The 60,948-nt window shown below is 42.9% G+C and overlaps 2 protein-coding genes across 4 annotated transcripts; both read right to left on the bottom strand.

The window, feature by feature from the left end:
* Positions 1 to 1,219: 1,219 nt before the first annotated feature.
* Positions 1,220 to 2,393, bottom strand: LOC134202476 (replication protein A 32 kDa subunit-like). The gene is made up of 3 exons (XM_062677465.1): positions 2,233 to 2,393; positions 1,526 to 2,174; positions 1,220 to 1,462 (listed from the first exon to the last, which is right to left on the bottom strand). The coding sequence occupies exons 1-3, from the start codon at positions 2,243 to 2,245 to the stop codon at positions 1,381 to 1,383; spliced, it is 744 nt and encodes a 247-aa protein (XP_062533449.1). The 5' UTR covers positions 2,246 to 2,393; the 3' UTR covers positions 1,220 to 1,380.
* A 9,521-nt stretch (positions 2,394 to 11,914) lies between these two features.
* Positions 11,915 to 38,328, bottom strand: LOC134202473 (integrin beta-PS-like). 3 transcript variants are annotated; one of them, XM_062677462.1, is made up of 8 exons: positions 38,323 to 38,328; positions 26,886 to 27,371; positions 26,594 to 26,822; positions 26,305 to 26,389; positions 14,513 to 14,947; positions 13,701 to 14,452; positions 13,167 to 13,641; positions 11,915 to 13,104 (listed from the first exon to the last, which is right to left on the bottom strand). In XM_062677462.1, exons 2-8 carry the CDS (start codon positions 27,355 to 27,357, stop codon positions 13,039 to 13,041), a joined length of 2,514 nt encoding a protein of 837 aa, XP_062533446.1. In that variant the 5' UTR covers positions 27,358 to 27,371; positions 38,323 to 38,328; the 3' UTR covers positions 11,915 to 13,038. The 3 variants fall into 3 exon arrangements, with proteins under 3 accessions (XP_062533446.1, XP_062533443.1, XP_062533445.1); XM_062677459.1 differs by lacking the exon at positions 38,323 to 38,328 and adding an exon at positions 36,687 to 36,789; XM_062677461.1 differs by lacking the exons at positions 26,305 to 26,389; positions 38,323 to 38,328 and adding exons at positions 15,838 to 15,922; positions 36,687 to 36,789.
* Positions 38,329 to 60,948: the final 22,620 nt, after the last annotated feature.

The following is a 60,948-nucleotide window of genomic DNA, read 5'->3' as shown; positions in this document are numbered from 1 at the left end:
CTTGCTTAAAAATCTTTAATTGAAACCTAAATACTCATAACTGAAATGCTGAAATCACAGATGAAAGGTAACAAAACACTGTACAGAATATTATAGTAGGCTAAGCACTTATCGACGAATGAATAGAATAAAAAAAAAATTAAAAAAAAAATTAACCAGCGCACGAGAAACAAACAGATGTAGCCATTGTTTTTGTTGTATAGTGCGGTTCACGATGCAAAGATACAGCTGATTTTATAAACTTCTCGACACGAAAACGGTTTTACTCCAGATGAATAAAACAGAAAATATGTTGTTTATCACGAAGGAAGTTACAGATGTAATAAGTCAAGCATATGAAAGGTAAAAAACACTTATTAGTAATTCGTATGATACAACAGTCGACTAAAAACATTACCTACACACACTTATATTGAACAGTAGATTCGAGAGTGCATCACCCTGCTTTAATCCATTTAAGGTAACAAATGACGTCGATATTTCATCCGCAACCCTTACACTTGATTTCGTTCCGTCCAACGTTATACGAATCAGCCGAATCAGTTTCGCCGGAAAACCATGTTCAAGCATAATTTGCCATAATTCATTCCGTTTCACTGAATCGTACGCCGCCTTGAAATCAATAAACAGATGATGTGTCTGCAAGTTGTACTCCCGGAATTTATCAAGGATTTGTCTTAGGGTAAACATCTGATCCGTCGTTGATCTGCCCCCTCGAAAACCTGCTTGGTATTCGCCGACGAGGCAAATGCGCAAGTTACAAAATCAAACGGATAGTTCCACTGTTCATCAAATTTGTCAAGAACTCCTAAATTTTGTGCCACAAACTAGGGTCATTATTTTCTAAAGAAGAGCCGCCACTGTGAGATATTTGATCCGATCAATCCACTGTGTGCTTGTATGATTCTATGCACGCCATTTGATGAGATTTCTTGCTCGGCAGAGCGGCAATTTTAAACCTGCATCAACTGGTAAGGGAAATAACGGCTTTGGTGTTTTTTGTTCTATTATTGTCAGGGGGGGTTTTGTTGACCAAATTTTATGAAATTTGAGCATAATTAGAAAATTTCATGACAATAATAGAAGAAAACTTGCTGGAATTGTCATTTCCCCTAAGTAAATTAAAAATTTGGAGGAAAGTTAGGCGACATGTCTGAAAAAACGAAAATGTAAATCTAGGGAAATTGTCATCATATACGAAATATTTGTGACAACAATATTTTAGTTCCGATGATCACTGTATACCGTAATATTATATGAATTTGTAGAACAGTAACAAGCCAGACTGATAATAATGATGCATATTGGATGTAAAACTATAATTACGGAAGCTTATAAATACCTTATATTGTACCAACAAAACCTGTGTCTCCATGCGACCTACGCGTCAACGCACAGGAAGTGGTCCGAATCCACACTGGTATAGACAAGTCCCTCCTGGGTCATGTAATCGGTTATGCTCCTAAAATATAACAAAATATCATTTAGCTTTTTTCAAAACCTTCCGTCTAAAAAAATCACTCACTGCATCTCCGAAGCGCTGATATGCGGGAACTTTTTCTGCAGCTCCTGCCGGCTGATTCCGATGTCTGACATGTGGCTCTTGATCGCCCTGTACACGACCAGATTCTTCCCGGACAAACCCATCGTGTTGTTGTCCGTTTCCATGAAACCTCCGCTCGAAGCCGTGTCTTTGGCGCCGGATTCAGCCCCGCTAGTGCCAGCACCTCCGCCACTTTTGGCATACTCCTCGCCCTTGTATCGGGCATTCAGCACCTCCAGCAGGTGGGTCGTCACCTCGTTGGGCGAGTGGACCATGTCTATCTTGAAGATCATCACCGCCTTACTTCCACCCTGGTGGCGTACCGAGCCCACAACCCTGGCGTAGGCGTTTTCCGCCACTCCGGGTGTGCTGCTGGTGTCGCCCTCCTCGAGCCACAGATGCGCATCCACCTGACCGGTGTGATCCTCCAGGCGGTAGGTGATCTTCGTCGACGAATGCGCCACCGTCCGGACGATCCCCACAAAGGTCACCATACTGTAGTGGATGCCAAACAGCTGCATGCCATCCTCGGACGATTCCTGGATCTGGCGGATGGTCAACGGGAGAACGCCTTCGGCTTTGTTCTCCTGCGCGGCGCCACCCCCAGTAGCGTTGAATCCACCGGCACCAACTACGATGCAGGATGATAACTTAAAAGGCACGTAAAACTAATGTTTTGCGATACTTACAACTATCATTCATTTTGCTGTGATGTAGAGTAGAAAAGTCACTGAAATGGTTTATATTTTCTGCACTTAATACCAGGAATATTCCTGAAAATTTAGAGTTTTTCGGAACAAGATTAGAGCGAAAGCAGCGGTTTGTTTTGTGAGTAAACGCGCGCCAACTTTGACAGCTGTCGCTCGCGGATGAACCTCTATAAAGTGAACTTTAGTACAGTCCGGCGGATAGTGCATGAACCAAGGCATGAACTTTGTTAACGCTGATTGCACGGAGAAATAAATTTATCATATTTACCTCTTTGCTGTGAAATTTACCATTTACAATTTTAAAAATGGATTTTCTTGATAATTCCTGATTATCTCGGAGTTAAAATGTCGACCAAATAAAAAAAACAAATTTGATTGGACGAAGTGGCCTTAACAGGTCGCCCCACCGATCGTCAGGGGCAGGCGATACCGAAGAGCGTGGCGATATACAGAAGAGCGTGATCGGAGGAGCCACCCATCGAGATAAAGATGGACGGAGCTACCCTGACCAGGGGCATCAAGCCAGGACGGAGCTACCCTGACCAGGGGAATAATCAAGTTTGTAACCCTGATTTTGAAAAACTATGTGAACAAATAGTGACAACCATTTACCCCGAGAGCCTGTTTTTTTTCGTATGACTACCAGGGGGAGAAGGTGGAGCACTGAATCCCTACCCCAACATATGCGACATCTGGATTTGGTTCTAAACTGTAAATAACAGTGTTAATTCTCTACCACCTTTTTGTTATGGCGAGGCAATTTTTATGCACACTTTTGTTTTCGATATTTTAACGTTGGCTTTCTCAGTCTAATTTAATTAAGACGGCTACCCGGTAAAAATCGTTTACTCATTAATGGGTACTTTTTCTCTGCTATCTCTTTCTCTCTGCTGAAAAATTTACACATTTTGGGAGAATAAGTGGATTTACTCATTTAAATGAGTAGATCCACATATTCTCCCAAAATGGGTAAATTTTTCAGCAGAAAGAAAGAGATAGCAGAGAAAAAGTACCCATTAATGAGTAAACGTGTTCTCAGGAGTTTGGCATAGCCCGACGTTTCGGTCCCGCGTCGGGCTATGCCAAACTAGCCGTCTTAATTAAATTTGTTTTCAATATTTTATCAAAATTAAACACTCTATCATGCAGTCATATAAAAATGTGGTATGCTTGAGATACCTGCTTGATTATATATAGGTCCCTATAGGGACTCGAAAAATAATTTATTTGCAGTAACTAACCGAATATAAAAATGTTCGCATTAACGATTTCGCCCTAAGAGCATCATTACCGGTGGCGAGCATTTTAATCACCCGCGCAGCGCTTTCATTTTAGTTTCGTCACTCGTTTCCGTATCGGTCACTATTTTCGGCTCTCAATTTGATTGCTGTATTCCGTACCGATGACGTTTGACAGTTGACAGTTCATCAAATAGCAGCGCTCTTATCGCGCTACCAAATTTGGTCACCTGTCAGTCGCGCCACTGTTATAGCAGCGCGTTTAGTAGCGACCGGTAAAGTGTCAAGTAATGATACTGCGCTGCCAAACGGCTTAAACTCACCACCGGTAATCTTGCTCTAACACCGGTTCTAAGCTACGATGCAGAGTACACGAGCTTTGTTCGCCAGTGACAGGCGTACGAGGCCCTTGATGACTACACACAGGACGTCGAGCACACTTGCTTTACTATGTGCACTGTAGATTAACGTCCCTCAACTAATTATTGCGCATAAATCCCAAAATTTTATTCCCACCTTTGGGATTCCGCGCCTAGCACTCAGCGCCAGACTCGGCGAGAAGGGAAGAATTATCAAGTTTGTAACCCTGATTTTTGAAACTTAATATCGCTAGTCAAGTTGAAAACCGAAATGGGGGACTAGCGAAGTTGGATTTTTCTCGCAATCCGTACGTTAAACCTAACTTCGCTAGTAGTGCGCTAGTCTAATTAGGCCCTAATTAGACTAGCGCGCCACTAGCGAAGTTAGGTTTAACGTACACGCTAATCTGAAACAACCCAGCGGCCGGGTCGATGCTACCCGGATTTTTTCGATATTAGCGGTTGTCAAAATCTGGGTATGTCAACAAAATGGATATGAGTCAGACGAACCCGAAATCTGGGTAAATGGGGACTTAAACATTTTCGGATACAGCAACATGGCGCCGACGTTGCATTCCGAAGAAAATGTTGCAATTTTTCGTTGTATGCAGCAAAAATAAGGTAAGAATGGTTAAATTTATCATGGCGGAGCATTGTCGGCACAGCTGGCAAATGATATACGTTGGGGGAAACTGTATTTTTTAACCTTTTTTTATATAATAACAATATTTTGGAGCGAAAAGAGCTGGGTACCGAATACCCAGATTTTTTCGCTTGTACTGTTACCCAGATTTGAGTTTAGGTACCCGAACCCAAATTAGAGTAACCACGGTTTTGCTGAATTTGGGTCACTTTGACATAATTCTGGGTAGGTCCAGGTTAGCGTGTACGGATAGACCTGTACAGCGGTTCATCAAATTCACTCACCCGATGGATTTTGACATTTGAGCGGGTCGTCTTCTCGAACAAAAGTTCATTTTGCGTTCATTATGCGACCCGCTCAAACGTCATAATTTCTTGGGGGAGTTCATTTTGCGTTAGTCTATTGCGAGAAAAATCCAACTTCGCTAGTCCCGTATTCCGGTTTTCAACTTAATCGAGTATATCGGTTGGTTGTGTGAGTGCACCGATGTCAAAAAATAGAGCTTTATTTAGGTATTTTTTTTTGTTGTCAACTGCAAGTTTTGACAGTATTATTTATGCAACGACTTTTGAGACTATTATTGGCATGCTGGGTTGACTTCGGTTTGATACCAGAAGTGGTTAATCTTGTTAATCAGAATAATTTCCAGAACTATTTGGAGAACCTAGAACATCTGCATTGAACTAATTTGAAATACATATTATTCGCAAGGTCTCTAGCTAGGGACTTTAAAGGACATGCTGGGCTGATTTTTGTTATGAAGTACTTCTGAATCTGTAAATTTTACTCCCATCGAAGATGGTAAATCGCTATTTTCTACATTTTGTATAGCAGCATTCCTGCTCCATCCCATCTCCCATCTCGTATGAGACAGCCGTGAAAGAATTGTGAGTTTCGCTTAGAAGACGTCCGGGAACCTGCTGTTTAAAATCTTGATTCTCATGATTCTCATGAAGAAGAAGAAGAAGAAGAACTTTGACAGGGGCAGCAGGGACTATGTCCAAGGGCTTGACGATCCCTCCCCAGGCCATCTGCGAGTTGTGGAGCCTGCCTAGGATGTGGTGGGGTTTGACAGTGGGCCCTGTTAAACCTCTATAAAAAGCTGCATGTATCCGCAAGTAGGCTCCGCTAAAGCGACCGTGTGCCGCTCAAAGCGCAAAAGCCCAAGTCCTGGTGTTAGGTGGGACGCTAAACAGCCCTGACACGATGGCCCTCCGGCGAGACAGGAGGTTTGCGCAGGTCCAATAAGCCGCCTGGAAAACCAATAATTACGAACAATATAAGAGATAATGCGACTCGATATAATCGGCAAAGACCTAGGCGACGAATAAAGGATCACGATTGGATGCTTGGAACATGGAACTGCAAGTCGCTAGGTTTCGCAGGTTGCGACAGGATGATCTACGATGAATTACATCCCCGCAACTTCGACGTCGTGGCGCTGCAGGACATTTGCTGGACAGGACAGAAAGTGTGGGAAAGCGGGCATCGGGCGGCTACCTTCTACCAAAGCTGTGGCACCACCAACGAGCTGGGAACCGGCTGCGCCAACGCGTGATTGGGTGGCAGCCAATCAACGCAAGGATGTGCAAGCTGAGGATTAAAGGCCGTTTCTTCAACTAAAGCATCATCAACGTGCACTGCCCACACGAAGGGAGACCCGACGACGAGAAAGAAGCGTTCTACGCACAGCTGGAGCAGACATACGATAGATGCCCACTGCGGGACGTCAAAATCATCATCGGTGACATGAACGCGCAGGTAGGAAGGGAGGAAATGTATAGACCGGTCATCGGACCGGATAGTCTGCACACCGTATCGAATGACAACGGCCAACGATGCATAAACTTCGCAGCCTCCCGCGGAATGGTAGTCCGAAGCACCTTCTTTCCCCGCAAAAATATCCACAAGGCCACATGGAGATCACCTAACCAAGAAACGGAAAACCAAATCGACCACGTTCTAATCGACGGTAAATTCTTCTCCGACATCACGAACGTCCGCACTTACCGCAGTGCGAATATTGAATCCGACCACTACCTCGTTGCAGTATGCCTGCGCTCAAAACTCTCGACGGTGTACAACACGCGTCGAAGTCGGACGCCGCGGCTTAATATTGGGCGGCTACAAGACGGTAGACTAGCCCAAGAATACGCGCAGCAGCTGGAAGTGGCACTCCCAACGGAAGAGCAGCTAGGCGCAGCGTCTCTTGAAGATGGCTGGAGAGATATTCGATCCGCCATTGGTAGCACCGCAATCGCTGCACTTGGCACGGTGCCCCGGATCAGAGAAACGACTGGTATGACGGCGAATGTGAGCAGTTAGTAGAAGAGAAGAATGCAGCATGGGCGAGATTGCTGCAGCACCGCACGAGGGCGAACGAGGCACGATATAAACAGGCGCGGAACAGACAAAACTCGATTTTCCGGAGGAAAAAGCGTCAGAAGGAAGATTGAGACCGTGAAGAGACGGAGCAACTGTACCGCGCTAATAACACACGAAAGTTCTATGAGAAGTTGAACCGTTCACGTAAGGGCCACGTGCCACAGCCTGATATGTGTAAGGACATAAACGGGAACCTTCTTACTAACGAGCGTGAGGTGATCCAAAGGCGAGTCCAAAGGTGGCGGCAGCACTACGAAGAGCACCTGAATGGCGATATGGCAGACGAAGATGGCGGTATGGTGATGGACCTGAGGGACCGCGCGCAGGACATAATTCTACCGGCTCCAGATCTCCAAGAAATCCAGGAGGAGATTGGCCGGCTGAATAACAACAAAGCCCCTGGGGTTGACCAACTACCAGGAGAGCTATTTAAACATTCAGATATTGCGAGAACAGAGAAAACTTCTAATTTTGCGGAGCAAAGAAGAAGAAGAAAAGTGAGTGTCGGAAACTTCAAATGACATGCACTGTGCGAAAAGTGTTGATATTCCTGGATATCAAGAATATTCGAGAAGTCTAAAATGTTTCAAAATCGCATAAATACGCTCCGAAATGCTTTGAAAGTACCATAAGGGTTATTTAAAATATATAGCGGCATGTAACACTCGTGTAAAGTTACATATTTTCTTTGATTTCAATAATCAACATTCACACCGAAAAAATCAACCAACATTATTTTCCGTGCATCATGTGATTTGACGTTTGCGGAACAGCTTTCCGACGGTCGACCGTCGGATGGTCGGACCCTCGTTCGAATTTTTCTATCTTCTCGCAATGGGCCTTTTCACGAGACGTTTAAAAACAGCTGATTTTATCGTCAATTGACAGTTCTTCTATGAAAGTGACAGCTTCGGACTTGCAGGCCTGTTCAGCGGTTGTAAACAAGTGCAGTCTCGGCAGTGTCACATGAAAAGGCCTATATCGTACACACAGCGAAAAAAAGTTGTGATTATAACATTCCAACAGTTTTTATAAGTACCGTCAACTGGGGGGAAGATGATCATTGAGGTGAAGATGATCATTTGATGTGTCAGTCAAAAGTGCCAAATTTGTTTATGAAACGGTAGTCAACAATATTCTCCGTTCAAGTAAATGTTACCGCTAGGTAGAAATCCGAGTTTTTCGATTATAATCATGAAAATGTATTTTGTGGAAGAAAGAGAGATAGTCATAAATGACGCTATTTTCGTTTCAAATATTGACTTCTTAGACTTCTTTACGTAGTATTCCGTGTATAGTAGAAAATTGAAAATTTGTTTTCAATAAAATGAAATCCCAGGTAACCGTAAGCCTTAAAATAAGCCGTACGTGCGACTATAATGCTAGCACAGAACTAACAAGTTTTTTACTGGCTCTGTAATAGCCCTATTTAACCGAAAAGGCGAAATATAGTGCTAATGGTTACCTGGGATATCTGCAGTTATCAGACGTCGCAACTCATTTCTGATTAGTGCGCATGATAGTACATCCATGCGTGCATGATGCGCACTACTAATGAAATATTTCAAATTGTCGCGACTCGCCGCGCAGCGCGAGTGCTCAATCGCGCGGTCCGGTTTGGTGGCGGCCCGACAATAAATTCAACATTCATACAAATAATACTAAAGACACACTGGTGGTACAAGGACCGTGGTATACCACGGTTATATACCCTAGTACATATTGTACCATGGTTTTCCACGTTGTACCAGCATGGTACAAGGCGACACACCTGTGGTACAACTTGTACCATGGTACGAATACCATCAGTGTGTCATTAGTATTGGCGATTAAAGCACCGACGAACCGACGTGTCACTGGCGCTCGCTGATTGTCTCACACTTTTTAACGGTTATTCGCTTTTGCGGGCGATCGCTCCTGTCAAATGAGCAAAGACACAACTCCGCTGCAATGTTAATACACGTAGGTTGGTGGCTCAGCTATAAAAACTTCGCGAGCCATTATGGGGATGGCGGTAGTGTTCGATGATTTTTCAACATGGGTCGTGGGCAGCAAATTTGAATTATTTTCTATGGGGTGACACGTCGGTTCGTCGGTGATTAAAGGTTGCATGAAGAAGAAGAAGTCGAAGGATGATATTAGAAAAGTATTGCACGGGGAAGCATACGGAAATTTTTTTAAAACTCTTCTCAAAAATTCTAGAAGCGATTTAATTAAAAACGGAAAGCAGTACGGAGTTGGACATTTCTTATACTTTGTATCAAGTATGTCTTCTTCTTCTTCTTCTTATTGGCATTACATCCCCACACTGGGTCAGAGCCGCCTCGCAGCTTAGTGTTCATTAAGCACTTCCACAGTTATTAACTGCGAGGTTTCTTAGCCAGGTTACCATTTTTGCATTCGTAATATCATGAGGCTAACACGATGATACTTTTATGCCCAGGGAAGTCGAGACAATTTCCAATCCGAAAATTGCCTAGACCGGCACCGGGAATCGAACCCAGCCACCCTCAGCATGGTCTTGCTTTGTAGCCGCGCGTCTTACCGCACGGCTAAGGAGGGTATCAAGTATGATATCATAAAATAAAATTTGAAATCAAAAAATTGCGTTTATTATGCAGTAGAAGGATAGTCCAACCTCGTACTGCTAACCGTTTTTAATTAAATTGCTCCTAGAATTTTTGAGATGAGTTTTAAAAAACTTCCCGTATGCTTCCCCATGCAATATTTTTCAAATATCATCCTTCGACTTCTTCTTCTTCATGCAACCTTTAATCGTCAATAACCTAGTCCAGTGGTTCCCAAACTGTGGGTCGCGACCCCCAGGGGGGTCGGGAGCTGTTCAGTGGTGGGTCGCGAAAGACAAATCTTAATTCATAATTTTGTTACTATTTTGTCCCACAAATCTAATCCATATTTTAAATTAGGATCTAACCCAAGTAACCATGGAGCTATTTATGAGTGCAAATAAAACAGCCATTAAAGTTGACTTAAAGTGGAAAAAGGCCCTTTTACGACCGAAATAATGCTTCATTACTTTGACATGTTGAAATAAAACATAAGTAATGCATCGCTGCATTAGTGCTGCTGAACTAGTGTATCGTTGCTTGACAGTTAATGAATAAATGCATCTTTACATCGTTAAAACTAATCTAATGCAGAAAAATATATTAAGCTCGTTTAGTGGAATGTATTAAACCGTCTAAGACGAATTAAGTACTGTCCATTTAATTCCACCAGTTAATTTTCGTTATCTTTGCAGATACGTATTTCGACCACAACTGTGTGGTCGTCTTCAGTGTGGACTAGTCGAGTCAAGTACAAGACACTGAAGACGACCACACAGTTGTGGTCGAAATACGTATCTGCAAAGATAACGAAAATTAACTGGTGGAATTAAATGGACAGTACTTAATTCGTCTTAGACGGTTTAATCTAATGCAATTAGCGTTTAATATGCTGATCTGTGATTGATTACATGCAATAATTAATGCTTGGTGGTTACTTGGGAAGTTATGATTGGATGATTAAAGAACAACAACGAGGTCAACGGCCTTTTTTGTTATACGATATTAGGGCAAGTAGAAAGAATTCCTATACAATCCAAATCTAAGCCCTGAATTCAATCCAAAACCAATACTAATCCAACTCGAATCAAATCCAAATCTATTTAAAATCCGATTCAATTCGTATTCAAATCCAATCCAAATCTAATTCAAATCCAATCCTAATCAAATCGAAATTTAATTCCATTCCAATCTAAATTAATTTCAAATCCAATCCAAATCCAACCCAAATTCAATTCAAATCCCATCCAAATCCAATCCACATCCAATTAAAAAAATTGACGAAATTTTGACAAATACAATGATGGGATAAAAGGCAATTTATTATGATTTGTCCAATCTAACGAGAACTCATTTTTATCTAATTTCACAAAATAAATACATTTGATACCTGGTGGGTCGCAAGTAATATGGGATTCTGCTAGGTGGGTCGCATATCCAAAAGTTTGGGAACCTCTGACCTAGTCTATTTTGACTACTACACAGAAAAAATAAAGAACCTAAAAAAAAGTTTAAAGAACTCAACTTTGAGTACGAAGCTCAAAATTTTAACTCAATAGTAGATTGTTTTCTCACTCTCTCTTTTGAATGTTATTATAAACAAAGAGAGCTGCATCGACTCAACGCGTGCTGTTCCGTGGAAGAAGCCAAATTTGAGTTGTTTTCACCATAGTCTCGGGTGAGTGAAAATAACATAAATTTGAGTTGGTGGAACTTCATAGTGGGTGAAAATTCAACACGGGAGCAAAGGTAAAGTACTCACCGGATTTGTTCGCATTTTACTTATTTTTGGCTTCTTCCACGCAAGGGCGGATTTGAGTGAAAGGAACCGTAAAGTGAGTTGTTTCGCGGTTCCGTGTAGGTCACAATGGTTTTAGTAGAGCTGTCTTGATCAACTTCACCCCAAACCAGATTATTCAAAAAATGTGTGATAATTTATCTTATTTTAATAAATGCGAACGCATTTCAGAAAACTAAAGTTGTTGATTATTGCAACGTATAGCAGTACATGTTTTGAAAATATTTGTTTCGATTTAAAATGTAAACACACATTGTTATTGCATGTTTTGTCTTAAAAATGATCATCTTCCCCCCAGTTGACGGTACTTAGATTATCGTTTTAACTTAGTATTTTTGCTTTTTTGTACATGTAATCAAGTAAAGATAAAAATGACTTCAACGCCATTAAAGCGACGAACCATCCCCAATTTTGTGACCAAATAATCTCGGAATTTTTCCAATCAATCAACTAACGCCAGTCACCAGTCGATTTTAGAGGTGCCTAAATGATCGAACCAAAACTACTAAATGATCGAGACCATCCTTGCTGCTATGAATCTTCCCACACTGTCTTGTGATTGGCCCGTTTTTGTTGAAATTCTTTTAATATAAAATATAACAAGAACTGGAAATATTCATGGGCTGATATTTGTGATATTTCACTTACAATTCAAACTAAAACACACAACATTTCTACCGTTAAGAATTAGCTCTATTTCAATACATTTATTCGACACCTATTCGCATCGTTTACCATACAAATTTCACCTCACTAAATATTATCGTTTTGTAGATCGACTTGTTAATACGTTGCTTTTGGCTTTTTACCAATATATATGAAATCTCTCAATAAATTTTAAAAAAGAAAATAAATTATTTACATGAATATTTGAACTAGAATGTCGAAATAAATGATCAGTTTTTGATGAATAATGTTAATCAAAAATGGATATTCACAAACACACGTTAAAAAACTATAAATAAATGTTCGTAACGCTCGTTAGGTGTTACCTTTGAAACTTTGACAGATGTTTTTTTTTGTTTTTTTGTTAATACAAATCCGGTTTAAAAATTATCTATAAAAACGTATATATTAAAAATAATTCTCGTTATAAAACATATCCCGTTCTCTTTTATACGGAGAGACCTGTCGTGTAACGCTGGGACGTCAAAACTCCCAATGGTTTCGATTGTTATAATAAAGATGGCAGCACATGTCGATCCATGCGAAAAACTACACTATCTTTCTATATCTGGCTTATTGGGCGTATAGGCTCAATTGTTTATTGCTTCGTAGACTTTTGGCTTGTATTAAAATGATCTGTTTCACTCCTTCTGAGGAAGCATTACGCGCGAATAAGTACACTTTTGATTGTATAGATGCGTTACCGTAGATTGCATTCAAAGCAGGTTGTCTCATTGTTTACGTACCTAAGATTTGTCATTAGTCTTTATGATGTTGGATGCCTACAATCTACTTCGGCAACAAAAGGCGGTTTCCTAATTCACACGTGTTTTAAGGCTTGCCTTCGTCAGTATGGCGAACAATTGGCGATTCATTTAAAAAGAAAAGTTAAATTAGATCCAAATTTCTCGCAAGTTGTTGACTGATTCGCCTGACTCTGTCGGCACCAAAAAAAGCGAGTTTTATCGGAGAAAGTAGCATTTTAGGAAGAGGGGTTACAGACTAGTATATGTTATTTGACCGACAATCTTACGCTTGCTTTCCAAAATGTTCGGAAAAATGGCGTTGTATATCTTGACCAACTTTGTCGGCTAAAAACTTCCAGGCACTTGTTTGTTTTGGTTTCCATTTACTTGCCTGCATATGTTGGATTTTTGAAAGTAGTTGTCGCTTGTTTGTAGATTGGATTCTCGCCCTGTAGAATATATGAAAATTTGAAAAATTGTTCTCGAGAAATTTGACATTAACAATGCTTACCGTATCCCACTTGGCCATCATTCGCTCCTTCTCGAAGCGTGCAAACTCCCGTCGATCGTGAATTGTGGTTAACAGCTTCCACAATAGGAGAACCGCCAGCCCAATCAGGACAACGGCAGCGATCACAGCTAACACTATCCCTAACATGAAAACTTTTGGAGGACATTCCCGCTCTTCTTGTGCCTTTACGACGATTTGTTCTCCACTGTCGTTATACGAGAATTCGTATCGGCAGTCATCTTCGTCAAAGAAGGTGCATTTGTTATCGTCTTTCTCTTCGTCGATCTCCACCTTCTGAACCGGAATCGGCACAAACAGGGTACAGTTGGAAGCACAGTCTGCCGGGTCAGCCAGCGGACCCGTTTTGTACTGTTGACATTGGACACAGTGCTTGAACTCGTTACACCGACCCGAACAGGTTGGACACTTCTCGCAGAAGCGTCCTGAGTAACGACCTTCTTCAGTTATCTTACATCTACGAATTTAGAAAACCTTCAGTTTAACAAATCTTACGTGTTGAACGCACAAACTCACCTGCAGCCGCCACATTCGCAAGTTCCATGACCGGAACAGATCTCTCCACCGGAAGGCGGAATACAAGTTTCGTTTGTTGCCTTGCAATCGCAAGCTGCGCCTGTCCAGCCTTCGGCACAGATACATTCTCCACAGGAGCAGACACCTTGTTTTGGTCCAGAGCACAGTAAACCGTTGTGGCGATCGCAAGAAAAGTTGTCACACTCGCAGAACGTGCCGGAGATAACCTCTTCAGGGTTTACCCTTTTGTCACAGTCGCACACTCCACAGACGCATTGTCCACGCCCGCTGCACTCGATGGACGTATTTGTCTGTCGACAGTTCTCCGCGAAACCCGACTCCGTGTGGATGTCCGTAGCCGAACACTCGCACTTGTGCCCATGGTGGAACTCGTCACAGTCACAGATTCCGCACTTGTACGTTCCTACTCCACTGCACTCCTCGGCATACTCCTTATAGTCAGGATTTCCTGGCAGCTCGCAAGGACAACTACACAGCATCTCGATGTCAACTGTCAAGCTCTCGTTGATACCAACTGGGTAGATCTGCAGTATCTGGTTCCAGTCCCGTGGGTTCTCCGGGCACTTTAGCAGGGTGATGTGGGCTTCAAAGTTGACGATATCTCCGACCTTAAGGCCGTCGCACTTGCTCGTTTGTACCAGCGGGCCATCACCCTTGCAACGGGAATAGTACTTTACGTCAATGAGGCTGTCCGTACGGTTGTCCTTCATCTCCACGGATGAAGAAATTTTCTATAAAAATGCACAATCAACATCTCAAATTCTCACTAAAGAAAACTACTGCTAACTAACATTATACTCATCCCGAACCAGCGACACGATGTTGGACGAATCGTTGGACAACATAGCAGCCGACGAACCCTCCACTAACTTCGACAAACGGTCGTACACGGACAGCTCGTTCTGCGTCACCGCGAAGATCACGTTGATCGCGTTCTGCTTCACCTTCAGGTTGATCTGCGAGATGCTCGGATAGTCGTGGATGGTCGAGTGCGTGTACATTCCGCGTTTGTCCAGGTGGCACTCGCCATCGTTCGGCGTGATCACACCGCCCAGCTTGCCATCGCCAGCGTAGTGGAAGCCGGCATCGGTCGAGAACACCAACAGGCGACGGGCCATCTCGCGCCAACCGATCTGATCACGGCAGACCACGGCTTGCATGATTGCGTCGAAGCCTCCCTCGGGGGCGTCCAGGTTACCGGATACGGCTGCCCGTTCGACCTCTTCCTGCGATTCGACAGCGTAAGGCATCAGTTACGGAGCATTGAGTGACCAGAGTTCAAAACCCTGCCGATTACTTTAAGAAGCGATCGCAAAATCAAATCCCATAAGCCCAGAATGCATTCCAAAACCAAAGCGAACGTGACATGCAAAAATAATTACGGTTAGCGGCATTTCTTAGCTTAAACTACGGATTAGTTTCAACGCTGGCGTGCAAGTTGATACCTCATTCTAAGCCGTCTAGATTGTGATTGGTGCAGATGACGAGCATTGGGAGAGGTGCCGATGCTGACAGTGTTGCCAGTTATTTGGTAAAAATAAGCGGCTTCGTTTAACATTCGGGTGGAAGCCGTGATGTGACCCGAATTTTTTGAGCATTTTTTCAGGGGGTTACCATAATGTGTGACATTTAGTGGGGTCTTCCAACTCGGACAGGAAGTGTTTGATGAGACAATATGAAGCAGTTGTACGGGGAATGAAGCTTTCGCAATACACTAATCTATAAGCTGACAAATCATTTCAATAATTAGGATTCAACAGCTCATGGTGACGAAGATGACAGGGTGTTACAGCTCATTGCCTGGCTTGTTCTAGGAGCGTGATTAAGCCGTGTGTGCCGAAGGGTACACGAACGGCAGTTAAGGGTCAGTAACGAACGCGAACGAATGCATAGACCTCGCAGCTGGTACTACTATTCGATCCTTTAGGATCGTTCGGGTTTTGTTGTACAAAGAAGTGACAGCTAGTTATCAAAGTTATTGCGTGCCAGTTCTTTCTACAATCCCTACTTCTAAGCACAGTAGTGGGGCCAGCCACGCGAACCGATCTATAATGATGATTAGAAAACGGAAGGAAGATTAGGGGCTTCAGGACTCTATCCGAAACACGCAACTTACTGTAAACCGGTGGGTGTCCACGCTGAGGGGCATGAGATTGTGATAGCCGTAGGGAGCCGCGCACTGGGGACATGGTTCACGGAGACTGTGTGCATAGAAATATCGGGAACATGGTTGCCATTAATTTTGTATATTTTTTTTAACTGTTGGGATTTATGGATTTTCATCACCGGAACATTTCAAATCGATGGTCTGTGCTCCAATCATACTCGCCGAGAATAGAAACGCGTGGGACTTCTGGTGTTGACTTCAGAATGAATGGTTTTCATGTAGACAGTAATTGACTCATACATTCATTAGTTGCTCATACACGCTCGTCCAAAATTCATACCAATCATTGTTCAGTATACATGATCGTCCTTCCGATCTCAAGATCGTCCATCAGGACCAATGGTTCCTATTTAAGAACTCAGGAATAGTTGTGCTATTGGAACGAAAGTGTTTCAGAGATGATTGTCTTCTAGAAATGATCATCCCCGTTTTAATAGTAGTCTTTTATAGAAACGATTAGGGGAGTCCCGTAGCGTAGTGGGCTACACGTTCGCCTTGTAAGCGGATGATCATGGGTTCGAATACTATAATTTACTCTACAAAAGTGTTATGAAACCAACATAAAACCAAAATGTTACTAGTAGTGGGTCAATGTTTCAACTACTAAGAATGCTTGTAGAATAGATTGAATGTATCTGAGGGCAAGAAAACTGAATTATAAGAGACCTTTTTGGACGATTTTGTTATCCGACCTCCAGACTGTCAGTGAGAACAATGATCGATTCTCACCCCCTAGACCTATTACTACCGATGGCGGTAACGAAAGTTACTCAGCTAGAATCGTCTGCTAAACGATTGTCATTTAGATACAATCATGTTTTCCGTCAGGTTAAGGGCCTGTAAATCCGTTAGGTTATGGGCCCAGTTTCCGGATCGGAGAATTGACGGTCGATGTGTCGTGTGCGTTATAATTAAAGACGTGGACGGTTCACGAAATCCGGTGACTTCGCTCGGTTGAACTGACGTGGCTTGCAATGGTATCGATTGATCGAAAGGTGCAGCAAGCGATGATGGCATCTGTGCCACTGGTGCGGATGGTGTTGGAATTGCAGAAGGACATGACGGTTGAGGCTGGCTTGGTTGGTACAGAATCCAGGCTTGCAAAAGGATGTCCAGCGGCAACTGATGACTGCTTGTCCTGGACGGGGTCGTCCCGGGTGTTGCCACTCTGCCGGCGCTGGTTCGGTTACGTAGTTTGTAGATGTGCGACCGAAGCATACGCCTGTCTTCCACCCACACGTTTAACATTACGTTCCCAATTCGCTCCAAGACTACCGCAGGTACCCATCTCCAGGAATTGTTGGTGTGCATCTGGGCAAAAAATGTGATCACCTTTTTTAAATTATTTTGATCCTGAGTGGTCGTTCACTTGCGGAACGGTTGCCGGACGAAGTAAGTCTAGACTGATCCGAATTCTGCTCCCAAATATAACTTCGGTAGGTCATCAAGAAAGTGTCCAGTGTCTCTTGGATGGCTCCTTTCCCCTCCCGAATTTTCCTAATTGCTCGCTTGAAGGTGTCCATGAAGAATTCTGCCTACCCGTTGGATTGCGGATGAAACGGCGCGATGGTCATGAGCGTCAAACTGAGCGAACTCGACACTGGTAAATTGCGTACCGTTATCACTGACTAGCGTCTCGGGCATGCCGAGGCGAGCAAAGAGACTCCGCAAAATACAGATGGTACGTCAGAATAAAATTTGAGTTTGCCACCAACACATTGTCGGAAGTGTGGATCGACTTCCGAACTTCAATTTGATCCAATCGATCCAGCGTAGTCGATGTGAACACGCTGCCCATGGTTCGTTGATTTGGGCGGACTTTTGGCTGCAGCTGCGCAACTGTTGCATGGCTGACATAGTTTCGCGCAATCGCCTTTATGCGCTGGATCCCCGGATGGCCACGATGAAGATGGTGGAGGCAACGCATCCGGAACTCCGCTGGAATCACAAGGTGTTGAGCAAAAATAATGCACTCTTGAACCGTTGATAACGAGTCGCAAAGGTCGAAGAACCGTTGAACCTTTTGGTCTGTGATGGCTTTCTTTGATTGCGACCAGCCATGCTGAATAAAGCAGAAGACCTTGCTAAGTACTGGGTTGGAACGGGTGGCTTGCTGAATCGCCCTGAAATGGAGAGGAAGTGCTTCAACTGCATCTAAAACGATCGATCTTACATCATTCTCCGTGATGACGCTGGCTACGACGAAGTCTTCCTCCGGCTTTACGTGCTGGTTGATCAGCCGGGACAAGATGTCGGAGTTTCCGACCTTGTCGGTACTGCTGTAGACGATATCGCCTTGTAAATTGGAATCCCTTTCTTTGAACCGAAGATTCGAAGCAGTGGAGCGTGATCGGTGTGCAGATTGAAATGGCGACCGAACAGCATTTTATGGAACTTGGTCGCAGCGAAGATGATCGATGAGTCACTCGCGATCCGGTGCTCTGCAGGTGTCAGCGCTCTGGAAGCATGTATGCACTTCTTTTTGGGATTTTCTTTTTGGTAATGGGAACTAGTATTACAGCATTACAGGTAATGGGAAAAGAATTACAGCAATTAAACAAGAACACTTTATTAAAGTAAACTGAATTTGAAACACGCGTCCTAACACGCGAACAACGCTTTCAAATTCAATAATGAAAAAAACAGTAAACTGTAACAAGCGCACAAACCGCGCCTATTGCTAAAATTGTGGTAGGCGGTGCTGCCAGATACAAAACGCCAACATGGCAGCACATCTCTGTTGATAAGAGCATCTCGATCGTTGCTCCTTCCAATACTCCTCTCAACGATCCTCGACGGTCAATCCTAACATACCGGCGAACTTCCGCAGTTTTATATGTCCCAGCGCCTTGGTGAGTATGTCTGCAACCATGTCTTCGGTGGGGCAATACAGCAACTCAACAATTTCACATCACACAACTATGTGTCTCGATCGCTTCGTTGCCCGATCTGAACTTACAAATTTGATGCAACTCTGGTTATCTTCCCACAGCGTGACTGGCTTGAACGACGGCTCTCCGAAATCTTCGAATAGGTTCAATAACCAAACCGCTTCTTGGCTTGCCTCACTTAGTGCTACATATTCCGACTCCATCGACAAAGTTACGAAATCCTGTAGACGGCTTGTCCACGAAATTGCTCCTCTGGCATACATGTATACAACTCCGGTGGTAGACTTCCGAGTTTTCAAATCACCCGCCCAGTCCGCATCTGAGTATCCAGTCAGCTTACCTTCAGGATCTCCGTATTGTAACTTCCATTTTTTCGTTCCTTTCAGGTAGCGAATCACACGTTAAGCAGCTACCCAATCAGCCTCTGTCGGTGAACATACACTTCTTCCCAAAATAGACACACTTGCAGCGATGTCTGGTCTAGCACATACAGCGATGTACAACAATGCTCCTACTAGACTCCGATATTTGGTGTTTGTTTCTAGTAGAGGACTGTTCTCTCGAGTTTTGATAAAACCATTCTCCATTGGGGTCTTTGCATTCTTGGCGTCACATAATTTAAACTGCTCCGTAACTCGTCCAATATAGCTTTCCAGACAAATTCCATATTTGCCATCTTCTTTCGAGATTTCCATTCCAAGGAAATAGTTCGCGTCTCCTAGATTGGTCATCTCAAAATCTTTATTCAGGGCCACGTAGACCTTTTCGATCTCCTCCTCGCTCTCGCATCCAATCATTATGTCATCGACATATACCAGAAAATATAAACGTTTCCCATTCACAATCTTGGTATAGAGGCATGGATCAGCTCGACTCTGCTTGAACTTCAGCTCTTGGAGAACGGCATGCAGCTTATGGTTCCAGCAACGAGCCGACTGTTTCAACCCGTAAATGCTTCTTTTCAGCCTACATACCTGCTTCTCCTTTCCTTTGACCTCGAATACAGTCGGTTGTCGCATGTAGAGCTCCTCCTCTAGCCTTCCGTACAGGTATGCAGTCTTCACATCAAAGTGCTTCAATATCAAATTCCGTTTGATCGCAATAGCCAGGAGTGTTCGTAATGGCGTCTGCTTTATTACTGGAGCGAACACCTCGACATAGTCCTGCCCATACTTTTGACAGAAACCTTGGGCAACTAGACGAGCCTTGTACTTTACAGTGTCGCCAGCAGCATTCCTTTTCACCTTGTAAATCCATTTGCACCCAACTGGTTTACGCCCAGCTGGGAGGTCTACTAACTCCCATGTTCCGTTGTCCACGTGAGAACGTAGCTCCTCCTTCATGGCTTTCCGCACTCTTGCCACAGCTTAGAGCTTCACGAAGCGTTCGGGGCTCCATCTCCTCCTCTAGTGGAAGAGTGTCTGCCACAAAAATCTCCTCTATCAGCCGCCGAGGTGCTAATCCTTTCGTCGATCTTGATGATCGCCTTGCGATTTCATCCATCGGAAAACCATGGAAAGATGAACTTGCTTCGGATGCTCTAGCATAGTCAGAAATATCCAAACGATTTTCTTCATCATCACTGACTTCAACTTTTTCATCGCTATCTTCAATTTCCTCGGGAACTGCTTCAATATCTACGATATTTTTCCCATCAAGCGGTAGAATAACATCTTCACGTTTCTTTTCAGGAAAAATTGACACTTCCTTCTCTGGAACTCCGCGCTCATGGATCACTTCTTCACGTACTTCTACAAATTTCGCATCACGGCTTATCAAAATCATGTCGTTCTCAGGATTCAAGAAACGGTATGCTTTCCGTCCCTCTGCATATCCAACGAAGATTAACTTCACCGCTTTCGGATCCAATTTTCTGCGTTTTTCTTTCGGGACATGAACGTACGCATCCGAGCCAAAAACACGCAGATGCATATACGATGGTTTCTTGCTATGCCACAACTCATAAGGTGTCTTCTCCAGAACTGATGACGGAAGACGATTTTGGAGGTAATTTGCCGTACATAGAGCCTCACCCCAGTACCTCTTGTTCAATCCTGACTCGAGAAGTAAACATCGAACCATTTCGACCTCATAACGATTCTTCCGTTCCGCTTTGCCGTTTTGCTGTGGTGAATACGGCGCAGTTTGTTGCAAAATAATACCATTGTCAGCCAGAAAACGCTTGAACGCCGTGCTGGAATATTCTCCTCCTCCATCCGAGCGAATGATCCGAGGATACCGTCCAAATTGGTTCTTCACCATACTGCAATATTCGCGCACTTTTGCATCAACCTCTGCCTTTGCTTTCAACAGGTATACCACTGTGTAACCGCTGAAATCGTCGACCATAGTCACGTAGAAACGATTACCGCTGGGTGTGGCAACCTCCATTGGACCTCCAACGTCCGAGTGCACCAGATCTCCCACCGCAGACGATTTGCTCTGAGACTGCTTCGGAAACGAAATCCGGCTCATTTTACCTTGCATGCAAACTCCGCAAACGCATTCAACAGTACACTTTTGTAATTTCAGACCGAAGCCCAACTCTTGACGCACGATCTTTGCAATTGCATTCGGATCCCGATGACCCAGCCTACGATGCCACAAATGTTCACACAGCTCTGGATGATTCTGAGTGGTTGCAAGAACTCGTTCCGGAAACTGTTTCAAACGATATAATCCTCCGCTTCTCTCGCCTACAAGTACTGCTTCCTTGTCGCGTAGGACTCGACAGCCAGTTTTCTCGAATACTACATTGTACCCAAGATCACAAATCTTTCCTACGGATAACAGATTTCCTGCGAGAGATGGCACATGGTACACGTCGTTGAACGTCACGTCACGTTCATCTGTTTACCACTTCCAGTCAAGATACTACCTTCCCGGTACCTGACCCACCAGACTTGATGCGAGTACCGTCAGCCAAACAGATCTCCACACTTTTGCTTCGGTTCACGTTGGTCAACATCTTTGCTTCACTCGTCATGTGAGACGTTGCACCGTTGGATTCCGGCATTACATAAAGATGCAATAAGACACATTTCCATCATTCCACTTGACACTTCTGCTGCTATATTTGCTTTCCCAGATTCTTTCTTCTCTTTCTCAGATTTATCCTTTGCCAATTTTGAACAATCGCGGCGGAAATGTGGTGGCAGTAATGACAAATTACTTCCTTCTTCTTCTTTTCGAATGTCTTTTTACCACTTATGGTCTTCAGAGCCTTTTCCTTGCTCTCTATATCGCCCCCACACACTTGACGACGACGCCACTCTTCGCGCAGTTTGCTTTTTACAAACTCCACTGTTACTTCCGCCTCCGGGCGGTTTTCAATCACGTTAATGAGAGTACCATACGACATCGGAAGACTCGAGAGGATCAAAGCCATGAACACTCTGTCTTTCAGTCCCTCTCCCATCACCTCTAACTGATTGTGCAATGTTGTCATATCATTCAGGTGTTCTAACAAATTGCCCTCTTCTGATAACCGCAACGAACACAAATTCCGCAGTACATGCAAAGTGGATGACAGGGATAACGCCTCATGAATTTTCTTCAATGAGTCCCACATCTCTTTTGCAGTCGTTTTCCTGATTATGTGAACCAGTTGCGTGTCTTCAACAGCCAAACCAATCATGGCACGAGCTTTTCCATCCTTCAGGATCCAGTCGGCCGTCGGTTCACTAGGCATGGCATTCACGACAACAGAGGACAAATCTCGCTTAACTTTTCAAAAGGACCTAAGTAACGAATTAATTTGAATAGTGCAATCAACAGAAAAACATGAAAGCTTTCCATTGCAGTACTCAAATTAATTCATGAAAAAATGTTACTTAGGTCCTTTTGAAAAGTTAAGCGAGAAATCTTCTTTTACCGGGAAAAGCTCCATTTTGAATTTCCACACCGCGAAATTATTGTCATTTAATTTTTCGAATGATACTTTCACATCCGCCATTTTGCTCAACACACGCATGCGACGAAACCGAACGAAAAAAAAAATGTCCTCGAGCTTCACTATCTACACTGGGCTACTGCAAATTCCTCAATACCGCTGGGACCATAACCTTTTGGGATTTTCTTTTTGGTAATGGAAACTAGTATGCGAGGAATTACAGCAATTAAACAAGAACACTTTATTAAAGTAAACTAAATTTGAAACACGCGTCCTAACACGCGAGCAACGCTTTCAATAATGAAAAAACAGGAAACTTTAACAAGCGCACAAACCGCGCCTATTTGCTGAAAACTTGATAGGCGGTGCTGCCAGATGCAAAAACGGCAACATGACAGCACAGCTCTGTTGGTAAGAGCATCTCGATTGTTGCTCCTTCCAATACTTCTCGCTTAACTTTCCAAAAGGTCCTAAGTCGCATTTTTTTCATGATTTAATCTGAATAATGCAATCAACGTATTTTATGTTTATCTGTTGATTGCAATACTCAAATTAAATCATAAAAAAAGTGTTACTTAGGACCTTTTGAAAAGTTAAGCGAGACTTCTTTCAGCGACCCATCTGGAAATTTGTGGCTGATGGTCACACCAATGCCCACTGAAGATGCATCCGCTGCTACTACTATCGGGAGCTGTGGATTGTAGTGTGTCAGCAACAAGTCGTACTGGAGAATTAGCTTGAAGGTATAGTGAATGATTTCTCACACTCCGCTGTCCAGGCGAACTTTGAGCAGCTTTGAGCGGCTTTGAGCAGCTCATCGATCGGATACCGAAGCTTGCGCATACTCGGGACGAATTTCCCGTAATAATTGATCGCCCCAAGAACGAGCGAACTTTCGATTTTTTTTTCGGCACTGGCATATTGCAGGCATAAAGGCTGCCTTACACCTCGGGAAAATTTTCCGCCGGAATTTGGTCCCCGTGCATTTTAAATGGGGCCGGGATTTTGATTTTCCCGAGGTGTAAGGTACCCAAGTAACACCAAGCATTACAATATTGCACATATATCAATCATAAACCGGCATTCTAAATGCTAATTGCATTAAATCAGTTTTAACGATGTGAAGTTGCATTTATTTAGCAGCTGTCAGACAACGATATTCTAAATCAGCATTACGAATGCAGCGATGCATTACTTATGCTTTATTTCAACATATGAAAGTAATGAACCACTAATTCGGTCTTATAAGTGCCCTTTTCCACAAGTCAGCTTTTAGGGCTGTATTTTTTACAAGTATATATAGCTTCATGGTTACTTGGGTAGCCTTAAGCCATCTTCGCCATTGGCTGGAACCATGCTAATCGATAAGGTGTCCAACGTATTTTATCTGTCGCTGGCCGAGCGAGCACTTTTCGGCTTTGCTGGTAAATCCGATTTCCTGGATGCGACGAAGAACTGCTCGAAGGTTGCGTTTGTGGTCTTCTTCGTCGACTCCGCCGACTGAAACGGCATCGATCGCAAAGTGCGACGTTTGCAGAAAAAGCACGTCTTCTCCGACACAGTAGTGGCACTCAGTTCCCGGAACGATCCTTAAGCCGCTCGTACTCGTCCAGGTGTTTTAACTTGCCAACCTGTCGACTGTCCACGCGGTCACGAGACCCCCGTTATGAATCCGGATCACCTCGCCAAGCAAATAGTTTTCCAGGTCGCCTCCTTCAAGCATGTTTAGGTTGCAAAGTTTCTTCAGGAGGAAAACTGTCGATGGTACGATGACCTTTTCAGGGCACGATCTCAACTAAAAATCTTTGACAGCAGCAGCCGTCTTCACTAGGTTTTATTGAGTTTCGTCGATGCACAACACCATAGTAGCGTAGGTCTTTTTGTCGTCTTTGTCCCACTGTGCCACGGCGGCGTTCTTGGACTTCGGCGTTTTAACGACGTACCATAATTCCTCGCGGGACAAATTTATTTCCATTCTGAACTTCCATGAAGTCCAGTGCTGTTTGTTCAGTTGGGTGCACACACGAACGACGCGTTCAGCAGAAAAACTTTACCAACCGAAAACGTTTTCGCGCCTTCACCGAACCGAAAACACTACCTTCACTGGGCCCATAACTTGTGAAAATGGGGGTTTCAGTCAGAAGGCAAATCTTGTATGCCGTTTAAAACGATCGCTTCACGACCTGAAGCAAGCATCGAGGCAATGGAACGAATGCTTCGATGAATTTGTCAAGCAATTAGGAGAAGCTCCAACGATCTTTGTCTTTGCGTTCGTTGTTCCGGAAAGGGTCAGGCCATCTTGGTTCTGTACGTCGATAATGTGCTGGTTGTTGATCCATCAGAGAAGCTCGTACATACGGTGAAGCCATGCCTAGCGAGGAAATTTGACATGGTCGATTTGGGAGAAGTCCGTGATTTTCTCGGGATAAAGATCGACAGAGACGTGGAGAAGAAAAGCATGCGTATCAGCCAGCGTCATTACATGGAAAGTCTCCTGCACCGTTTCCAAATGGAGCCAAAGCCCGTTACGAACCACCAGGCGGTGTCGGCAAGCTACTGAGGGAAATCCACCGGTCTTGGCCGGGTTAGTGCATCGGTCAACAAGCCACATCAACACCCCGAGAAGCCCCGTCGGTCCATCTGCAGTCGACGGGCACGTGTTGTGCATAGTGCAGTGGAAGCGGGAGCCCTCGTCAAACGGTTGACGAAAAGTTTGCGATTGTTAAGAGTGAACCAAAGAAGAAATCACAACCGACGTGTCAGATGATCGAACAATCGTATTCTAAGAACAACCTATCTTCAAAGTCAATCGTATTTCGGATTAATCATCCCTCAGCGACTTTTGTCCTTTTTGAACGATCCTGTCGTAGGGCTAATCGCCTCTCCAGTTCAATCGACTTCTGACAACGATCGTCCATCGGAAATAATCATCGTCTAGAAATGATTGTCGAACTTTAAAAATGATCGTCCCTTGATAGTAGAAAATATGTAATTCTGATTTTAATCATAATTTATGACACTTATTTACAAAAAATCCTTCAATAACCGTAGATGCTGTAAGATATTTCTACACATCGTCAGCACAATCTTAAATAAAATACTTTCAGACCGCATAATAACAATTAACGGTTTTAGAATAACTGAAATTTTTACCAAACAAACAACTACATTTAAATATATAACATGCATTGAATAAATAGTGATTATGAACATGAATAGTACACAACAATGATAACACAAACACATTTTTTAAACATTTAAAGCATTCCGATATCTATAGAGTGGAAAAAACTAATCGAACTTCATATTAAATTACTTAATCAATAACTGAACGCTTTTTCAATTTTGAAGATTTAAATAATCGAATATTCTATAACATTTGAAACAATTAAATAATATCCAGGAAAAAAAAAAACGAAATATGATCGAAAAAAGAAACCGTGAAAACCTCCGCCAATCTACAACTATTGCAATTTTCTACTGAATGCACATATGACCTTATTCTTAAATTTCTATATCGTACAAACAATTTGAAGGAAAAAGTAACATGTGGACGACCAAACTACCATCCATTAACGGTAAACAGCGATCGCTTGGAATGCCACCAGAGGTCAGAAAAGAGAAAAAACTTACGGAAAACCGACCGGTGTCGACGCTCAGCGACATGTGGTTCTTGTAACCGTACGGGGCTTCGCAACCGTCGCATGGATTTTGCAATCTGCCATTGCGTTCGCACGTGCCAGGGGTGAAGAACAATAGAAATTTATCGATTAACAAATATTAGCACATGTGTTCGAACGGACACAAAACTCGGTGACGATCACTCACGCCGTGGCAGCCAATTCGACGGAGTATGATTGACGGATGTGCTGAAAGTAGATTAATTTCCGACAAAGAGGGCACACCTCCGAACGGTACTTACTTCTTCGGCACGGTTGAGACGTACGGCATCAGGACCTTGTCGACGAACGAACCGAATCCGAGTCGGAAGTTGGATGTAATCTTCTGCATCTCCTCGGCCAGTTGGGCTCCGAGCAAGGACAGCTTCTCCTTGTCGTCCTCCATGGACTTGGACAGATCCATGAGGTAGTACAGATCGACGGGGTAGTCCTCGGCTTGCGAGTACTTGACGCCTAATCGGTAGACTTCGTCTGAAAATAATAATTTGGTTAGCCGCTATTAGTGATGTTGAAATCGCATGATAATGAACTCACTCAATCGCAACTTCAGTTGCACCCTCTGCGGGTAGATTTGCACAATGCTCTGTCCACTGGCGCTCATGCTTCCGGACGAGGACGAGGATGTCGACGAGCTGGAGTGCGACGATGAGGACGATGACCAGTGCGAACTACCGGACATCTCCGCTTCGTAGCCACCGCCGGCTCCACCCACTTTGGTTGGTTTGCTGAGTTCCCTGGCGATCAGCGTGATCGCTTCGTTGCTCGGGTCTACAGTGTACTCCTCTGGGCAGTAGCCGACGTCGTGACCGTGGCATCGCGGCTTGGTGAAGTTGGCCTGAGTGCACCACCGACAGTTGCTGGTCTGGATGCACTCGCGGCAGGTCGTTTTGCCCGGACACGTTAATTGGGACGATGATTGGGCGGCTGTGAGGGTGATCGCGCATAACAGAAAGGTCGCAGCCAGGGTCACCGCGAGCGGTCGTTTTCTGCTCATTATTATCGTCATCGTTGTGCGGTTATCTGGAATGTTCATCAGTAGAGGGTGAGTGTATAATAAATAAATGGAAGAAGGCAACATTCTGTTGATAATTGCAGCAATTATCGGACGCATTTAATTCGTTTCGGTGCACCGCATATGAAGCGTTGAAACTATATTCAGTCAGAAACATGAATCATCGAGAGAATCCTGATTAATCCATCTAGCAATAATTGTGCCTTTCTTGTGCATTATGAAAATAGCGTTTTGTCCTTAACTTATAAGCTCATAGCCTGATCTAACCCATTTTCAATAGGAAACAATAGGACAGGATTCTCTGTCGATTGCAACCTGTTGCGAGTAAATCGGTAAAGTAAATCTCTTATTTAATCGTTTGGTTCGTTTCCGTGCCCAATTGGAGTGTTTGTAGTTCGCTTTGAACAAGACGACCTCTACTTTGTTTTTCTTCCACTTCGTTCAGTAAAACCCATTTGGATCATTTCTCCGCACGTTTTAGCTCCTAACTGCTCCTGCCAAAAGGAAAGTGATAGGTGATGCAATATAAAACAGTGCTAATTACAATTTACGACCTTATGATCGTTACATTTTTCTTCAGAACTGCTGTAGAGGCTACAGTCTGCCTCCCACGTGGTCACCGTCTGCAGGCGGACATGAGCGCAAGCCATCCAATGATGAGATGGTCAACGTCGGAACAGATCGGAACCATAGAATTGTTATTCTTGAAGCGTTTGAGGCAGTAGACCTGGTGCCACTCAAATATGGATGACCCACCTCTTTTAATGGTCACTACACTACCTTCATTGATCTCTATGGAAGCAACTGCTACCCGATTCAGGTCTCATCGCCACTTTTTAACAACATCCAAACAAGGATAGTTTTTATAAAATAGAAAAGATGTGATACATTTTAAGCTTTTGTTTTATATTCATAGTTCCTCAATCTTTTTCTTGAGAGAAGAGAAGAAGAGGGACTCTTGGAATTCGTTGACTTGCTCCAAAATGATTCGGAGCGTGACAATATGGTCCACACATGGTCAATGGTCGAAACTTGAAGAAGTTGTTCGAAGTGCTCGAACCAAAGTTTCAGATGATCAGTTGTGTCGGTGAGTAACTGACCTGTCTCGTCTTTCATCGACATCTTCGGATTCATCCTTGCTCCACTCCACTTGGCTCTGGAGAAGGAAGCAAAACGCTCATATCGACGGGACAAGTGAGCGACGAAGGAGAAAGTGCCGCAGCAAATGGGGACATTCGCCTCCACTACAATATCTCACGACGCTTAAGCGGGGGGAAGATGAATGCAACGATGCCTGTGAAAGACGCGAATGGTCAGTTATTGACCGACCCAACTAATCAGCTGAAACGCTGGTTCGAGCACTTCGGACAACTTTTTCAAGTACCAGCCCGGCTCTAACGTGAAATCTGTGCTGTTATACGCTAGCGAAACATGGTGTGTATCAATGTCTCACACTCAATGGCTGCAGGTATTCAACAACAGATGCCTGCGGTATATAATTCGGGCTTGGTGGCCTCACAATTGGATCTCAAACAACGAGCTCTATCGTCGTTGCCACCAGAGGCCGATAGCAACATAAATTCGGGATCGAAAGTAAGGCTGGGTCGGCCACAACTTAAGTAGGGGCGGAAACGAAATCTGCAAACAAGCATTAGTAGGACATCGCAGCAGAGGCAGACCCAGAGGCTCATGGTGGCGAAGTCTCAATAAAGAAATAAAAGAAGGGGACCGAAATCTAACTTGGCAACAGGTTGAAGCGATAGCTGGACATCGCTCAGGCTGGAGATCTTTCAAGCCGACCCAAAAGTAAGTTATTTTCTGCAGATTAACATATACAGTTATTTGATCTATGTAGGTTGCTGTTTATGTAGATTATTCGACGACCTGAGCGGGGAGGGCATTATGATACACAAAAGACAAGTCAAGCATGAGATTATTGAGGCAGAGCAATGCTCGAGCAGACGTTTTATCACGGCTTCACAACTTCAATTGATCTTCATTGGTGCCGATTTCATACCCCTGAGGATTTTTTTTGTGGCACAACTTGTTTTATGTACACAAGCAGATCTTTTTAAATGCTCATGGCCGTTAAGCCTCCATAAAGAAATGAAAGTCGACTAAAATCTAACTTGGTAACAGGATATGACGATAGCTGGACATCGACCAGGATAAAGATGTTTCAAGTCGGTAAGTAATGTCCCTTAAGAATTTATTTCCTCAGTCAATGTGGATTAACCGCGCAATCCGTCCCCATTGACCATTGATTAGGCATTAGTTTTTGGTCCCAGATTATTACTCCTGACCTAACAAAATTACGTATGGCAGTTTTAGTACGATACTATTAGCACAGCGGTTCTCAACCTGGGGTACATGTACCCCTGGGGGTACCTTCGCTGGCCATAGGGGGTACCTCGGACAAAAATGCGTAATGGCGGACGTATTACATTTCCAATCAAAACTCATTGATAAAGTTTTGATAATTGTGTATTTTTTATTTCAAAAATTGATATTGTACTTAATATGCAATGCGATCAATAATTCCAAATTGAATCCTGTCTTCCACAATCAGCACAATGTATGACGGGCAGCGGAATAAAATATCAAACGAACAAAACGTCGAATGAACAAAATGATTTTTTTTTTCACTAGAGCTCGTTTGCTTCGTTGCAACAGGATTAGAAGCATCCTTCTACACTTCTTGGAAGCCCTCTTTCTAGCAGCTCGAAGGCCTCCTTTCAAGAGTCTCGTAAGCCTCTTTTCAGGAGGCTCGGAAGCCTCCTGGGCACTTCAGAAGCCTCCTTCAAGTGGTTAGGTTGTTTCCTTTCAAGAAGCTCAAAAGCCTCCTTTCAAGAGGCTCAAAAGCCTCCTTCCAAGAGGCCCCTAAGCCTCTTTCTAAGAGGCTCGGAAGGCTCCTTTCTAAAGGCTCGGAAGTCGCTTTCAAGAGGCTCAAAATCCTCCTTCCAAGAGTATGGCCCCAAACGCAATACAACGGAACGGCGACGGAAACGGACAATTTGACAGTTAGTCCATATATTTTCTGTCAAATTTGCCGTTTCCGTCGCCGTTCCGTTATATTGCGTTTGGGGCGTTTTGAGGCTCGGAAGCCTTCTTTCAAGAGGCTCGGAAGAATTATTTCAAGAGGCTCGGAAGCCTCCTTTCAAGAAGCTCAAAAGACTTCTTTTCAAGAGGGTCAAAAGCCCCCTTTCAAGAGGCTCGGAGGCCTCCGTTCAAGAGGCTCAGAACCCTCTTTCCGAGAGGCTCAGAAGCCTTCTTTCAAGAGGCTCAGAAGCCTCCAAAATGCTTAGAAGCCGCTTTTCAAGAGGCTCAGAAGCCTTTTCCAAGAGCCTCGGAAGGCTCCTTTCGAGAGGCTCGGAATCCTCTTTTCGAGAGGCTCGGAAGCCTACTTCCAAGAGGCTCAGGTTGCCTCCTTTCAAGAAGCTCGTAAGCCTCCTTTCAAGATGCTCGGAAGCCTGCTTTCAATAGGCTCGGAAGTCTACTTCCAAGTAGTTCGGAAGCTTCCTTTCAAGATGCTCGAAAGCCTCACTCCAGGAAGCTTGGAATTCTTCTTTCAAGAGGCTTGGCAGCATACTATCAAGAGGCTCAGAAGCCTCCTTTCAAGAGGTTCAGAAGCCTCCTTTCAAGAGGCTCAGAAGCCTCCTTTCAAGAGCTTTCAAGAGGCTCAGAAGCCTCCTTTCAAGAGGCTCAGAAGCCTCCTTTCAAGAGCTTTAGAGAGGCTCAGAAGCCTCCTTTCAAGAGGCTTAGAACCCTCCTTCCAAGAAGCCCAGAAGTCTCCTTTCAAGAGGCTCAGAAGCCTCCTTTCAAGATGCTCAGAAGCCTCCTTTCAAGAGGCTCAGAAGCCTCCTTTCAAGAGGCTCAGAAGCCTCCTTTCAAGAGGCTCAGAAGCTTCCTTTCAAGAGGCTCAGAAGCCTCCTTTCAAGAGGCTCAGAAGCCTCCTTTCAAGAGGCTCAGAAGCCTCCTTTCAAGAGGCTCAGAAGCCTCCTTTCAAGAGGCTCAGAAGCCTCCTTTCAAGAGGTTCAGAAGCCTCCTATTAAGAGGCTCAGAAGCCTCCTATTGAGAGGCTCAGAAGCCTCCTTTCAAGAGGCTCAGAAGCCTCCTTTCAAGAGGCTCAGATACCTCCTTTCAATGGGCTCAGATGCCTCCTTTCAAGAGGCTCAGATGCCTCCTTTCTAGAGGCTCTGAAGCCTTTTTCCAAGAGGCTCGAAAGGCTCCTTCCGAGAGGCTCGGATGCCTCTTTTCGAGAGGCTCGGAAGCCTCTTTTCAAGAGGTTCGAAAGCCTATTTTTCAAGTGGTTATGTTGCCTCCTTTCAAGAAGCTCGTAAGCCTGCTTTAAAGAGGCTCAGAAGCCTCCTTCCAAGATCCTTTGAAGAGGCTCGGAAGCCTTATTTCAAGAGGCTCGGAAGCCTTCTTCCTAGAGGCTCAGAAGCCTCCTTTCATGATTCTCAGAAGCCTCCTTTCTAGAGGCTCAGAAGCCTCCTTTCAAGAGGCTCAGAAGCCTCCTTTCAAGAGGCTCAGAAGCCTCCTTTCAAGAGGCTCAAAAGCCTCCAAAAGGCTTAGAAGCCGCATTTCAAGAGGCTCAGAAGCCTTTTCCAAGAGCCTCGGAAGGCTCCTTTCGAGAGGCTCGGAATCCTCTTTTCGAGAGGCTCGGAAGCCTACTTCCAAGTGCTTAGGTTGCCTCCTTTCAAGAAGCTCGTAAGCCTCCTTTCAAGAGGCTCGGAAGCCTGCTTTCAAGAGGCTCGGAAGTCTACTTTCAAGTAGTTCGGAAGCTTCCTTTCAAGATGCTCGAAAGCCTCACTCCAGGAAGCTTGGAATTCTTCTTTCAAGAGGCTTGGCAGCATACTATCAAGAGGCTCAGAAGCGTTCTTTCAAGATGCAAAGGAAGCCTCCTTTCAAGTGACTCGACAACCGCCTTCAAGATGCTCGGAAGCCTATCTACAAGAGGCCTTTAATCAAGAGGCGCGGAAACCTACTTTAAAGGGATTCAAAAGCTGAAAGGAGCTTCCCTTCAAAGGCCTCGGAATTATTTTTTCAAGAGGATTGGTAGCCTACTTTCGAGAGAGGGTACCTCAATTATTGCAAAAGTTCTAAAGGGTACCTCTTAAGAAAAAGGTTAAGAACCGCTGTTATAAAGGAATATCTGGAGGAGTTCTTGAAATAATTTCCGGGGAAATTCTTGCCGAAATTTTTGGGAGAATACATGGAGGAATTACTGGAAGAAAAAGGGGAATAATTTCTAGAAGAATGTCCAAGGTTATTGTTTTAAGACAGCGGTTCTCAACCTGGGGTACATGTACCCCTGGGGGTACCTTCGCTGGTCCTAGGGGGTACCTCGGACAAAAATGCGTAATGGCGGACATATTACTCGGAAGCTCGGAAGCCTCCTTTCAAGTGGTTAGGCTGCATTCTTTCAAGAGGTTCGGAAGCCTCCTTTCAAGAGGCTCGGAAGCCTCCTTTCAAGAGGCTCGGAAGCCTCCTTTTAAGAGGCTCAGAAGCCTCCTTTCAAGAGGCTCGGAAGCCTCCTTTCAAGAGGCTCGGAAGCCTCCTTTCAAGAGGCTCGGAAGCCTCCTTTCAAGAGGCTCAGAAGCCTCCTTTCAAGAGGCTCGGAAGCCTCCTTTCAAGAGGCTCGGAAGCCTCCTTTCAAGAGCTCAGAAGCCTCCTTTCAAGAGGCTCAGGAAGCCTCCTTTCAAGAGGCTCAGGCTTCCTTCAAGAGGCTCAGAAGCCTCCTTTCAAGAGGCTCGGAAGCCTCCTTTCAAGAGGCTCAGAAGCCTCCTTTCAAGAGGCTCAGAAGCCTCCTTTCAAGAGGCTCAGAAGCCTCCTTTCAAGAGCTCAGAAGCCTCCTTTCAAGAGGCCTCAGAAGCCTCCTTTCAAGAGGCTCAGAAGCCTCCTTTCAAGAGGCCTCAAGCCTCCTTTCAAGAGGCTCAGAGCCTCCTTTCAAGAGGCTCGGAAGCCTCCTTTCAAGAGGCTCAGAGCCTCCTTTCAAGAGGCTCAGAAGCCTCCTTTCAAGAGGCTCGGAAGCCTCCTTTCAAGAGGCTCAGAAGCCTCCTTTCAAGAGGCTCAGAGCCTCCTTTCAAGAGGCTCAGGAAGCCTCCTTTCAAGAGGCTCAGAAGCCTCCTTTCAAGAGGCTCTTAAGCCTCCTTTCAAGAGGCTCAGAGCCTCCTTTCAAGAGGCTCAGAGCCTCCTTTCAAGAGGCTCAGAAGCCTCCTTTCAAGAGGCTCAGAGCCTCCTTTCAAGAGCTCAGGAAGCCTCCTTTCAAGAGCTCAGGAAGCCTCCTTTCAAGAGGCTCAGAAGCCTCCTTTCAAGAGGCTCAAGCCTCCTTTCAAGAGGCTCAGAAGCCTCCTTTCAAGAGGCTCAGAAGCCTCCTTTCAAGAGGCTCAGAAGCCTCCTTTCAAGAGGCCTGGAAGCCTCCTTTCAAGAGGCTCAGGAAGCCTCCTTTCAAGAGGCTCAGAAGCCTCCTTTCAAGAGGCTCAGGAAGCCTCCTTTCAAGAGGCTCGGAAGCCTCCTTTCAAGAGGCTCAGAGCCTCCTTTCAAGAGGCTCAGGAAGCCTCCTTTCAAGAGGCTCGGAAGCCTCCTTTCAAGAGGCCTCCTTTCAAGAGGCCTGGAAGCCTCCTTTCAAGAGCTCGAAGCCTTCTTTCAAGAGGCTCAGGAAGCCTCCTTTCAAGAGGCTCAGGAAGCCTCCTTTCAAGAGGCTTGGAAGCCTCCTTTCAAGAGGCTCAGAAGCCTCCTTTCAAGAGGCTCAGAAGCCTCCTTTCAAGAGGTTTGGAAGCCTCCTTTCAAGAGGCTCCAGGCCTCCTTTCAAGAGGCTCAGAAGCCTCCTTTCAAGAGGCGCAGAAGCCACCTTTCAAGAGGCTCAGAAGCCTCCTTACAAGAAGCTCAGAAGCCTCCTTTCAAAAGGCTCAGAAGCATCCTTTCCAGAGGCTCAGAAGCCTCATTTCAAGAGGCTCAGAAGCCTCCTTTTAAGAAGCTCAGAAGCCTCCTTTTAAGAGCCTCAGAAGCCTCCTTTTAAGAGGCTCTTAAGCCTCCTTTTAAATGGCTCGGAAGCCTCCTTTCAAGAGGCTCGGAAGCCTCCTTTCAAGAGGCTCGGAAGCCTCCTTTCAAGAGGCTCGGAAGCCTCCTTTCAAGAGGCTTGGAAGCCTCCTTTCAAGAGGCTTGGAAGCCTCCTCTCAAGAGGCTTGGAAGCCTCCTCTCAAGAGGCTCGGAATTCTCTCAAGAATCTCGGAAGCCTCTCAAGAGGCTCAAAAGCTTCCTTTCAAGAGGCCCCGAAGCCTCTTTCCAAGAAGCTTGGAAGGATCCTTTCAAGAGGCTCGGAAGCATCCTTTCAAGCAGCTCGAAAGCCTTCTTTTCTAGAGGCTCAAAAGCCTCCTTTTCTAGAGACTCAAAAACCTCCTTTCAAGATGCTCGGAAGCCTTCTTTCAAGAGGCTCAAAAGCCTCCTTTCAAGAGGCTCTGAAGCCTTTTTCCAAGAGGATCGGAAGGCTCCTTTCGAGAGTGGTTCGGAAGCCTTCTTTCAAGAGGCTCGGCAGCCTCCTTTCAAGAGGCTCGGAAGCCTCGTTTCAAGAAGCTCAGAATTCTTTTTTCAATAGGCTTGGAAGCATACTATCAAGAGACTCAGAAGCGTTATTTCAAGATGCAACGGAAGCTTCCTTTCAAGTGGCTCGAAAACCGCGTTCAAGAGGCTCGGAAGCCTCTCTACAAGAGGCTCAGAAGCCTCTAATAAAAAGGCGCGGAAGCCTACTCTAAAGGAACTCAAAAGCATAAAGGAGCTTTCCTTCAAAAGGGCTCGGAATTATGTGTTCAAGAGGATTGGAAGCCTGCGTACGAGAGGGGGTACCTCAAATCATGCAAAACTTCGAAGGGGTACCTCTCAAGAAAAAGGTTGAGAACCGCAGCACAACGGTAAGCGGTAAGACGCGCGGCTACAAAGCAAGACCATGCTGAGGGTGGCTGGGTTCGATTCCCGGTGCCGGTCTAGAGAATTTTCGGATTGATAATTGTCTCGACTTCCCTGGGCATAAAAGTATCATCGTGTTAGCCTCATGATATACGAATGCAAAAATGGTAACTTGGCTTAGAAACCTCGCAGTTAATAACTGTGGAAGAGCTTAATGAACACTAAGCTGCGTGGCGGCTCTGTCCCAGTGTGGGGATGTAATGCCAATAAGAAGAAGAAGAATTAGCACAACGATCGTATCACAAAGGAGATTTTTGTATGCATTCACAAGAAGATCAGAGGCCACATATTTTTGAATATTGAACTGTTTGTTTTCGTCTGCAATGCTTATCATGTTACGGTTTGTTTTATCTTGTTCGAAAAGTAGTTAATAGTCGATCGAGTTCGTATCATTTGTGCTGGATTGTGTCTGTTTTGTTTGTTGATTCTGTGTCTGGATCCAAGAAGAAAGCCTTAAAGTAGGCAATAAAGTGTTTTGTCGCAGATTTGTTCCAGACACAAACATCGAATCGATGATGCCAAATGGCGTTGATTGATTCGAGGTGCCCAAATAGGATAAGAATCCTACCCTAGCAGCACATGCCAGACTAATTTGGTTGCAGCAACTGAAATGTGAATAAATTCGGTTGCATATGGGTCACATAAACTTTTGTGTAACATATGTGCTGCTCGGGTACACAAAAGGTCAGCTATGAATACAGTAAACTAATTGCTGTAGACAAAATGCGCAATACGCAATGGAAATATATTTGCGGGATTTTTTTGATGGACCGAAATCTCTTATGAAACCTTGTCTTATTCCGTAATGGAAACCACCTAGCTGTCTCTCTCAGGGCACCAAGAGAGAACGTGCATTATTTTAATTTGTTATTTGTTACATATAGGTTGTGTATCTTTATGTCTGTAAGAAAATGGTAACGACGAAATAGTTGTTACAGTCATTCCTTACGAAAAGTATGTGCATTTTGTATGTCTTTCTTAACATTCTTTCCATTAACATTAATAAATAAGATTGTGCAACAGTGGAAGCAAAGTTTTAGCTGTACTCAACATTAATGGACTCATTGCTTGCTCTCCAGTTTCCCGGAAATTGACAATGAGTTCCCTCAATACTGCACGTGGCCTTGGACAATTTCCCCTATATGAATAACCTTTCAAACAAATTTTCATTGTACTGCATTCAAACTGTTAAAGTGCATTGGTGGTTGGTGGTTGATTGCAAATGTTAGACTCTTCAATATTCGGAAGTTCATTTCCGTTCGTCGATACATCACTGTTCAATGTCCCATTATATTAGTTGTATTTCGCCAACGTCTTCGTCATCGTTTGTAAACGGCATGCGTCATTCAAGGTCTCACCTCCTTCTTCTGCGTGTGAAGAGCAATTCCGAAGAAAATTCAACCGTGACTCTGTCAAGTCTGCTAACCGACGGTGCCAATGATTCATATCGTCATTTGTGCATGATTGTGGGCTGCTTCCAATATTGGCAATTAGCCAGCTTGACGCAAGGCGCCGGTTTTGAGCTGAATGAAAAGCGTCACCGTAGACCAGTTGAATCAGTTTCAGTGGAAAGCGATAAAATAAAGCACTTAATAGCTGATGTTGTTGTTATGTGCGGATATGCCACTCTCATATTCCGTTTTCTTTCTTTCAACTCCTACGAATGGCATTCAAAGATTAAAGATAGTATTCCAATCTCGGTTGATGCTGATTGCATTACTCCGGGGATTTATACGTTCGTGGGCGATGAGCTAGTTTTATTATTTATCTTCAATTTTCAATATTCACAAACACTGTTCCAATCGTGTTAAGATTTATGCTACAATGGGCCCTCGTGCATTAAAACTACTTACGAAAATGCCGAGTCGCGTGTATCAGCCCGTAGTCTGACGCAGCGGTTCTCGATTTCAATATATGTTGTTAAGTTAACCTCGGGGTTAATTGTTTTTGATCAACTCTTGATGCATGCAGTTTACTTGATTCTGAAAGAATCTCGGTTTTTCGTTGAAGAATCTTAGAATACTTCGAACATCGGTTGTACCTACTCAATTGATGATGCGATGGATTTCACGAACTGATAAACTGTATACAATACCCTTATATCAACTGCACATTCATATTCCTTGAAATATTCCGATTTGTCACTTTGGCATACGTAACAACGAATGCGTTCACTCTTTCTTTGTATGACCAAACGCAGAAAACATCGAGCATGTAAATTTTCAGATTAAGGAAAGTAGATCCCGAACACAGACAAAAATACAAATTTTGCAGGATGTTTGCCATTTTGGCACGTTTGATAACTTGTTGCGATAGTCCCTCTTTTCTACCTAAGTCAAGCATTTCCTTGGACGTTGCGAATGCTCCATTCACAAAAAAAGGGTTGAGAACAGCTGCCCCATGGCGAACAGTTGAGATTGTGTGCGTCTTTGACTTAACTTCTCCGTCTTTACTTCTTCTCGTCGAACTACTCCTCTGTTATCCCACTGTCGTCCGGATGATTCAACATCTGGCTGAGAAAGAGCTCAAATCTTCATGAATCAATTCCTTTTTTCTCCGCCAAGCCTGAACCGCCGATGGAGTCACCTGCCAAGTCACCGACTATGTCAACTACATTCCACTGGATAAGCACCGTGCCAAGATAACGGCTTATGTAAACAAATGTGAACGAAACCATTGCATTGCTTCTCAGCACAAGAAGGTATAGCTGCTCCACCCTTCCTTTGGTTCCGTTCTGCCCACACAAATCCAAAAGGTGTTCTCTCGCGCCAGATCATCGCCATTTTACCACATTGCACACTTCTTTGCACAGATTTTCAAGAGCCATGAAAGTAAAAGACAACGTCGCCTTCTTACCGTCCTGAATCCGCACCCATTTGGACATCAGAACGGAAACCCCATTAAACACACCCATTTTGCTTCCTCAGCCATTTCACTGCGCGGTGCACCAAAAACGGAAGAAATCTTCTTTCCCTGCGGTTTCTTACCACTTACCGAATCGAACTCCTTTTGAAATCTCGATCCAATCTGCTTGATAGTAAAGGCACTTTCTTCTTTAAAAATATTTCGAGACACTAACGCCGATCGAACGCGCAGAAAGTCCACCAGAAATGCACAATTTCAGTGCATTTTTGCTCGGTAGGAATTTATGATGGAAGAACGAAGAAAAAAATCTTGCGGAAGACGAACTCTGATACGCGACCGATCCCGACGATTGAAAGTGACAGAATGAAGGCGGGCGAACGAGCTGAACGAAGACGACGATGAAAGAAACTGATGGGACGAATGAAGCACACTGTGGCGAGATGAATGAATTCGGGTTGCAGAGATGGATTAAGGGAATTGAGGACAAAGCATAAAACTTTAGTTCACCCGAATTTTAATCGGTGTGCTAACATTTTCTCGAGCTGAACCAAAGTTCTAGCGAGTGCTTTTAGAATAGGTCGTATGTGCAAAAGATAGTCTCTCTTTGGTCTTTCTCTTTCGATTATTACAAATTATTTAACAACTTATTTCTTGGCGTGCTGAAGTGTCAATGAAGCAAACAATTCAAAACCTGATCTATTGGCGAAAGAGAGCGTGAACAAAGAGAGTCTCCGTACTATTCTCAAAGCAATATAGATGTTGGTGAACGCTGATATAAATAGATGTTGTTGCTTCAATTCACCGAAATCTCAACAGCAGAATTGTTCGGTAATTATTTTACCGATTTTCTGCGATTTTTCCCTTTATACAACAAATTATTCAGCGAACAATTCTGCTGAGATCTATTTTAAGTGATGACTATGCTTGGTAAAAAAAATCGTTATCGTACTCTTAGTTGCCAAAATTTCGTTCCTTGATAAAGTTGCTGGCTATTTTGTTGGGCCTTTCCAAGAGTCTCGGAAGTCTCTTTTCAAGAGGCTTGGGAGCCTCTCCTTCCAAGAGGCTTGGAAGCCTCTCCTCTCAAGAGGCTTGGAAGCTTCTCCTCTCAAGAGGCTTAGAAGCCTCTCCTCTCAAGAGGAAGCCTCTCCTTTCAAGAGGCCTGAAAGCCTCTCCTTTCAAAAGGCTCGGAAGGTGTTGGAAGCTTCCTGTCAAGAGGCTCAGAGGCCTCCTTTCAAGATGCTCAAAATCTCCTTTCACATTCAAGAGGCTTGGAAGCCTCCTTTCAAGAGGCTTGGAAGCCTCCTTTCAAGAGGCTTGGAAGCCTCCTTTCAAGAGGCTCGGAAGCCTCCTTTCAAGAGGCTCGGAAGCCTCCTTTCAAGAGGCTCGGAAGCCTCCTTTCAAGAGGCTCGGAAGCCTCCTTTCAAGAGGCTCAGAAGCCTCCTTTCAAGAGGCTCAGAAGCCTCCTTTCAAGAGGCTCAGGAAGCCTCCTTTCAAGAGGCTCAGAAGCCTCCTTTCAAGAGGCTCAGAAGCCTCCTTTCAAGAGCTCAAGCCTCCTTTCAAGAGGCTCAAGCCTCCTTTCAAGAGGCTCAGAAGCCTCCTTTCAAGAGGCTCAGAAGCCTCCTTCTAAGAGGCTCAGAAGCCTCCTTTCAAGAGGCTCAGAAGCCTCCTTTCAAGAGGCTCAGAAGCCTCCTTCCAAGAGGCTCAGAAGCCTCCTTTCAAGAGGCTCAGAAGCCTCCTTTCAAGAGGCTCAGAAGCCTCCTTTCAAGAGCTCAGAAGCCTCCTTTCAAGAGGCTCGGAAGCCTCCTTTCAAGAGGCTCGGAAGCCTCCTTTCAAGAGGCTCGGAAGCCTCCTTTCAAGAGGCTCGGAAGCCTCCTTTCAAGAGGCTCGGAAGCCTCCTTTCAAGAGGCTTGGAAGCCTCTCCTTTCAAAAGGCTCGGAAGGTGTTGGAAGCTTCCTGTCAAGAGGCTCAGAGGCCTCCTTTCAAGATGCTCAAAATCTCCTTTCACATTCAAGAGGCTTGGAAGCCTCCTTTCAAGAGGCTTGGAAGCCTCCTTTCAAGAGGCTTGGAAGCCTCCTTTCAAGAGGCTTGGAAGCCTCCTTTCAAGAGGCTTGGAAGCCTCCTTTCAAGAGGCTTGGAAGCCTCCTTTCAAGAGGCTTGGAAGCCTCCTTTCAAGAGGCTTGGAAGCCTCCTTTCAAGAGGCTTGAAGCCTCCTTTCAAGAGGCTTGGAAGCCTCCTTTCAAGAGCTTGGAAGCCTCCTTTCAAGAGGTTTGGAAGCCTCCTTTCAAGAGGCTTGGAAGCCTCCTTTCAAGAGGCTTGAAGCCTCCTTTCAAGAGGCTTGGAAGCCTCCTTTCAAGAGCTTGGAAGCCTCCGTTCAAGAGGCTTGGAAGCCTCCTTTCAAGAGGCTTGAAGCCTTCTTTCAAGAGGCTTGGAAGCCTCCTTTCAAGAGGCTCAGAAGCCTCCTTTCAAGAGGCTCAGAAGCCTCCTTTCAAGAGGCTCAAGCCTCCTTTCAAGAGGCTCAGAAGCCTCCTTTCAAGAGCTCAGAGCCTCCTTTTAAGAGGCTCAGAAGCCTCCTTTCAAGAGGCTCAAGCCTCCTTTCAAGAGGCTCAGAAGCCTGCTTTCAAGAGGCTCAGAGCCTCCTTTCAAGAGGCTCAGAGCCTCCTTTCAAGAGGCTCAGAAGCCTCCTTTCAAGAGGCTCAGAAGCCTCCTTTCAAGAGGCTCAGAAGCCTCCTTTCAAGAGGCTCAGGAAGCCTCCTTTCAAAGAGCTCAGAAGCCTCCTTTCAAGAGGCTCAGAAGCCTTCCTTTCAAGAGGCTCAGAGCCTTCCTTTCAAGAGGCTCGGAAGCCTCCTTTCAAGAGGCTCGGAAGCCTCCTGAACTGCCTTGAGATCCTTCATCACTCCTCATATCAGATCACAGGATATATCGTAGGAATCTTTAAGCCAACCAAGCGTAAAACTTTGAGACAAACTCAGCTGACCCATTTTCTTGCGATCGGCTGATCCAAAACAAATTAAAATAAACGATCGTGCATACGAAATAATATACATACAAGATGATGCATTGGCGCATATGTATAGGACACTAAGGAAAGAATTTGTTTGGGTGAGGAGCGCGGAATAACAACTTAGCCAAAATGATAGAGACAAGAAGAGTCTTCATTGAATCTACATACACGTATACAGGTGTATTGATCTAAAGGGGTTTGTTGCCCAGTATGAAAAACAGAGAGAACATTATTTTGTTCTTACCAATATAAACTTGAAAGGAAATATCGATATTGGGGTCTGTGTGGTTCGGAAAGGAAGAGCCGACCCGAAGGGGTAATGATTCTTTAGGGAAAGGGGAATTTAATTCAAAGCCCAGTTGAAAGAAAGAGAAAAATATTGATTAAGTTCAGACCGCATCGTGCTTTCGTGCTGTGCGGTTCTTTCTCTCTTTGCGGAAGGAAGTTTTTAATACTACCCGAAGCTATTTTAATTTCAACGGTGCTTCTTAGCGCTATTTGTACCTGTACAGTCTGCCGATTCCTTATCGTCGTTTGGCTCCACGAGTTTTACCACGTCCGTTTGCTAGTATAGTCTACAGTCAAGTGACGCTGTATCTCGAGCGCCGCCAGCAGCGCATACGCTTTTCTACACCACGCTCGCGCGATGACTACGATACTCTCCACATACACGCTTACTGAAGTATACCCAGTTAATATTTTAATCTACCCATTAAATAAATATCAAAACTTAAACTCTACATCCCTCTCCTAGTCCAAAGAAAATGAAGAAAGAAAAAAAAATAGTCGCATATAAACATTTATTTTCATTTGAAGTTGCATTAAATAACATTAAAAGTTACTTAAACATTGAATCGTGATGGTTTTTTCGTCATTCTGATTGGACGTTTAGATGACGGCTCCTGTAGTGTGTTTTCTCCTGATCCACGCTTTCCTTCCGACTTCTTTGTTCCCGGCAAATTTGACGGTTTCGGACCCTGCTCTGGTTCGTTTTCAGATACCCGGTGCTCTGTGTACGTATGTGTTGCTTTCGGCCATTTTTTCAAGTGTGTTACACATCTGCGATATTGCACACCTTCTTCGCTTTCTACAATCACGTCATTACCAGTACGCTCAACTACCTTGAAGCGGTCCAGTTGAAAGTTTGGCTCCAACTTTCCGCTTTCATAGCTCTTCAGCATGACAAAATCACCTATTTCAATGCTCGATGGTTTCGCGTGTCTATGTTCGTCCGCATAAAGCTTCCCTTTAAGTTTCTTCATGGCATCGTTATCCCTTACTCCTTCATCTCGAAGTATTGTAGGTTCCGTCCGCAGTGAGGGAAATAGGTCTTTCACTGGTCGCCCCATAAGCAATTCCAATGGTGCCTTCTCTGTCATAGAATGCGGTGTGGTGTTGTACATATGTACATAATCCCGGATAGCTTTGCGCCAATCCACCCCAGTAGCCTTGGCAATGCGTAATGCTCTCAAAACGCCTTGATTCTGCCGCTCCACCATCCCATTCATTTGCGGCCAGTATGGAATGGTGTGGATGAGCCGAATATTCTTACTCAAACAGTATTGAGCAAACTCTTCACTAGCGAAGGGCGGACCATTGTCGCTACGGATCGCTTCTGGGTAGGTTTGTTCGATGAATACTTTCTCTAGTGCCTCAATAGTTTTCGCAGCAGTTGTTCCCTTCATCTCTATTACCTTAAGATACCGACTGAAATAGTCGACTATTACTAGGAATGTCGCATATTCTTTCGCTGAAAAAAAATCAATTCCTATTTGTTGCCAGGCTCGTTCTGGCATGCCCGTCCGTTGCATTGGTTCAGGTGGATTTGTCTGCTAACTGCTGCGCATCCATGACACTCTTCTATTTGTTGTCACATCCCTATCCATACAAGGCCACCAAACCCTTTCTCTGAGGCTTCGACGCATAGACACCACACCTGGATGGCCTCGGTGCGCGATTGCAAGTGCTTTCGCTCTTAATTTCAAGGGCAAAACAATTCTATCATCACGAACTACAATTCCGTCGATGATTCCAAGTTCTTTGCTGAAAGCTTGGTAACGAAACAACTCAGCAGCCCATTCGTCAGATTTCAACGCCTTCATGACCCCCATTAGTGTTTCGTCTTTTTCGGTCTCATGTCTGATCTCAGCCAATGTGATCGCTGTTATACCTTCACCCACGGCAAATAAGAAATGTTCAGCATTGTCGTCAAATTCCCTATCTTCTTTCGTGATAAGGCGCGATAGAATATCTGAAATATTTTCTGACCCGGGGAGATATTTAATTTCAAAATCGTACGCTTGCAGCCGAAGAGCCCAACTTTCAGCTCTTGAACAAGCACGGCGTCCTGTCTGATGTTTTCCGCCATAGATATATTCTAAAGTCTTATGATCCGTGAAGATCGTGAAATGCAACCCGAACAAATAGAAATAAAACTTTTCAACCGCCCATACTACAGCAAGGGCTTCACGCTGAGTTTGCGGATAGATTCGTTCAGAAGTTGATAAACCTTTTGACGCGAAACTGACAATTCGTGCTACATCCATCGTATCTCTTTGGACTAGCACTGCCCCGAGTCCGACAGGAGAAGCATCAACGTAGAGTTCGGTACGATCGGAGGGATCAAAAAATCCCAGCCTCCGAACATTTATGGTTAACTCCCTTCGTAGATCTTCGAAAGCTTTCTCTTGGTCTTGTAACCTCTCATTTCGGTTACATTTATTTTGTAAATATGTTGTACATAGTTTTTCCCGTTTAATCCGATATTTTTTATATTATTCATTTTATTTTATTTTCTATTATTATTACTCTTTTTTATTATTTCTATTATTATTAGTACTATTATTTTGGCTATTGCATGAAAATTATGGATCCGTGAACTGAAAAAAAGAATGAATTAAAAAAATAAATAAATAAATATCGAAACAATCCTTCCCCAACCACATTGAACACCCCTACATCCCTTTTTACCACACACCGTTACACCATAACGCCACTGTTGACTACGACTGTCAACCAAGAAAATCCTATACCAGGAAAGACGAACCCCTTTAAAAGCCGCTGTCATCGAGACGGACGGTCTCTATTAGGTGAACGCTTTTATCACCGACAGTCGATTCTTTTTTTAACGTTCCATTTCTTTCTGGCAGTGAGTACGCGAAGCCATTTTAAAGTAAAAGTGTAGCCCTAGTGTCCCGCGAGGTGTAGCTAGTCGAAGTCCGGCCTAAAGTTCGCCGCCGGAGACTGCTTCGAAGTGCCAAGTAAAGTGACTTGAAGAAAGCCGCCGGAGAAAGCGAGAACCGGCTTCCCGTGTGGAAAGTGTGGAGGCTTAGTGCACTAGTGGACTCAAGACTAAACCTCGACGCCAATAGCCTTCGCGTGCTGCTCTTGAAGACTTCCGAGCGTTTTCCGTTTTTCTCGGAACCGACGAAAAGAGGTGCTGGCCAATCGAAGATCCTGAATCAGCGGACCGCTGGAAAGGGCCACGTCTGGGATCCCAATTCGAAGCAACCAAGGTTTGAAGCAGCAGAACGAGATGGTCCGTCGAAGATGCGTCGTAGTACTCGGCTACCCGACCGCCGATCGGGTCACGTCACGACGAACAGGAATCCCACGATGGTGATGAGATTATAAAGGTGTGTAACCCAACCTGTATCCTTTCTCCTTTCTTTCCGAATGAAAATTAAAATGAACTATATAAACTAAATGTAAATTACGCACGTTTTTTTCAATTTTCATGCTGAGCCCTGCTTACTCTACCATCTCACGCGTGTTTGGTCCACTTTGGCCAGAATTTTAAGGGAAGTCCTTCCGCCTCCCAACAAAAACTCATTCTAATTCTTCCTGGAGCCTTATATAGTAAAACGACCCTGATTCGCAGGACAATAGGTGTCCTTAGCAAGTAATTAGTCTTACAGTCTTCTCCAAATGAGGTCACATCGCCTCGAATGAACTGACGCAGAGGTTCGGTTCTTGTTGACAGTCGCGGGATGAAATGACCAACGAAGTTAATCAGCCCTAGGAAACTGCGTACTTCCTCTACAGTTTCTGGCTTCCGGAAGTTATTAATCGCAAGAATCTTCTCATCTGACGGGCTGATACCTTTTGCACTCACCTTGAAACCTAATATATCGAGTTCTTCAACACGATAAACGCATTTGTTCTCATTCAGTTTGGCATTGTTGCTATTCAATATCGAAAGAACTTTTTGTAAGCGTTCGTCATGTTCTTCTACAGTCTTCCCAGCAATTACCACATCATCGATATACACGATAACTCCATCGACACCACCTAGCATCTCGGTCATCACGCGTTGAAAAATTTCGGGAGCGCATGTTATACCAAACATAAGCCTGGAATACCATTATATGTAAATATCAAGTAAAACTAAAGTAAAAATATAAAAGAAAAACCACACCTTTTAAATCGCATTAATCCTCTTGATGTCATGAAGGTGGTTACTCCTCTAGACTCCGGGTGAAGCTCAATATGGTGAAACGCTGACGTTATATCCAACCTCGAAAATATCTTTGATCCTCTCAATTTGTTCAGAAAGGTGTCAATCACCGGCAGTGGGTAATGTTCACGCTGGATAGCTTGGTTCGGATATTTCATATTTATGCAAAGTCTCACATCATCCTTGCCTTTCGGTACAACCACCATCGGGGAAATCCATTCCGGCGGCCCTTCTACTTTCTCTATCACATCGGTGCGCAACATTTCCAAAATTTTGTCGTCCACTTTTTTCTCCATTGACACCGGGACCCGCAAATAAGAAATAAGCCGTGGCGGCACATTTTTGTCAATGGACAGTTTAATTTGCACATGTGGAAACTTTGGAAAAGGCTTCTCTTTTGTTTCAATATGATCAACCGCAAGTCCAACCTTTAACACACGAAGTTCCTCCGAAGTTCTTCTACTTAATAACGATTTAGTTGCTCCTCCGATTACGAAAAATTCAGCATAAGTATGTGGTTTCGTCGGGTTTACTGAAATGTTGGCTTCGAAGACGGCCAACACACACAACGCATCGTTACTTGCATATGCCATAAAGTTTCGGTCACAGTGAGATTTCCTGTTGTAAATCTTCGCTCCGACATCAATGAGTTTATTCCAGATACGCTCTGTAACCGTATTGATAGATGAACCCGAATCAATCAAAAATTCGACGGGCAGCTTATCAATCATACAGGTAATAAACCCTTCCTCCAATTTTGTAATCTTGTTTACCTGTCGAACAATAAAATAATCATCGTCAAATTAATTCAATATATTTTCTTTTCCGTGTCTTTTGACTTTATGGAACTGCCACACAAATCATATGTAAGAAAATAAAAAACTATTCTACCTTTGAAATATCTTCGGGTTTCGGGCGACGAGGCATTTCCTCAATCCAACCTTCAGCTTCCGAAACCACGTTAGCCTCCTTAGATGAGCGTCTCCAAGTTGTCTTGCGTCCCTCCACTCTCCGGCATTTCCGTGAAAAATGGCCGGTTACTCCGCACTGGTGGCATCGTGATCCAAGAGCAGGACAGCAGGGATTGTTTCCAACATGATTCCAGGAACCGCACCGGTCACATTCAGTGCGAGAACGTTTTGCGGACGATCGATTTGTAAAGTTGGATCCATCTTGAAAACGATTGCGAACTGCTGACCGACGAGACCAGTCTTGCTTTACTGTCGATACTGTTTCCTCCTGTCTGAACGGTTTAGATTTGTCCCTCTGCTGCAATAGAATTTCGCGATTGATTGCGTAACTCGTCAAGTCGTCCAGGTCCATGATGCTTTCCAGTCCTTTGTCGCGTACCCTTTCATCACGCGCACCCATCGTGACCTGTTGAAGAATCTCTTTTTCCTCGCGTTCCCCAAAGTCGCATCGGGCAGCCTGTGTACGCAGTTTCAACACAAACTGATTGAACGATTCATTTCCCGCTTGCTTCAGGGAACGAAAAACTTCAAGCTCCACGCGATCGTTTCTTTTACCGATGAAAAACTTATTGAGTCTCTTGATAGCGTTATCATATTCAGGGTTTTCTGGTGGCATTAGTGGTACTTTCACCGGTTCCGGAATTATCTCCTCTGGAACTGGTTTCAAATTGTAGTAGATACGCTGCAATCCTCTTCCACCGTAAGCTAGCATCGTTACCAATTTCTCATGTTGGGAATGAATGTTTTTCATTTCAACCATGAGCTCAAATGATCTATGCCACTCTTCCCATTCTCTTCTCATATCCTGCGCGTCTACTGTAGCATCGAAGGCCGTCAGCGTGTACCGTTGTCCTACTTCCTCATTCATCTGAAATTTTTCCGAAAAGCAGAAGGAAACAAATTTTACTGTTTGGACTTCTTATTTTTCTTTTTTTTTTTGCGATCTATTTCCCAATAATTTACTTCGTTCACATGTATTTTAATTGACACCTCGATTGAATTAATTAGCATCAGTCAAGTTATATATTTTTTTTGTGAGCGCTTCGGCTTTCAACCGGTCCCGCCATCTTTTTTTTTTTTGACGCTTCGGCTTTCAACCGGACCCGCCATCTTTTTCTAATCTTTTCAGTTATGAGAGCTTCGAAATACCGGTACCGCCACCTTTTCGTTTGAGCGCTTCGGCTTTCAACCGGACCCGCTTTCTTTTCAAAACCACTTCACTTCCAAAGAATTTCTTATAAATGCGGATTTTATGCGCAAATAGCATTTAAACAAATTCCACTTCACTAAACCGCTGTTCTCAAGCAACAATTTCTAATTATGACATTTTATCGGCACCCATCACTTTTCATATTTTGTTCCGTTGTTGTCAGCATTTTGTTTTTTAAATTTTCATCTCAGATTACATCATCCTTTGACCAAACACGACATTTTCACAAAATAGAACTCACCTTTCCGTACCGGCTGCGCCAAATTGTACAGTCTGCCGATTCCTTATCGTCGTTTGGCTCCACGAGTTTTACCACGTCCGTTTCTAGTATAGTCTACAGTCAAGTGACGCTGTATCTCGAGCGCCGCCAGCAGCGCATACGCTTTTCTACACCACGCTCGCGCGATGACTACGATACTCTCCACATACACGCTTACTGAAGTATACCCAGTTAATATTTTAATCTACCCATTAAATAAATATCAAAACTTAAACTCTACAGTACCCACTGATCCCGTTGCGATCTTTGCAAGGACCCGTGCCATCGTTTTACGTTGGACCCGTTTGCGGAAGTAAAATTCCGACAAGCGGTGGTAATCCTGCAGGGACACCGTTCTGGGAAAAAACCTCTTAGAAGGTCACGTCTCCACGCTCAGCCATGAGCATTAATAAAAACAAGAGGAAGGGGGAGTCTCTGAATTCTCCACTTCCTTCAAAGAAACAAGGTTTCAAGACCGTCCTGCCAAAGCGCGGAAAAAATAGAAGGAAGCTGGAGAATTCAGATATTCCTTCTAACTCTAATATCGGAAATAATTCTTCTCCAATCGAACTGAGCAATCAGTTCGATTTGATTAATGATGAAATTGAGCAAATCGAATATACCTCTAGCCCAGGTGATTCGATTCATGCGAAAAAGCAAAGGATTCCGGAATGAGATTTTGAGTAACCTTCAGGGGATCAAGGTTTCATTTCAGATTGCTAGGAAGGGTGACTGCCGCGTTTTGCCGGGATCCTTTGATGATCGCAAACGTCTTCTTCAGTATTTAACTGAGAAGCGCCATAAATTCTTCACATACGACGACAAAACTGAGCGATTGTTCAAAGTCGTCTTGAAAGGTCTCCCCAGTGATGATAAATCACTGGATGAGATTAAAATTGAAATTTCTCAATTACTTGGATTTTCACCAGTCCAAGTAATTAAGATGAAAAAGAAATCCCACTCTGGTACTTCCCAGAGGGGCATTTCTCAAGAATTTTATTTAGTTCATTTTAACAAAAGTGAACTAAATAATATGAAAAGTTTGGAAAAGGCCTGTATTATGTCTCATGTCCGTGTTACATGGGAACATTTCCGCAGGCCTGGGGGAAATTTCCAAAACCCCACCCAGTGTCGTAAGTGCCAAAAGTGTGGTGGAACCTCTCACGCCAAGGACGCATGTCCTGTGAGAGAAGATTCCAATAAATTTAAATGTGCAAATTGTGGGGGCAATCATAAATCCAATTTCTGGGAACGCCCTTCACGCAAAAAAGTTTTGAATTCCCGTGCAAAATTGATGACGGGAAATTCCAATCGGATCCCAGATTCGACGGGTAGAAATTTTTCAAACGCTCAAATTTCGAAACCAGTTACCGGTCGAGCAATTCATACCCACCACAATTCACAAACAAATTTTGCTATCATCCTTATTTGCTATGTTACATTTTTAGTTAATATCAATACATTTCAATTGCCTCTGGCAGTTAGAATATTTCCTCTGGTTGAATTGAACCATTCCGATATTAGAGTTAGAAGGAATATCTGAATTCTCCAGCTTCCTTCTATTTTTTCCGCGCTTTGGCAGGACGGTCTTGAAACCTTGTTTCTTTGAAAGAAGTGGAGAATTCAGAGACTCCCCCTTCCTCTTGTTTTTATTAATGCTCATGGCTGAGCGTGGAGACGTGACCTTCTAAGAGGTTTTTTCCCAGAACGGTGTCCCTGCAGGATTACCACCGCTTGTCGGAATTTTACTTCCGCAAACGGGTCCAACGTAAAACGAAGGCACGGGTCCTTGCAAAGATCGTAACGGGATCAGTGGGTACAAATAGCGCTAAGAAGCACCGTTGAAATTAAAATAGCTTCGGGTAGTATTAAAAACTTCCTTCCGCAAAGAGAGAAAATAGAACCGCACAGCACGAAAGCACGATGCGGTCTGGAACGAAAAATCAATAGACAGAACCATTGCATACGCTAGCAGAAATCTTATTGGAGCAGAAAGAAAGTATCACACGATTGAAAAAGAGTTATTGGCAATCGTTTGGGCAGTACATCATTTCAGACATTATATTTATAATCAAAGATTTATTGTATACACAGATCATAGGCCACTGATTTCTTTATGGCATTTAAAAGAAACTTCACCATCTTTAACAAGATTGAGATTAAAATTGAAAGGATTGGAATGCGAGGTTCGATACCATCAAGGTAAAGAAAACATTGTAGCTGATTTCCTGTCGAGACTTAATCATGATGATGAATCAAAAGAAAGTCCAAATATAATAACCGCGGAGCACAGAGCTAATGAGTCATTACCAGATACGAGTGATTCATGGAATATGGACGGACTTGAAAATATCGAGGTTGCCTACGATAAATATTCTAAGGCAAACAAACATATCATACACGATGACTTCACTAATTCTTTAAAGAGAATCAGATCAACATGAATCGTTTAAAATTCACCACGCAAATAATATCAGAGAACGACGTAGACGCGAACATTTTGATCTTAAACAGCAGATCAGCATATAATGAGTTGAGTAAATTTGTAGAATTACCACATGGAATTAAAGATTTTTTAAATGGCAAAGTATTCACAATTCCAAACCGAAAGCTATGGGGAATAATCCTAAATGGATCCAAGCGATCAAGTTGTAACTTAAAAGATCTATTAGAAGATTTGGGAGATGCCTTTGTAAACTGCCTGAAATTAAACACAGCAAGAAACATTCAAATAATTTCATTCAGAAATCTTCAAACACCACCTTACCAAAACATTTTGGATTTTTACCGGAAAAGTTCAACAAACAATTCATACTATATGCCCCAGATAAGGACCGAATGTGGGTAAAACCAGAAGAAAGAGATTCAGTACTCAAGGAATTCCATGACTGCCCACTAGGCGGACATGTAGGAAGTGAGTGAATGCTACTACGTATTAGACCTATGTTCATGTGGGACAATATGCGAAAAGACATTGAGAACTACGTAAAACAATGTGACTCATGCCAAAAGAATAAGATAAGTTCACCAAACAAAATTCCAATGAAGATAACTACCACTTCCTCCGAACCTTTTGACAAAATATTTATGGATATAGTTGTATTACCAGAGTCAAGGAACGGCAATAAATATGGCCTAGTCATACAAGATGATTTGACTAGATATCTAACAGTCGCGGACATGGAAAACCAAGGAAGTGAAGCAGTGGCCAATACATTTGTAAACAATTTCATTTGCAAATTTGGAACGCCAAAATAATTAGTAACCGATCAAGGAGCCAATTTCGCAAGTATAATCTAATGAAAAACATCTGCAAAATTTTGAAAATTTAAAAGATCACAACAACAGCATATCATCCACAAGCAAACCTTGTGGAGCGATCCAACAGAGAGCTTAAAATTTATTTACGACAATTCTCGCGTGATTTTTGAAAACGTCGTAAGTCCAAATGAGAGACTCTCTTTCATTACACTCTCTTTTGCTAATATCTAGGCTAGTTTAAAATTTGTTGCAATATTTTCACCTCAGCACACTAGACAAAGCTATTTTCTTCAGATCGGTGCTGGAAAATCCAATGTAAATGTTAGTATGGCTTTGTAATAATCGAAAGAGAAAGTAAACAAAGAGAGCCTCTCTTTTGGACTTACGACGTTTTCAAAAATCACGCGAGAATTCATTGGAGGTGACCCACAAACATGGGATCAACTTCTTCCACATTTTACCTTCCAATACAATACCACAACTGGCACGGCAAATGCTGGGTAAAGCGTACCATTGGTACTTCGCGTACCTGAAGGAATAAAATAGACCCCATCTCGCGGTCCTTAGCCTCTTACCCAGCAACTCCTATCCCTACCTCCCCGCGGTGCTGGCCGGGATACGAGCAATCTTAGGGAAGATCGGGTAACCAACCCCGGTGGGAACTATGGTCGTATGCTGACAGGGAAGGGGGGCTTTGCTCCTCTCCGGAGGTGCAAATCTTATTGAGCGTCTGTTCTCCATGTCAGGATCGGCTCACAACAGCGTCTGATCTCCATGTTAGGGGCGGCTGATCATCGTCCGAGTGCCAGCGAGGGACTGTAAGTGGAACTGTGCACCATGGTCCGCCGGAAATAAGGAGGAAATAGCCGTGTGGTGTTGGCAGCCGGTTGTCTGGCTAAGAATAACGCTACGGATTGCCTGTTCCAGTGGTTAAAGTCCACCATACAGGTAACCCCTAATTCTTGGTGTAATGCGGCTTTATGCTTACCGTGCCTATGAATGAATGGTTAGGGGGGTCTAAAAAAAACCTAACCGCTAACGGAGAATGTGAAGCACCAGGGCACCCTTCACAGTATTGAGCCCTTATTGCGCTAACCGGAGCTATGGCGTAGTTGACTTTTTGCTTCTCCGGAATAATCGGCTACTCTTATTCAATCTCAACTTGAGGTTAAATAAGGGTGGGATTATGAGTATGTTTTTATTTAGTTTTTCATCTAATTGTCACCTATATGGATTCGCTTTATGCGTTTTTCACAGTGTACTCTGTGTTTCGTCTTTGACGTTCTTGATACGATACCGACTTGGTTTCATCGTTGCTGTTCACATAAAGGTTGAAGTTGTGGAGTGTATTATCGTAATTCGCAATGGCTACAGTTAGGCACAAAAGAACAGCAACGATTAATCTTTGTAGACTTATGCAAAATGGCAAATCCCAAGTGGCTTTGGTGCAGGAACCCTATTTTCGCAAGGGTAGCTTTTACCTAGGTAACCTAGTGAACCCGGTTTTTGCTGCTTTCAGTAATGAAATGGCAAACTCTCGATCAATGCCGCGTGCATGTGTACTTGTTAACAACGCTATCGTTGCTACACTTATCTCTGAACTAACAACCAGAGATGTATGTGCTGTCACAATTGATGCAACTGGCGGATCCCCCGTCAGGAAATACGTCTATTGTTCGGTTTATTTACCACATGATGAACCATCCCCTACGGATGCTTTCAAACAAGTGGTCAGTTATTGCACGTCAAAAGGCCTTCCGCTAATTGTCGGTAGTGATGCTTATGCTCATCACATCATCTGGGGTAGCTCGGATATCAATCTGAGAGGCTCCAGCTTGATGGAATACTTAAGTAGTACCTGTAGTATTCATAGTTGATGGCGAACGATTTTAGCTTATAATCACTATTTTTAGATTCAATCATATAATGTGATTCTGTGGTTGCAGATAGTATATAAAATATTAGGAAGCAGTCATTCCAATTTAATGAAGCTATGTTCCATAAGCCCCAATTTACCGTTCAAAATAACCAATAATTCGAACTCTCCTTCGTTTATGCGAGAGAAAATGAATCGTTAGCTTATGAGAGGCTGTGAGAGGTTGCGCGGCAGGGAACTGCAATGCTAGCGCATCGATGCTGACGCCGGACGTGATGGTAGTGGTGTCAGTGGTGTGGTTATGAGATGGAGTAGCGACGGCGAGGACTGCACCGCCAGTTTGTTGTCGAATTTAGAGACGAAGTGTCGCACCGCTATTCAAAAGCGGATTCCATTTAGCCGTTTTCGGCTGGAATACGACATGACGCAGTCGGTAGAAATTGTGTTTGATTTTATAACTAGCACATGATAATGGTGCTTGCCACATCCATTAATGTGCTAGTTATTCGGTAAGTATGCCCAAATAATATAGTGAATGTTTGTATTGAAAAAAATAAAGCATTTCGGAGCGAGCAGGTCTCCGAAATTGAAGAAAAAAAAAAGATAACGAAGCGAGCAGGTCTTCGAAATATCAATAAAATTATAATCCCGGAGCGAGCAGGTCTCCCGAGGATATGAAAAAGATGCCGGAGCGAGCAGGTCCCCGAGCACATTTTTGTTTATTCCGGAGCGAGCAGGTCTCCGAGGCATTTTTTTTCTGTTTATTCCGGTCGAGCAGGTCTCCGAGGCATTTTTTTTCTGTTTATTCCGGAGCGAGCAGGTCTCCGAGGCATTTTTTTCTGTTTATTCCGGAGCGAGCAGGTCTCCGAGGCATTTTTTTTCTGTTTATTCTGGAGTGAGTTTGACTCCGAGGCTTTTTATTTTGTGTTTATTCCGGAGCGAGCAGGTCTCCGAGGCATTTTTTTTCTGTTTATTCCGGTCGAGCAGGTCTCCGAGGCATTTTTTTTCTGTTTATTCCGGAGCGAGCAGGTCTCCGAGGCATTTTTTTCTGTTTATTCCGGAGCGAGCAGGTCTCCGAGGCATTTTTTTTCTGTTTATTCTGGAGTGAGTTTGACTCCGAGGCTTTTTATTTTGTGTTTATTCCGGAGCGAGCAGGTCTCCGAGGCATTTTTTTTCTGTTTATTCCGGTCGAGCAGGTCTCCGAGGCATTTTTTTTCTGTTTATTCCGGAGCGAGCAGGTCTCCGAGGCATTTTTTTCTGTTTATTCCGGAGCGAGCAGGTCTCCGAGGCATTTTTTTTCTGTTTATTCCGGAGTGAGTATGACTCCGAGGCTTTTTTTGTGTTTATTCCGGAGCGAGCAGGTCTCCGAGGCATTTTTTTCTGTTTATTCCGGAGTGAGTAGACCCCGATGCATTTTTTTTTGTTTATTCCGGAGTGAGTAGACCCCGAGGCATTTTTTTTCTGTTTACCCCGGAGTGAGTAGACCCCGATGCATTTTTTTTTCTGTTCATTCCGGAGTGAGTAGAACTTCGAGGCATTTTTTTCCGGAGTAGGTAGGACTCCGAGGCATTTTGACGTAGGATTACGTCTGTGTTTTCATTAGCACACTTAATGAATATGGAAATCAAAAAGATTATGAAAATATGCTACGCTGAGAAAAAATATTTATATAGGCTGTTTTGATATTTAATATGAAAGTTGAAATTGCAGTTTTATTTGAGAGATCATGTCTTCAGTTGGATTCGGTGAGATTTACTGATCCGAATTGATGGATTTGGAAATCGTCTTGCGAACTTAGACCTGGAACTGTGAAATTTAATATAGAGATTGATTTTGGAAGAAAATTTTAATGGAATTTTAGTTCTATTTGGTTAAATTTGGCGATTTTATTTGGAAAATATATATGGATGTTAGACTCGAAGTAAATCAAGTGATATGATTCAAAGATTGAAATTGAATAATTAATTATAGAACCAGTTTTTAAGAATTTATTTAAAAAAAAATATTTTCGTTGGAGTTCATTTTGGTTTTATAAAGAAATGGATATTGAATATTATCGTTAGGTTGAATTTAAAGAAAATTGTGCAGTCTTGAGGATTTGAAGACAAATTATGAAGTCGTTTTTTATCAAAATAAAAATTGAATTTAAAGGTAAAATTAGAACGGAAATTGAAAGTAAGATTTGTAGTTCAATTTTAGATTTTAATCAAGATAGAATTTCTGCACCATTTGGATTGAATTTAGAGATAAAGATACCTTGGTAGATACCCTTGGTCACTATGTTTGGATATTGGATTGAATACCAATTTATATATTGGAATATGAAATCAGATTAACTATGATGTGGAAATAGTCTTGAAGGTTAGAAGAAAATTAGATTCAACTGGATTTGAAAATTACATTCGCTGACTGAAAATAAAGATCCAATTGACATAATGCATTAAAAAATTGTTTTATTTTCATAGAATATTGAAACTGATTTGGAGTTTGAAATCAGATGGTGAGTTCGATGGAAAAAAAAATGATTATGGATTTGATGCTATATTGTATCGACAGATTTGTTACGCAATTTGAATTTGAAGTTCGGGTTTTGAAATAAGTATATAGTGGAATTGAGGAAATGAAATTCAACGATAGATGTAAATTAAGTTGAATGTTGATCGTGCAAAAAATAAAATTTGTTTCAATTCATTAGAACCAATTTAGGTAAGAAATTTAATTTAAATTTGAAATATTATCTAAGTAAAAGTTTTATTCATTCAAAGAACAGGAGTAGAGAAGGAGAAAGATGTAGTATTCATAGTTGATGGCGAACGATTTTAGTTTATAATCACTATTTTTAGATTCAATCATATAATGTGATTCTGTGGTTGCAGATAGCATATAAAATATTAGGAAGCAGTCATTCCAATTTAATGAAGCTATGTTCCATGAGCCCCAATTTACCGTTCAAAATAACCAATAATTCGAACTCTCCTTCGTTTATGCGAGAGAAAATGAATCGTTAGCTTATGAGAGGCTGTGAGAGGTTGCGCGGCAGGGAACTGCAATGCTAGCGCATCGATGCTGACGCCGGACGTGATGGTAGTGGTGTCCAGGGATGCCAGGGGATATTTTCAAATGTCTTCACAGTCGAGTAAAAATGTCTTCAAATGTCTTCAATATCAAAATTATGATTAGCAGTGAAAAAATTTCAAAATCCAATAGGTTTGTAATTTCAATCATCTCCTTGTTTCATGTATCGTTTATTTTTCAACACTCAAATTGTTATTGTAAATTCAAGAGTATATTTATTTAAATCTTCATGAGTAAGGGATATGACTTTCCTTTGGATTTTCTAATGAGTCTTTAAATATAATTCCACCGGATATTTTTAACTGAATTTCCTTGTGGAATTCTTCTATAGGGATTCGGAAAAATTCCCCGGGAAATCTTAAATTTTCTGAAGAAATTTCGGAAGAATTTCAGGAGAATCTTCAGGATAAATTTCTGATGAATTTTTCGAAGACTTTCTAAAGGAATCCCTGAAGGAATTTCCGGAGGAATTGCTGTTGTAACATCCAAAGGATTTTCTCAAGGAACTTTCAGATAAATTTCTGAAAGAACTTCCAGATGAAATGCTAATGGAACTTCCGGAGGAATTACAGGAGAATTTCGGAGGGATTTTCTGGAAGAATTCCTGACGGCTTTTCCTGAGGGCTTCCTGAAGGATTTTCCTCAGCAATTACTGAAAGGGTTCCTGAAGAAATGTCTGAAGAAACTTCCGGAGGAGCTACTGGATAACTTTTTGGAGGAACTTCCTGAGGTATTGATCAGGAATATTGCGCAGGAATTTCCGAAAGAATTACTGGAGGAAATAGCAAAGAAATTTCAGAGTATAGTTCAAGAGGTATTATTGTAGAATCTTTCGGAGAAAATTCCGGAGAAACTTCCGAAAGGATTCTTGGAGGAATTTCGAACGAATGCCTGCAGGAGCTTCGAGAGCAATTCCTGGAAGATCTGCTGGAGGAAGTCGTGAAAAAACAAACTAAGGAATTTCTGAAGGAGCGATTGGAGTAATTTCCGAAGGAATTCTTGGAGGATCTAACGGAGAAATTCCTGGACGAATTTATGGATGAGCTGCTAGAGGTACTTCAAAGGAAATTCTGGAGAAATTTTCTGAAAATCTAAAGGAATTGCTGGACGAATTCCTGGAGGAATTTCATGGGGAATTTCAGAAAGAATTCCAGAGATGTATGTTTTTACTGTAGAAATTCTTAGAAAGATTCCCAGTTAAAATACTGGAAGAGTGCCCAAAAATATTTCATGCAAAAATATCAAAGGAATTCAAGGAAGAATTCAACAAGGAACTGTAACGAGTTTACCCTGAACTTTGTACTGAGTCATTAATAAAAACTCTGACGGATTATTTTTTTTAGGAAATTCCTCTGATTTTTTTTTCAGAAGATTCTCCAGAACAAATTAAAAATAATTTACCGTGGCCATTCTGGATATTTTCATTTAACACCAGAACAATTTCAATTTCTTGTCGACATTCGTAAGAATTTTCTATGGAAACTAAAGAAAATTTTCTGAGAAAATGAAAATAATTTCCTGTGAAAATTTTCGTAAAAATGTAGTACCGTAATCCGGGGTATCATTGATCAATTTTTTCAATGTTTTGTAAATATTTCCTCCGTAAATTAAATGATTGCTTTTTTCATATTTTTAAAACAAGTACTGCTACGTGTAGAACGTTTGAGGCTATTGTTCGTGATTATTTGATAATTATAAAATTGTTTTAAAAATCTGTTTTGTCTAGTTTTCGAATTTCCAATTTGGGGTAACTTTGATCATCAATCATTTCACTTTGTTACGTCTATAAAGCAAGCGTTTGTAAACGCCTTAAGGTAAACAATTACTTTTGAAATCCTTATATTGAGGCGAAGCGTATTGATTGTTTCGAGTAAGGCATCATGACCGCTAGGTGAATTATCTGGTTTTTCAACAATAAAAATCAAAATTTTGAAACAAAAATATGGATAAACAAAGAAAATAAGATTACTTATCACCCAATTGTAGGTACGATCTCAATTTTTTGTTATTATGCTTGTTTTGAGTGCTTTTTGGCAGCTTACTGTGAGTTAACAAAATGATGTTGATTTTATTTTTCAAACTATGGCAAAATTAAATGCAAATTCTAGTGGAGATTATATTATTCAGTAGCAAATTTAGTCAAGATTAAAATACCTAACTCATAATAAGTAATCGTAATAACAGAAAGTAATACTTTATTCATCTTTTGAAAATGGTTCAACTGATCAATGTTACCCCGCTGATCAATGTTCCCCCGGATTACGGTACATGGAAAATTCAAAAAGGCATCCCTTAACATTCAAATACAAATCCGAAGTACATCCCACGAAAATTTGGGCAAATTTCTTGTGGAAATAAACATGAATTCTTTGTAGGAGTTCAGATGATTTTTCTGCAAGAACTTAGAAAAAAAATGTGAAAATTAAAATGAATTTTCCGTTTAAATTTTGGGGAAATTCCTTTATTTGCCCATACTGGAATTATTATAAGTTTTCAAGATTTTTGAGAATAATTTTCAATTTCATTTCTCTTGAATTTTTATGAGGAATTCCTCGGACCCTCGGACCCAAAATGAAGAATCGATATTCGATTTTCTTCCAGAGAACGATGAAGTTAATCATCCTGAACGCGTCAGTTATCCATTTGACTCAAAAATCGAAAGGAACATTGTTTAATTTAAAATTTAAAAATATGTAGATGAAAAATGCTTCCTCGACATTTTTGGTCTTGTTTGAAGTACGGAATAATATGATTCAAACACTGCAGGTTACATGACTCAACCCTTTTGACAGATAGAATATGGGCCTAACGTTTTGGGCTGATGGTGCATTCATTCTGAAATGTTGCACAGCCAAAAAAAATTGCCTTAATATGTCTTAAATAAAAAATATTAGTTTTACTGATTTTTTACCAGAATTTTTATAACTTCGGTTCAAGTATTCCTGACCGATGCACTATCGTTTGCAAACATAAACGAGGTAGGGCTTTGGGACCCAATTCTCCTTATTTTACACGAATTATGTTTTTAAAACGAATTTTCATTGAATTTTTTTTTCTAAAATCCACGGAAAAATCATCGAGTTCTTCAAAATGTATTCGCTTTCTCGACGGGTATTCTGGGAATACCGAAAAGATCAGATAAATTATAAAGAAATTTTAAAAATGATTCTAGCCCAATAACTCATAGTAAAATTCTGTCTTTTTTGCCGTTTGAAATAAATTAGAGCGGTCATTGCGTTCTGATGAAATGATCGAAATACCTTTTTTAAATAGGAAGTATCTTTAAATATCTTTAAATAAGAAGGTAAGTCTTCAAATATTTTAAAAAGTCTTCAAAATGTCTTCATGAAATAAATGTCTTCACAGAGATTCAAATGTCTTCAAATTGAAGACATGTCTTCAAATCTGGCATCCCTGGTGGTGTCAGTGGTGTGGTTATGAGATGGAGTAGCGACGGCGAGGACTGCACCGCCAGTTTGTTGTCGAATTTAGAGACGAAGTGTCGCACCGCTATTCAAAAGCGGATTCCATTTAGCCGTTTTCGGCTGGAATACGACAGTACCGAACTTGGTTTACTTAACATAGGCAATCGCCCAATCGTATTAGATATAACTCTCTGCTCCAATAAAATCAGTCACGAGTTGACGAATTGGCATGTATCAGATGAGGAATCCATATCTGACCATCGCTACATCTATTTTGATCAGTTGAATGTTTCTTCGCAGACCTTGCGTTTTAGAAATCCCCGTTCAACCAACTGGGATCTCTATACAGAGTTGCTCTCGACAAAATTTCATGGATATCTACCATCCATTGAAACTCCTACCGACTTGGATGATGCCGTTGATACTACAACGTTGCATATCGTGGAAGCTTTTGAAGAAGCTTGCCCCTTGCGTTCTGTGAAAACCTCAAGCGGAACCCCGTGGTGGAATTCCGATTTGGCTAAGCTCAGGAAGCAGTGTAGAAGGAGTTGGAACAGACGCCATTCAGCAGGGACGGATTCTTTCAAGTTGGCTCGCAAAGCTTACAAGAAGGCTCTACGATCTACGAAGCCACTCGATTGAATAAAATTCTTGCGAGATCCAAGGATTTCCAAGTTGGCGAAATTCGCAAGCCAAATGGCGACTACACTTCTTCTGACGAAGAAGCGTTAGAGCACTTATTTGATACACACTTCCCTGGATGTGTAGATATTGCATCTTCGGATGCTCCTGATGTCTTTTCATGTAGTTATGGGTCTTGGGCTCAGGCTCGTAGAATCATAACTACTGAATCGATTCAATTGGCTCTTAATAGTTTTGCTCCTTACAAATCTCCAGGGGAAGATGGGATCTATCCCGTTCTTCTTCAGAAGGGTTTTGAGCATATCAAACATGTTTTGAAAAAACTTTTAGTATGCAGTTTTGCTACTGGGTATATTCCCATATCCTGGCGGGATGTCACTGTAAAGTTTATCCCAAAAGGAGGACGTGCTTCGTATGAAGAAGCAAAGAGTTTTAGACCCATCAGTCTGACCTCCTTTCTTCTGAAATGCTTAGAACGTATTATTGATCATCACATTCGTGATGACTGTTTGCAAATATACTATATTAACAATATAGTTCACTCTGGCTGATTCCAACGGACAACACAGTAGCGACGCG

This window comes from Armigeres subalbatus, unplaced genomic scaffold (genome assembly GCF_024139115.2).
Source record: "Armigeres subalbatus isolate Guangzhou_Male unplaced genomic scaffold, GZ_Asu_2 Contig1234, whole genome shotgun sequence".
In the NCBI taxonomy this organism is placed as follows: domain Eukaryota; kingdom Metazoa; phylum Arthropoda; class Insecta; order Diptera; family Culicidae; genus Armigeres; species Armigeres subalbatus.
Note: the sequence above shows the minus strand (reverse complement) of the source record. Positions and strands in the feature narration are given on the sequence as shown.

What these genes read in the sequence shown, in the direction of transcription:
- LOC134202476 (XM_062677465.1), bottom strand. An exon ending in ATCAGCGCTTCGGAGATGCA is followed by an intron (nt 1,463 to 1,525) that starts GTGAGTGATTTT and finishes GTTATATTTTAG; the next exon opens with GAGCATAACCGATTACATGA.
- LOC134202473 (XM_062677459.1), bottom strand. Translation starts at nt 36,774, where the DNA reads ATGAATCATTGGCACCGTCGGTTAGCAGACTTGACAGAGTCACGGTTG. An exon ending in GCAACTGAAGTTGCGATTGA is followed by an intron (nt 26,823 to 26,885) that starts GTGAGTTCATTA and finishes TATTATTTTCAG; the next exon opens with ACGAAGTCTACCGATTAGGC. An exon ending in TCGACACCGGTCGGTTTTCC is followed by an intron (nt 14,948 to 26,304) that starts GTAAGTTTTTTC and finishes GTCGAATCGCAG; the next exon opens with GAAGAGGTCGAACGGGCAGC.